The sequence below is a fragment of the Pygocentrus nattereri genome, chromosome 7 (assembly GCF_015220715.1).
Source record: "Pygocentrus nattereri isolate fPygNat1 chromosome 7, fPygNat1.pri, whole genome shotgun sequence".
NCBI lineage: Eukaryota > Metazoa > Chordata > Actinopteri > Characiformes > Serrasalmidae > Pygocentrus > Pygocentrus nattereri.
In genome coordinates this window covers 6,640,001-6,696,191 of record NC_051217.1, presented here as the reverse complement: position 1 = coordinate 6,696,191, position 56,191 = coordinate 6,640,001, and the positions used below count along the sequence as shown (strand labels likewise).

Below are 56,191 nucleotides of genomic sequence, written 5' to 3'. Positions count from 1 at the left end.
GAAAGTGAATTAGAAGTCTAACTGTGCCCTTTACAAAAGGGCCTTTTGCCTTTATTTAGGGCTTGGATACATGTCTGGGGACAATGTGCTAAACTTTTGATGCTGGACTGCAGGGAAATCTACAGCAATCAAAGGTACATCCACTCAAAAACCACCCCTCATTCCTCTAGTCCATGCTCCTTTAACGTTTGTACCATGAGAGTACATTCACAAGCAAAACAAACTAGCTAGCGAAAATGCTATTGAGGGTTATTAGCAATTGTTGTGCAGTTGGTTGAACAAGAAGTAAACTATATGACTGCTTTTCTCTGTTAAAACATCTCCTGACACATAAAGAACTTCATCAGGCTTCATTTTCGTCATACCATTTACACACACAGATCTCAGATCTCTAACACTGATCAGGGTATCCAGGGGTGTGGCACCAAATTTGAGCCCCTCGCACAGTAGTGTGCCCAGGCCCCCTCAGAGAAAAACAAAAACTTTGACTGCAAATAATGGTATCTTTGCAAAAGATCATGATCTTATCTTAAATCTAGCTGATATATCTAATATTTCTCATTTTAAGAGACTTAAATTTAGAAGACAGTCAATGTAATTAAAAAGAAATTTAAAAGAAAGAAAATAACAAAAGTATGTTTACTGTCATTTTCAGTCGGAAGACCTGTTAGCTACCTGCTTTGGTGAGCTTGCCTTGTCTTATTCTTCAGTTGCCTCATTAAAGAAAGACATGCTGCTCTCTCTCCCTTGGTGCCTTATGGAACTAACAGTGTGAGTTTTACAGGTTAGCTGCAGAGCTGCGGCTGAGCTCCGCTGGGTTACTATCACAGAAACACAATCTGTTGCATTAACTATTGATAAAATGCTTACTAGCTGCATTGAATCAAATGCTGCAACCTTATCAGCTTGCGCTTGTTGTGAATGACTGCAAACTAACCAATCACCAGTCAGCAAGCTAGCTTACTTTATTGCAGTATATTTACAGTTTGGCACTTAAGGCTCACCTGTTTTCTGAAAGAACATCATCAGCAGATGCCTGCCGTCTTTCAGCTTTTTCTCTCGCCCTCTGCGCTTCTTGCCCTTCTGAGGTCCTGGTTTTGGTTTCATTTTGGTTTCAGAATTGGTAGCTGGCAGTGACTTACATTATCATGGGCAACTTGTTCAGTGTACTTCACTTTTAAACATCCTTGACAGTTTTTGAATGGAGCTGGCTTAGTCTGTAGTCTGCTGTAGTAAAGGAACATGAAAGATGCTAATTGTAAATGGGCTGCATTTCCCATTAGTTTTTTGTGCACATGGATATGAAGATGCGATGGAAAATATGGATTGAAAAGATCTTCTCTCCCAGCATATCTAGATAACGTTGGCACCCAGCTTACTGTATGCCACTGCTGGTCCACACAAATTATCGCCATGCGTCTAACCAGTCTAACCATCTCCTTGAACAGATTTTTAATTCACCAAGCCTTTTATTTTGGAAAACACAGTAAGACAAGTATTACAACAGTTGAAAGAGAAAAAAATGAATGAGTAGGCCTAATATAAAATGATTTTGTTGGAAATGTTGCTGACACTGTTTGAGATTGGTTACAACGGTATATCTGGTATTGTTTATAATGTTGGTGTTGAAATTATTTACATAACTAATTTACACAGAATAACAAAAGAAAGGAAGGGAGGAAATCTAAGGACTGAGACTGGAAATTGAACGCTGAAAAGTGTACTCTGGTTAACCATCAGTTGGCTGCCCGTAAAATGCTGAGCAAAAAGCCAGTGGGCAGCTTGCTATCTGGGCTGTTTTAGCCAAGGCCAAACTAAGCAGTCACGGCACTTTGTTAAAATGCAAAGTCCAAATGCATTGAGAGAAATTACTAGAGTGGACACTTAATCTCACTCCTGAGGACACTGAAGAGGACGTGTCCCCTCCGGCCGCTTTTAAAAGTGCGCTAGTCAAAACTGACGACTCATGAACCTCTAGTGGTTAAATAGATGAATCACAACAACATTGGAATTCATTTTTTTCTCCTCTTTGGATCCAGCTTTCATTCCCACCTATCAACACAAAGCACACCCATAGAATCAATGATGCCCATCTGAGTTCTCTTTGTTACGTTTCCCTGCCTTATTTAGATATAGATGATAAAAGTACAGCATTATGCTAATATTGCTTGAGAGGAGCACAAAGTCCTCAATGGAGTTTGATGCAGTTGACATAACTATGAAAGCAGCTCCTTCACAAGTTTTACGCCACCAAGATCACTGAGTGATAAAGATTTATCTTCTTGATTTGTTTTATAAAGTCAGCCCTTCAAACAGGTCAACACTTGTTGTGGTTACATATTTGTCCAAGAGGACAGTTGTCAAATCTGTGTCCAACTACACCCCCCTTAATAAATCTATCCTTGAAAAGTCCTTGCATTTTCCTTTGGGTTATTGGGCAGCGCAGTGTGTTTTTTTCCACTCAGTACTAGAACCTGGTGTTTTCTGAGCTGAACAGATGGAGATGGGGGCAGAATAATGTGGTGTTGAGTGAATGAAGTGTCTTAGAACATGACCAACACAAGGTCTTCTTCAACTCCTTCAGCTCCATCCTGCAGTTTTCTAAACAAGGTTTCTCAGTCACATAACACTCTCGTGCTGACGCCATTGCTAAAACACCATTGCTAAAACATTTTTTAAAAACATATTCTAAATATTTCCCAGGTTATTTATACTAGTAATAAAAGAAAAAAATGACTAATGCCCTTTAAAATGCTTAAGACTTAATTAGAGCATTACATGGGCATCATAATGGCCCCCTATATTGACATGCAACCCAAATTTTAGTATAGTTTTATTATAATTAAAAGAAATTATTGACACTCATTTCAGTGGAGGCAGTGCTGAATAACTGCCCATACGTCTGCTGTTTCCTCTCTGTTGAGTCCACTGATTCATGTATGACTCAATCCATGTTTATCTTGGCAGGTTTTGTTGTGCATGGAGGCAGTGTTTCTATCTCTAGAGGTTTTTCACTGTATTAAGGTATTACTGACCTGTTCCTTATGGAACTGTGCTGCAAGCAAATGGAAGGTATACTCTCTAGCAAACTAGCCTTTGGTAGAGCACGCTGTCACGCACTGTTAAAGCACATGAAAATCCTCACTATGGCAGATTTATAAAACTACTACAGCATGTAATAGAGTTACAGTAGGTGTGAAAGATATAAAGAGACGCCTACAAGCAAAACCAGGATATAATCATCACTCTTACCTGTAAATCTAGCTCAGCATCCTCCAGGTGTGTTATTACCGGCAGACTGTAGACTCTGCTCAGGCCCTGCTCACTAAGGAAAACAAGCAGAGGAGAGGGGGATGGTGGGAGTGTTTATAAGCAAGCTGGTCTCAGGAGAACTGCCGGTAAGGGTTACACAGAGGTTCAGAGAGGACGATTGAGCCCATGCATGGAAAAACAGCATATGTGTGTGTAGATCACAAGGTGCTGGCTTACTACTGATACCTAGAATTAATAAAGCTACATCAGGGGGCACAGCTTTCTCATACAAAGCCCCCCAGCTCTGGAATAATCTTCCTGTTAATGTTTGGGAATCAGACACAGCCTCAGTTTTTAAGTCTAGGCTAAAAACTTACTTGCATAATCAAGCCTTTGGTGATTAGTCTTCCCTGTCAGATATAGACCTACTGGAGTCTACTACTGGCTCTGTTATCTGTAATCTGTGGTCAGCTACTCTTTACGGAACTTGCATTTTTCTTTCCTTTCTTTGCCGAGCTGAATAGCTGCCCATCTTGTGCATCTGATGCTGTTGCCTCTTCTGCCTTGATCGGGTGCCACTGCTCACCAGCCTTTGGGACCGGCTTGACCACCACTGAGCTTCTTGCTTTACAACACTGTGCAATCCTCACCCTCAGATGCTGCTGCTGCTGCATAATCATAAATTAATTTAAGTTAATCACTGCTTTGCTTTTCCCACTTTACTATAATACTTTATACTAATAATGTTTGCTATCGGGTGTCGACCATAGGAGGATGGGTTCTCCTTCTGAGTCTTGGTTCCTCTCAAGGTTTCTTCCTCTTTAGGGAGTTTTTCCTTGCCACCATCGCCGCTGGCTTGCTCATGGGGGCTTGGACCCAGATTTTCTTTTTTCTTTTCTTTCTGTAATACTGATTGTTCTGTAAAGCTGCTTTGTGACAACATCTGTTGTAAACTTTGCTTTGCTTTGTAGTCCTACAGTTACAGAATGTAGTCCATCTATTTCTCTGATACTTTGTTAGCCCCCTTTTACCCTGTTCTTCAGTGGTCAGGATCCACATGGACCTTCACAGTAGGTACTATTTGGGTGGTGGATCATTCTCAGCACAGGACGCTGCCCACAAGACGCTGTTGGCTGGATATTTTTGGTCGGTGGACTAATCTCAGTCCAGCAGTGACACTGAGGTGTTTAAAAACTCCAGCAGTCACATACAGACACACACACACACTAACAGCAGGCCATGTGGTAGAACAGAGTGAAGGGACACTGCAGCGCCGCACTTTTATTCCCTGCAGGTTCACCCCAACACCATGCGTAGTATATGTAGTGTGTGCAGTGTGAAGTCACTAAAAATGTGTTATTTCATGTTATTGACAGAAAATGACAAGAAATCTGGGGTTACAATAGATTTTTTTTTTCATTTTCAGCATCAGGAAAAACAGATTAACCTTATATATCTGTTGAAGCTTCTATGTAATTTTCTGTTAAATATATGCTACTTGAAACTCCTGTTTTCACTTATTTTTCGTTTGACCTTCCTTATCCTTATGCAAGTGGATTATCTTATATCTCATCTCCTCAGAAATATCTGCTCAAAATGGAGATGTTTATAAAAAAATAAAAAATATCGCTGTTCATTTTAAACATACCAAGACTATCATTTCCTTTTCGTCAAATATTGTTTTAAAATACAGTTGTTATGTTTCAAATCATTATTGTTTGAGCAGCTTCCTTGAGACCTCCACAGGTTTGTATCTAAAATGTCTTTAAACACTTCAGAGTTCATGATCTTATTAAGGAACACAAGCTCACCAACTCCATTATAAGAAAAACTGAACCTGACTGATGTTTCCAACTTTGTGCTTTACAGTACTCTTAGTACAGTTTGGTTGGAAGTCTTTGTCCATCCGAAGAATCTACAACCAGTTTAATGTTGTGCCAAAATCGTTTTTCTCTGAAACAAATACCATTTTGTTAAACATTTTATACTTAACATGTTTATGAATTTCATTTCAAAAGGGCTAGATTTGGTATTTTCAATGTAGTGTCAGAGTTGTGGACACCACTGTATGATAAAAATAAGTCTGTATTATTGTGACAAAAATTTTGGCTACAAGATTCATTGGCTTGGTCTTCTAATTGGCCAGTGTTGTTTACCCCTGCCTAGAACTATCAGTCCATTTCAAGAACCATTTAGAACCTATTACATCTAAGAGTGTCCTTTTGGAGGCATATATTTTTAACACATAATACTGCTTTTATGATGTTTGACTTGCTGTTGGCTTGAATAGGGCAAATGTCACAACCTTTTCTGTTTTAATAATACTGCATTTATCGCTATAGTGCAAAGAATTTAACTGCGGCTGACTATTGACTGTTGGCCATGCTCAAGGTCACTGCAGTGTGTCTTAATTCAGTCATTGATTTAAGCCTGCCTGATGTAACATCCATTCCAATGCACAATTTAAACTCAAATAATACACATATTGCAGTGCATCTTGTCTAACCAATGCCCTAAAAGTGTGCGTGTGTGTATGTGTGTGTGTGTGTGTGTGTATCTGAATATGTGCATGCAGTGGGGACTAATGCGAGATGATAGGTTTGCTCTGCAATTCCACCCGAGTGAGATGAAGAGCCCATCAGGGGCTTATTCACAGTCTGCAGCGATAGTTCAGCTGATTAAGAAGCAATCCGGCCCTGCCATAGCTGAGGGGACAGAGATGCCTCTCTTTCCTCCACTCTGTCTCTGGAGTAATCACAAATTACACTGTATATCTAATACGGGTACGCGGAGAGAGAGCACAGCATCCAATATCCATGCAATTTTACTATTTTCTCTTCTTTTCTCGCTGGTAAGTAAAAAAAAGGAGGTGAAGTCGGCCCAAAAAGGTGATTATGATTATAGCCGTGGACAGAGATCCCCATAGACAGATTTGCTTGAATGTTGTTTCATGGCTTCCAGTCTTTTTAATTCAGCATGGGCAAAGCGCAGTAATGGGTCATTCACAGATTCACTCACAATATGCGCTCCAGCAGGAGGACAGTGGAGGATTCACAGATGAAATGACAGAGTATATTACAGACACTGTATCATGTGGAAGGAGATTGGGTGTCTTTTATAGAAGATACAGAATCAAATGTCAGACTTCTTGAGATGCTAGTTTTATGTATGGGGCCTTCAGCTAATTGGATTTAATGCTGCCATTAACTGGCCTACGTGACCGCCTCTGTATTCATTCCCATGTGCAGCAATCTAAAACAGTCTACTGTTACTATTCAAGCTGGGAAAGCTATTTTAAGAAATGCATTTTGTCTCTAATTGAATGCCAACTGTTGACATCTTACTAAATCAGTACCAATGCCTTTTCCAATCAGAGTCATTAAAGGTCTGTTTTGAATTTTGGAATATTACATTACGTCCTGAAGACCACTTGTAACGTGGAGTGTGGTAGCGGAAGCATGTGCGGAGGTAAGTGACTTTTATTGAGGGCAAATCCAAAGTAAGGGTCAAGACGGTCCAGGGTCATAGAGCCAATACGGACAGATCGTGGGGTAGACATGACATGCAAACTATAAACAGGTTCAAACAACACAGCGGAGATTTAAACAAACATCCAACAAAGACCGATACACTCAAAGAGGGCAAGGACAAAGAGCAAACACAGGGCTTAAGTAACAAAGGGAAAACGAGGGACAGGTGAAAACAATCAGGGACGGAGTCACAAAACGAGGGGGCAGGACTAGAAGAACCGAAACAAATACACATGGGCTAAACCAAAACACGAGCACACGGACAGGACTGGAGGGGCCAACCGTGACACCACTTCATTATTTTTTTTTAAAGTTTTGTTGGAAATCAATAAAAAACATCGTTTTAAAATCTATTCAGGTTGTTTATACAGAAAATCAGCATCTGAAAAAGGAAAAAAGAACCTGTTATTTGTGGTGATGGCAGGTTTATTTAACCTAAACTATGTACATTTTGAGGATTTGGAGACCTATTCCCTCCCCAAGAAAATGAATCTGAGAATATGAATTAAAAGTGAATTTAAAGAGCATTCAAATAGAACTCAGTCGAAACTGGGGATGTAAGTGTAAGTATCTGCGATTCTATATCTACATACAGTATATGTATAGACTTTAACCCTTATATATCCTGCATCTCTTTTCATGTACCTCAGACATCGCCTGATGAAGTATATATATATATTTCCATATATTATATACATGGAAATATGTACATTTGTATGTATTACAGCTCTTATTTTCATAACTTACTATAAAAATTGTATGTTTGGTGCAATACTAGCATATATTAATATGTTCATATTTTGTGCAAAGACACATCTATTTTCACTCCCCTGCACACCTGTCTACATGTTGATGTGAAAATACACATGATTTGATTTGATATAAAATGTCAACATCCAGTTGAATTTGACCGATTATGAGAAGCATAGCCTCTTTCTGTCGGCCCTTTAGTGGCTGGTGGAAAGAAATTGACTCTGTAGTTTTTATTGCAATAAGCAAAAAAAAAAAAAAAAGATTTCCCTCATAATTCATCAGATTAACTGTGGCACTCTTGGCTCTGTTTCTGTATGCAATGTTGTGACTCTGTGTTGAGCTAGCAAACAATCAGGTTTGAAAGGGAGGGGACCTCCTGCTGTAAAAACAATGAATATCTCTCCATTAAGACAGCCATGCTGAGAAAAAAGCATTTAAACACAATAAAACACTTTTAATAATGTTGACCTGCTTGCTCACCTATTATATCAACACTACTGAAGAAAAATATGCATAGTCCAACTGTGGAATCTGTTAAACAGGCAGAAATTGCAATTAACAATTAACATTGTTTTACTAGTTCAGACCTTGGCTTCAGCTTATGGGGAAAGTATGAGAAGAGACTGTATGACCAAAGGAGATGAGAAAACTGAGAACCTCAGCTGAAGTTCTGGGTGGCTTATGTTTGAACTAGAATGCCTTTACCCTCCCCCCAAGCCCCTCACTCACCTTTTTGACAGAGGTAGGATTGACAGATAGAACTGAGGATCCAGGAGGAGAAAGTATGCTAGTTGAGTCTGAAAACTTTGTCACAAAAAAAAGAAGGTAGAGACTGTACTAAACCCGAAGGAGGAGGGGCTTGAGGTGTGGTCCTACCCCCAAACTCCAGTTGTTCAATAACTCAATTTAATGTAACATATTTAACTGTGAAGATCATAATGTGTCTATGTTCTGGCACAGTCCTCTGACCAGATGTAGCTTACAGGTGTGTTGATTCCATAACAGTAAAAGAAATGTCCTACTAAGAAAACAAATACACTTATGATAATGGAAAAAAAAATCAATTAAATCAGTGATGTTTGTCTCTTAAACAATGTTTATTTATTAATGTGATTCTTAAAGTCCTAAATGTATTATTCAGAGTGGTTGATGGGCCTTACCAGATTGGCAATTCAGAATGAACTGAAGAGCCTGGCCAGATAACACTGACTTTTCTTGCATGGCCTGCATTAATACTTTTATTTATTTAACTGCTGTTTTTATGCTCATATTAGGTACTGTTCACAAGCACTGACTTATGTAATGTACAGAGACTAGAATTTGGTGTGTATAGCAATTCAATACTGTGCCTTGATTAATATGATATTAATATGAGCAATTGTATATTATATGCATGTTATAACAGGATAATCTGAGTGTTTCTTGTACTTTTACCTTTTTACCTTGTATTCACACTGGCAATCAAACAAAGAATTTCAGTTCCAGGAGATGGACTGTGGAATGCTAAGAAGCGGAGGAGGTGAAATCTTTTTTTTTTTTATGTTTTGGAACATTGCTTTTGATATGAATTAATTAGACAGTTAATGGCTCTTCTTCTCCTTGAATCTCACAAATGAAAGAACATATTCAGTGGATACTGTACCATGATCTCAAAATACTCTATAGTCACGGGCTCTTGGTTTTAGAATGAGTTTAATAATGGCATATTTCTCTTTTTAAAATTTTGTCCTCATCCTGCCTTCCACCCAGTGACCACTGGGATAGGCTCCAGCACCCCCCACTCCCCACCCCACCAGCCCTGCATGACCCAGAAGGATAAGAAGGTTTAGAAAGTGTGTGTGTGTGTGAATTGACTCATTCTAGGTCTGTGAAAGTCATAAGAAGAGTACAGTCACATTCAACAGTACTGTAAAGACATGTCCATATGTGATTGGCTCTATAAAGGTGAGAATAGCTTGTCTTTTCTATAGCAGTCACTTAGTGAGGACTTTGATTGATTGGTTCTTGGCCTGGATTTCTCAGTTAAAGCTTATTACCTGTCTGTAGTGATGAGATCATTAAAATAATGCTTCAATTTGGCCTTACTGGCAGAATTTACTACTCATCTCTCTCTCTCTCTCTCTCTCTCTCTCTCTCTCTCTCTCCCCCTCTCCTTATCTAACCTTTTCCCACTTTACTCATCAGCTCTACAGCTTCACCTAATCAACTGTTGCACTCACAACAGTCAGCTGTGCCTATAGTTGATTTTTGAAACAAAAAGAAGTAAATGCTTTTGGAGAACCTCTGCAACAAAATAAAAAAAAGCATTTTAACATTTTAACATCTTGTTCACGTTAGTGGAGGGTGAGTGCCATTCCAAAAGCTTCAGTTTGCATTTCTGGGAGTATCTCATGATGGATTTTCGTGTATGTTTTGTATTATTGTCCTGTTGTAGAAGCCAGTCTCTTTTCAGCTTCAGTCTCTTGACTAACTGAGTCACATTTGCTTCTAGAATTTGCCGATATTTAGTGGAATCCATTCTTCCATCTACCCTTACAATGCCACACAACCCAAAGGCATAATAGAGCCACCACCATGCTGAACAGTTTGCATGGTGTTCTTTTTTTCAAATGCTGCTTCTTTTTTCTTAAAATAAACCTTTACCTTTGTTAGTGACGTTGGAAAGGGTGAATTAATTAAGCTTTGAGACTTTACAAATGGAACAGTGTCCAAATGTTTGCACAATCCACAATTATGCTTTTTTTATTATTTACATTTTTTTTTTACGTTTGTGAAGTGTAATGTAACTGTGCATTAAAATTTGCAGGAAATGTTATTTTAAAAAAATAATTTGCTTCAGAGGCTGTGTTTACTTTTTCACTTCAAAAATCAACATATATCATTTGGTCAGGGGTGCCTAAACTACTGCTTACTGTATGCATAAAGCTGAAGCATATGATGCAGTGCAACAGAATTTTACATGGTCATAAATAATGATTGGCATTAGCAACAGAGGCAGAAAATTAAAACATGTCTCTTTGCAGTTCGTAGAAGCCAATGAAGCCTGAAAGAGACTGACAACATACGTAGAAGTCTGTTTGGTACAGCTCTAGTTTGTGTGTGTGTGTGTGTGTGTGTGTGTGTGTGTGTGTGTGTGTGTGTGTGTGTGTGTGTACCTAAAAAGAAGCTTCTGAGTGTGTCACTAGGACGCACCATGCAGAATGTGTGTCATTATGGGAATGGTCATTTATAGAGAAGTAGGCCACTGCACTCAGCATCACAACAACAGCCAGCCTAATAGCCTACCAGTCATGCATGACTTTATCACACAAAGACAGTGAAGGAGTCCAGGCTGGGCGCTCTAGGGCTAATTTTGTGGATTAGTAGACCAGAGTGCCAAAAGTCTTGAATTGGTCATATTGCTTTTGAAAAGTGCAAAGGACGTGCATGTGTGTTCACGTTCATAAAGCTTATGAGAAATAAGCTTTCTGAGTCTCTGAGAAGATGAGCTAGATTGTATTATGTCATTTTTTTCTTCATTGCTCAAAGTTCTATACGTGACAAAGGTAGCACAGAGGGACCCCCAGTTAAAAGCCAGCTGTGGTATTTGCTGTTCATGCCTGAAGCTCAGTAGTAGTAATGTCATTGAAGCACTCATGCTTCAAGCAGGCAGATGCATCGCTGGATGGTGTGTGCTCTGGATGTGGAAGTGTGTGCTTGTTTCAACTTCTATGGTATTCCTACAGGCTGCAACAAGTACGTGTTATTATTTGATAACTTTGATAATGAAAATATAAAAAAAAACAGAAAAGCCAGTCAAATAACCAACATGTTTAAGACTTTTATGAAACTCCACACTTCCACATGGCAACAGAGATTTGGTTTTCAAACCAGATACTAGCATGCCACCAGTAGCATACTGTTGTCAGTTATGCACACCAGACTCACTAGAGATCGAGGTTCAGCGCTAGCTAGTGTGTTCTCCGCTCTCAGCATTTATTACTGAGACGAAATGAGACCAATAAATAAAGAATAAATGTAGGAAAACTGTTCAGACTGCACCAGTCATTAAAGAGAGCCTGAATTTAGTGCATGGTCTGGTATGCAATAGCTTTGAGCAGCTCGAAAACCTTCATTCCTCTCCTCTTACTGATAAGATTTGACCCATAGGTTTTGATTTTTAAGTTAATCATTGAAAAGATGTATTTTATCTACCCTCCTACACCACTCACTCCTGTACAAACAGAGCCAGAAACCTTTTCAGGGTTGCCAGGTAGGGCAGAATCCCTGATTTGGCATTTTAATGTGACCTGCTAGATAATAATTTTGAAAATAATAGTGTTTTAGTAAAGAGCAAAATACTACTACTACTACTGATAATAATAATAATAATAATAAGAGACCTCTGGTGACCTGTCCAGGGTGTATCCTGCCCTCCACCCGATGACAGCTGGGATAGGCTCCAGCACCCCCCCCGCGACCCTCATGGAGAAGCGGCTTGGAAAATGGATGGATGGATAAGAGACCTTTTTTTCAGTGAGGTATTATAGCTTTTTGTGGAATCCTGGAAGAATATTTGAATATTTGCCATCATATTTGCTAGATAAACAGAATATTCAAAACAAGTATAATTGCAGCACTAGTATTCTTTGCAGTAATGTATAAATAAATAAGGGAGCTTTGATTTGAACAGTTCTTTCAGTTCTTTCGTGTCCTGCACCTGTACCTGACATGGTATTCACATTTCAGAGCTTACTAGACTGGTGCTACTCTCATGTAGAGAGAAAACTATACTGCAAACCCAGTTGTTTAGATTTTAAACACTGTTCTGTACTATTATATACATCACATCACAGCTTTTACTTGAGCAGATTTCCTAATTAAAACACTTTTCTATATGTTTAATAGTTGAGCTGTTTACCTCTTTGAGAACAAATTATAAAAAGCTTAGCTGTAACAAGAAATAAACGTCAGTGCTATAGAAGAGAACATTTATTTAAAAAAAAAAAATGATAAAAATAATTATGTGGCATTTGGTGGGTAGCACTGTCACCTCAAAGCAAGAAGGGTCTGGGTTCAATTCCCCAGCCGGGTGACCAGGGTCTTTTCTGTGAGGAGTTTGTATGTTCTCCCTGTGTATGTGCTGGTTTCCTCCCACAGCCCAAAGACAAGCAATCAGGCTAATTGGACATGCTAAACTAACCCTAGGTGTGAGTGTGAGTGTGGGTGTGAATGTGTTTGTCTGTCCGTCTGCCCTGCGATGGACTGGTGACCTGTCCAGGGTGTATCCTGCCTTCCACACAATGACTACTATGATAGCCTCCAGCTCTTCCCCATGACCCAGAAGAATAAGTGGTTTAGAAGATGTGGCATTTGGGTTTTAAACATTGTTGTTGATTTGATGTTGAACTCAAGCTTTCCACTATTTGTTCTGAAACAGAAAAACAGCTCAGCAAGTGTTTAAAACCTAAACTTTTGGATTTACAGTGTACTATGCTGGAAACTGCTTCCAACAAAGTCAAGTAATACAGCACAAAAAAACACTTCTGACTCTGTCTAACCACCCACAACAGTGTCAGTGTCTTGGAAGAAATGGATAATGAAAAACCTTTAGAGGCAGCAAATTTCCCAAGTGTGAACTGCTTATCGAGCAGAAGTTTACCAGCCTCTCAGGCCCAGCAGCAAAATCACAGCATTGTCTCTTGGCAGCTCTTATGAATCAGAGGCACCTATGGGTAAAAGACTAGAAACAAGACTTCAAAATTCTATTAAGCCGTCTTTAATGACCTGTTTCATTTTCATAGTTTAGAATGGTTATAGCGCTCGAACGATCTAACACACTATCTGTGCAGCCATTAGATTGCAGCTGTGATCATGGCTCATTCCCTCAGAACGCAAGTCGACACCGCAGTCAGGAAAGACCCATCTTGCAAAATGGAAAGCAGAGAAGTAGAAAGAAAGTCATTCGGTCTGGAATAGACCCCGCAATTGAACAGATAAACTGCTTTATAGCCTTGCTAATGCAAACAAACAACAGCTTGTTAGTAAGAAGAGCATGATACAGCATTTTTTAACAATGAAGGCATAAAGTGAATATAAATGAGTAGCACTTTTCTCCTTTCTCTGTGATTTGTCAGCTCTGGTTGAGTACATGCGGGGATGAACTCTGAGAAAGTGAGCCTGAAGCAGCCTAGACCAAAGTCTTTGATTCATTTTTAAAACTTAAAAAAAAGAGTAGAAGGAGGAAACTTGAAGATATCGTAGGTCCATAAAACGTACCAAATCACTCCAATTATAGCTGTCTGTCAAACAGAATGAATGTTCAAGCAGACCTGCGCTGCAGTTACAAAACCCAGCAGCAGCCTTCATTATGGCTCATACATGGAAAGAGATTAGGATGTCCAGAGTTTAAAACCTCCCAGTAGCATATTCACAGACTATGCTGAAGTGAGAGAGAAACCCTGTTAGTGGATCTTGGCCTGATATATATATATATATATATATATATATATATATATATATATATATATATATATATATATATATATATATATATTTTTTTTTTTTTTTTTTTTTTTTTTTTTTTTTTTGTAGCAACTCTGTGTCACTATGACTTCTTTTCCTGTGATGCATCACTGGAAATGCAAATGGCAAAAACATCTCCTGAACTTCACAACCATGTCCCAGTGCACCCACATCCAAGCTGTCAGCTGAGATTGATGGGAAACAATCTGCCCCACTGATGCTCTTACCACCATAATAGAAAGAGGAGAGTGGGTATGTGTGTTTGTATGAAGTCTAAAGCAGGCGTTGGAAACTGAACGCTATGTTTTCCCAAGTTCTGCTTCTCATGGTAATCTCAGTTACAAATGACCTTACTCCACATCTCAGTTGTGCAGTGTCAGGGCTCTAGAGCAAATTTACTTCTTTTTTGTGTTTTCTTTTCTCAGTAACAGTTTCTTGACAGCTACTCATCCTTTCAGACTCATAGCATTGAGTTGTCTTCTCACAATGGAAAGATGGATGATTTTTCAGGTTCAGATCTGAAGCAAGATTGGAGCTTGATTTTCTCCTCTCTTTCTCCTCTCTTTAAAGCTTAAAATACTGATTATCTGAAGGTGACAGTTTTGATGGTCTAGCAGGTCTTGCAAGGTGGTTAGGAGTCCCATCTTCTCTGCATCTCTTAATCATTTTAATCAGTTGTTTCCCAAACATTTTTTTTCACTTATGTCCCTTCAGCTTCCCTCTTCATATACCGAATCTTCTCAGAAACATCTCCTTTAGCCATTGTAGGAGAACATGAGAAAAAGATGTGCGCAGCAGCTATGGTAGTTTGGGTAGTTGCTTGTGTGATAATGAGTGTCTCTTTGGGAACACCTTTTGTTGGGAGGAAACTCGTTTTAAGATGGGAAGGATGGAAAAGTTAAAGTGGCAATCAGTTGCACAAAACTAAAGAATGGACAAATTAAATATGGATAGATTTTATATTACACACAGTGATGCAGGCTTTTGTGTAATTTCCTGTTAAATATATGTTTTCTGCTTTTTCTAACACTGACAAATGATTATTTCATGGCTGGTGGTCTCTTAGTTTTACACAGTACTGCAAACCTGCTAATAAATGGATGAGAGGAGTCTACATATAAGCATGAAGCTCAGCAAACTGCGCAGGAGCCAGCACTAGTCTAAAGGCAGAACTGTATGCCCTCCTACTTCAGCGCAGTGCTGATCAATGCAGAGCTCTATACTCCAGTTTGCCGCCCACTGTATGTTTGAAGATAAGTGGAGACTCTTCAAAGGCTCAGAGCACACGGTCAAATCCCTGTTCAAGTCAAGCTGAGATCAGACTCTGTGCTACCTTCTGACAATTCGTACTGACCGGCATCTCCCTGTGCAGTACTGCTAGGGCTGCCAAATACAACTGTGTTGCGAGTAGTGAAAAATAGAAACCATGCATATAAATGCAGACAAACAAAACAAGCTGAAGGGCTGTCAAAACACAAGAATGAGATGAGTGGTTAATCCTGGCATAGTCAATAGGGCAACAATTTGGCAGGGGTGGCACCTGCATCTGAAGTTGCACAGCATCTTAGTGCCTGCCTCAATAAGCCACACTGCTTATTAGCCGTATCCCAAAGATGAGGAAGGATGCATTTCTCAGCTATTACATCCTTAAATGAAACATCCTTATGTGAAATCGAAGAACTTGTGTATCCTTCGAGACCTTCAGGCACCTGTAATCCTTTATGCACAGCTCAAAACTGTTTGAAAAAGAGTTGCATGTGATGAAATGCTGCAGCACTAGAGTTTGTGATAAAATGTAGTGTTGGTAAACCCTGCTCAGGCCTACTCAATTCTACCTGAGTAAGCACAGAAAAGGAGCTTCATTTACCACCGCTAGCGAGGTCTCTCCTACCTCCTTCACTTTGAGACACATCTACAGGTTGTCACCTGCCGCCCCCACATCCCACTGGCATGTGTTCTGAAAAACATAGAAATGAGCAATTGCAAAATAATGACTAACACGACTCTCACCTAGTCAACCAGTCCCTTGGCAGCTACCTCTAAGCACTACTTTCTGCGTCAAGCAAAGGCAAAACTCAAAACAAACCTGTAAAAGTGAAGTAAAAAGCAGCAGTAGTCAATTAGTCACAGCCGTTTAGAGATGGTGAAAAGGTGTTTGTGAAAGTTGTGTAATTCAGACACATGCTATCCTGATAATCTGGTGGATAGTGGTGTTTTGAAGCTACAATGTTTGGGATTAAACTATGTAGAAGAAAACCACACTCAAAGTTCAGTGTGAAAAACTATTAGCAAGCAGCTCTAAAGTGAGTTCAACTTTTCTGGGTTCCTCTTATTACTAACACCTATTTTATTAAGACATTTTATGCTAATTAACGTTACTGTAAGGATCACTGTAAAGGTTATTTAGCTACATAATTTGCCTTTTCAACTTAATATTTGCTACTGTTAGTCAGTTAGTTTCCATGGATTCAACATGATCTTTTGACAAGAATAGATATCTGGGGACAGTTTGTTCAATTTTTTTGGTGCTGGATTTCAGCAAAATCTGACACAAACAAGGGTACAAAGCCTCTAAACCCACCCCAAATTTCTCTAGTCTGTGCTCTTTTAATGCCTAAAGTATACTCAGGTTTAATGGAACAGATTTTCCCTTGCTTATTTATTCTTCATGTAATGTGTTCTCAGAACTCAACACATATACAGACTACAGTGTTTTTGAAGCCATGCTAACTAACGTTACATCTGTGGGCTAACGACAAGACTTGCAGTCTGTCTGACAGTGTTGACAAGCATGCTATCACCCACTACTTTGAGCTCTGCCTTCACATGGTGTAGGATTTAGAAATGTCAAACTCGGTTTGTTCTGAACATAATATATCTATGGCCATATTTAGCCCAAAGTTTCTAATAGTGTCCCCATGAGACTGTTAGCTTGATGAATTAGTCAGATTAAACAGGGCTGTACAGCTCTTGCATTTGTGGTTTAAAATATTCTGTGCAAAGTCAAGTTTTCCTCAGTTTATATTGCCTATATCCACTCTCATCTTAAGGTTAGTTTAGCATTAGCTCATCTGAAGGGGCAGCCTTCACGGCATCACTCAAAGCTTTCACCTCACGCACTTCATAATGTACAGCAAATGAAAGGTTTCCCTGGCTTCAGTAATGTTAACTTGGTTTCCAGAATGATTTTGTTTTACAGTTTTATTTACAGCACCACTCAGGGCAGGGCCACCTCTGAATGAGATGCAAAGGTAATAATTGCATGTGCATGTATGTAATGCTCCACGTTTCATTAATGAGCTCGTGTCAGTTTATTTTACACAACATAGCATATAACACTGGAATGACTGAATGAAAAATAAACTTGTATTATGGACTTCAGCTGTAGCATCTGGCACCTAAGACCTGCACTCTGTGAAGAAGTGATTCATGAACAGCATTTTAAGTGCTTAGAAGCACAAGGCTTTTTAGACCTATCACAGTAGATACATCACCAGCATACTGAGCCATCTCTCCACTGTGTGTACACATATGTGACCTTCACTTCCACTTTAATCAGGATGTGCGTTCCTGGTATAACTAATGGCCTATGATGCAGCATTCTAGCAAGCCCTCAAATATTGAGTGAGTCTTCAACATGGACTGCTGTTAAAAGCTCTTTATAGCTGAGCTGATAGCCCGTCCTATCCTTGTAGAGGGTTATCTACCATGAATGACTTTAAATGGCCTATGCAGCAATGAAGTTAACCTGAACTATTATTTCTGTGGTAAAAATATGCTCCTAACAATTACTTATCATCAAATTCATGCAATGTAAGCATTTGCATTTTGGTATTAATTTAAAACCATAGCACTCAATCTCAAGCCTAGCCAATATGTTAGAGCCAAGTGAATGACTCCACCTGCTGTTTTATACAAAGCCTTCATGCACAGTATTGTAATTGCTCCCTAAAGTCCACGCTTTATCTGCATAGCACAAACGCCATGAAGTAAAATGTACACTGAAATGTATAGTCTACCAAAAGAAGGTAGAACTTCATAATTGGATAGGTTTGGCAAATATAAGCAATATGCTAATGAGTGCATCCGTGTTAGAGGAAAGACTGTAATCTTTATGAATTTACAGTAGACATAATCTCCAATCTCATCAAGATGACCTCACATCTGCTGCCTCTAACAATGAGTACTGGGCACTAAGACGATTCTGTGACCTTTTGCAGAGGAACTGTTCACCCAGAGGCAGCAGATTGTCCTCAGGGGAAGTCACGGAACATTAAAAGAGGACTGGGGTGAATTTCCAAAATGTTTAGTAATTCGAGGGAGCTTATTAAACAGCAAACAAACACACGCACATACAATGCCGAGTATAAATAACTTGACAGTGCCATCATTTTGTTGTTTGGGCTGTGTACTTCAAAAACACTCACTGTGAGGTTAAAGTGATGTCTCTCAGATTGTCCTAACTTTCTGTTCTGTAACCGTTCCAATAGTTCAACATGCTTCAACCAGTGTAGATGTAAATAACCTTCTGCATTCTAACCGAATATCAAATAAATCGTTTGATTATGTCTAAAGTTTTCAATATTTGTCTAAGATTAGAATGTTTTCACTAGGGCTGGACATATCTGATACCAATATCTGATCCATAGGTACTGTCCAATACCTAGCACCCTTACTGATATTAACTCTGTGCTAAGTCCAGAGCCAAGTCCTGAAATTTAGGATCCACCACCCAAATGATATCTGCTCTGTGGTGGTCCTGTGTGGGTCCTGACCTTTGAAGAACAGGGCAAAAGGGGGCTAACAAAGTATGCAGGGCAAAAGATGGACTTTTTTGACTTTTTTGACTTCTATTTCTACAACTGCTGATCTCCTGGAATTTTCACTTACAACAGTCTTTAGAGTTTACACAAAATGGTGCAATAAATAAAAAAAAACATTCAGTGAACAGCAGTTCTGTGGACAGAAATGTTTTGGTGATGAGAGAGGTCAACAGAGAATGACCGAATTGGCTCAAGCTGACAGAAAGGCTACGGTAACCAAGATAACTGCTCTGTGCAATTGTGGTGAACAGAAAAGCACAACATGTCAAATCCTTAGGTGGATGGGCTACAACAGCAGAAGACCATGTCAAGTTCCACTTCTGTCAGCCAAGAACAGAAAGCTGAGGCTGCAGTGGGTACAGGCTCACCAAAACTGGAAAGCTGAAGACTAGACAAATGTAGCCTGGTCTGATGAATCTCCATTTAACTGATTTTCTAGCTGCTTTTAAGTGCATTAGTTTGCTATGTCACATTAATTAGCTTGAATCAAGCACTGTTGCAGTGGAGATGAGTGGCTTTTGTTCTATGTCAAAAAAGCACTTCTGTACAGCTGTAAATAGTTATATTTCATAGTTTTGAACTTATGATCCTATTTATTGTCTTAAATTATTAGTAAAGTGTTTATTTTTACATAAATGGCTGCAACTGTAACAACTGCAATTTCCCCCTGGGATCAATAAAGGAATCTGAATCTGAATTATCAGTCTCTTTCAACAACAGTCTCTGCAGCACCGTAAGAGCAGGAATTTCATTCGAGAAACTCATGTTAAGAATTCATGTCTTGGTTGAGTGTTTTTGGCTGGTTGAGCTGTTGTTGATTGTCCACTAAAGCCAGGTATACACTAGTGTAACATTTAAATATCACTGAACAGAAAAAGCCTATGATTTATGTGCTCAGAGTGTATGAAAACACTCATGCTATGTGATTTACAGCCCCCTTACAGCTCTATGGACAATTATCAGAAAACCTGTTTCATTCAAAACAACATGCAGCGCACAGTATCGAGTACCGAGCAAACAAATTGAGAAACTGCGCTACAGCTGTTTTGCTAAGTTGTGCAACACTGTGCACTGATACTAAAACTAAATAAGGGTGGTGATGTACATATATTGGATGATATGGTCTCTCTACAACCTGTTTCACAAAGACAAATAAAAAAAATCAACGTATTAAAGTTTATACTTTGCAATTCTATTCAGTCGAACAGGCATATTCAGACTAGTTTTGGAGTTATCACCTTTTTTCACTGCCTGCTTGAGCTGTTTCTTCATTAGCGCGGCAGCATACACTTGCGTTTGTTCATTTGTTGACTTGTTAATTCTCTTGAACATTTTTTTAACTGACAAAAATACAAAGAAAAGATTTCTAATGTTTTCAATGACCAACTTAATTGTATTTTGTAAATATAAAGAATTTAGCATTTGCTCAGGGACGTTTACCACTGTGTTACAGCACCTTTCCTTTTCATTATACTTTTTTTAATCGTTTTGAGAACTGATGATACTAAATGTTGCAGTATTGCAGGTAAAATGTTTGCCCATTATTGCTCGATACAAGACTTCACCTGCTCAGTAGTCTGTGGTCGGTGTTATCTGAGTCTCCTCTTCATGGAGAGCCATGCTTTTTCAATAGGAAACCGATCTGGAAGGCAACCAGGCAAATCAAGCACACACTCTGTATCTACGAAGCCACACTGCTGAAGCATGTGCAGAATAGTGCTGTCAAAAATATTGACATGTCAATACATATCGGTACCGACCATTTTGAACCAATAGACATTTCCCACTGTATTGATATCATTCATATCAAATGCGCTTTCATGCTTGCACTTTAACTTGATTCAGATAGGCTTCTGTAACGCACAGCTAGCAAGGACGTCTCACTAGTTTGTTATGCTGAAAGAGCAGCTGCAGCGAGTTCACAGCCTTTGTGACAAGTCGACAAAGAAAACATCAGGAGTGCTGTGTGGACATTTTCTTGGCTTTAAAACAAATAAAGATGGATCTTCTGATGAATTGTGCTACCTTGTCAAAATGTCCTACTGTAGTGCATAATTATAGGTAGCTCCGCATATAATATTGCAGGTAGGATATTTTGATAGCCTAAATCAAAAATACGACCAGCATTAAAACTTCAAAACTTTTTCTTATTCTCCTGCTTCTTGTTCAAATGTTCCCTTCCCACTTTAAATGGTTCAGCAGCCTCAGGTACCACAATGTAACTACTGCACTATTTATGGGACAGTGGGACAGGAAAATTCAAAAAGGAAGCTGTGAATTGGAAGATAGCTTCAGCCTACAGGTAGTATAGTTTGACAGACTATATTGCCAAAAGTATTCACTAACCCATCCAAATAATTTAATTTAGGTGTTCCAATCACTTCCTGGCTGCAACTCACCACAGTTGCATAAAACAAAGCACCTAGGCATGCAGACTTCTACAAACATTTGTGAAAGAATGGGTTGCTCTCAGTAGCACAGTGTGGTACCGTGATAGGAGCAACAAGTCCAGCCATGAAATTTCCTCGCTACTAAATTTTCCAGTCAACTGTCAGTGGTATTATATAGTATAAGCGATTGGGAGGGACAGAAACTCAGCCACGAAGTGGTAGGCCATGTAAAATGACAGAGCTGAAGATGAACTCAAGAACAGTGCATAGAAAGCTTCATGGAATGGGTTTCCATGGCTGAGCAGCTGCATCCAAGCATGGAATCATGCTTCTCTATCTCATGGACGAGTCTGGGTTTGGCGGTTGCCAGGAGAATGGTACTTGTCTCACTGCATTGTGCCAAGTGTAAAGTTTGGTGGAGGGGGGATTATGGTGTGGTGCTGTTTTTCAGGAGTTGGGCTCGGCCCCATAGTTCCAGTGAAAGGAACTCTTAATGCTTCAGCAGACCAAGAGATTTTGGACAATTTCACGCTCCCAACTTTGTGGGAACAGTTTGGGGACCTAACAGCTTGGAGTCCTGACCTCAACCCGATAGAACACCTTTAGGATGAATTAGAGCAGAGACTGCGAGACAGGCCTTCTCGTCCAACATCACAAATGTGCTACAGGGAGAATGGTCAAAAATACCCATAAGCACACTCCTAAACCTTGTGGAAAGCCTTCCCAGAAGAGTTGAAGCTGTTTTAGCTGCAAAGGGTGGGTTGACATCATATTACACCCTATGGTTTAAGAATGTGATGTCACTCAATTTCATATGCATGCGAAGGCGAGTGAATACATTTGGAAATATAGTGTATCACCAAGTTGAAGTGGCACAAATTTAGTGGCATAAATGATCAGATTTTTTGCCCTAATGTGACTGAGATCTGATATTTTCACAAATCTTATCTTTTCAAATCCGACCTGAGCCACTTTTATATGTGGTCCTAGATTGGATATGTATCCAATTCATGGCCATGCAACCTTAATGTGAACGCTCAGATCGGAATTCATGTGCTATTTTCCACTATGCGTGCGTCATCATTCAGCATTATCATGGCAGCCACGCCAAACAGAAGTTAAAGCCTGTAAATGGTGTTAAAGCAACAAATCTCACTTTGTTCACTTTTATCTTGCTCTAATAATGCAGCTGAGAGCTGTTCAGAGTTAACTATCTTTATAGCGAAGGCTTGTTCTGCTCGTTAGTTTGTTTGCTAATGACACACATGACATGCACATGATATTGCTGAGCAGGATGTGCACATGAGGGTCATTTCAATGAGGGGCCGTTCATATTAATGACAAATTTGAATCACCTAAACAAGCGTATACCATCGTTTCAGAGAGCAAAAAATCAGATTTGAACCATGAGGCTTGTAATGTGAACGTAGCCTAAATGTCCTTATAAAAAAATGCTACCAGCATTACCAGCACGGTGACTAGAGAGTTCCAAAAAGTTGGTGATTGCTCCTGTTTTCAATATCACTGGAACTTTTATCAAGGTGTCTCATTAAACTATTGTCCTGATAAATACTTAATATCTTCATATTATTATTACTATTCTTGGGCTAAGAGCTATAAGTGCTAATGACAGCTAAGCTAATTTGAAGTTACTTAATACATCCAATATGGCCAAAACACTGTGTCAGAAACTGAATGTTCCCAGCTTTCATTAAAAATAAAGAATTTGCTTATTAAGGTTGCAATTGCCTCACTTTAGAACAGCGATTTACAAGAGAAATCTTATGTTTATTTGGACTTGTTTACCAAAAAAATAAAAGATCCTCAATTTTATGTCATTGGTATCGAAAATGGTATTAAATTTCAATATATTTAAATATGTATAAGTATCGTTGAAGTTGAAATTCAGTATTGTGACAACACTAGCTGTCCCTAGAATGAGGCCTAGCATTGTCTTGCTGCAACAAGCAGGGATGTCCTGGAGGAAATGTCATCTTGATAGCAGCATATGTCTCTAAAATAAAATATATGCCTCTGCATCAATGGAACCTTCACACATGCAAGTCAACCATGTCGTGGACACTGAAGCACAACCATGCCATGATAGATATTGGCTTATGCACCTTTTGCTGATAAAGGTCTGGATGGTACCTTTCGTCCTTTGGCACAGAGAACTCAACGTCCATTTTCTCAAAAACAAGCTGAAACATGGACTCATCTGACCACAGCATACATTTCCACTGTCTTTTGGATCATCTGAGATGAGCTCAGGCCCAGAGAACTCAGCGGCGTTTCTGCATAGAATTGATGTATGGCTTCTTCGTATGATAGATTAAGTTGCAATCCTTGATGCAGTGACAGATTGTGTTAAGTGACAATGTTTTCCAAATTACTCTTGAGCCCATGTGGCTATATTTACCGCAGCAGCGTCATGGTTCCTCATACAGTGCGGTCTTAAGGGTTTGATTGCACACATTTAACAGTGGTTTCTGGCCTTGCCCTACATGGACTGAAATTTCTCCGGATTCCTTGAACCTTTGCACAATATTATATACGGTAAATGGTGAAAGACTTAAGTTCTCTGTAACCTTGCATTGATAACCTCACCAATCATGATACCCTCACCTGTTACCAACTCACCTGCTTATTAAGGAATTTTTCAAAACAGTTTAACTTGTTATTGTTTTTATTGCAATTTACAAAATGTCCCATGTTTTAAAAATGGGGTTTGTAGTTAAAAACAACTACACAATGTTTAAATAGTGAAACCTATGCTGTATAAATGTAAGCAGACAGCAGTTTGGCTTGGCAAAAACAGTGCTGAATGTTGTTTCACATCTGATGTTCTCAAGTCATTTGTCTTATATGTGCATATCCTACACTCACACTTATCTCTGAATGTCAGACTCTGCTGGAGTTCAGTAAATATTACAATCAGTATCAGCGGCTTTTAGCGCTTTTCTGACTTGGTTAAGGCAGAGAGCTGTGTTATATAGCTGACCGACAGATGTGCACCACAGGTGTGTGACACCACGTTCAAGTGCCAGTATTGCCGCCAATACCAATACAGTATCAGTAATGGTGCAACACTAGTTTTCACTGAATCAAATGAAAGATCAAAATAGCAAAGGCGAAGTGCTTGGATTGCTGCTGTCTTTATTTGGGTCCATTATGAGTCAGTCACTGCTAAATGTCCAAAAATGCTACAAAGGAACAGTGAGACTAAATGTCTGTGTAAAATATTTGCTCTCGACAGTGTAAATGCAGAGGTGCTCAGAGAGCAGAATCTTAATAGTAGTTCATGAACAAACCAATAAAATGATGAATGAAATGAAACAGCTAGTTTGAATTTTGATTTGAATGAACTGAAAGAAGAAGACAGAAAGTAATCTAGGCTACAATCATTACGGCTTGAAGAAGCCTTACCTGTGACAAAACAGGACAAATAAAACCCTCTATGTAATTTCTGAATGGCTTGAGCATAATTAGAGAATCTGAAAAAGCTGTTCAATCCCAAAGAGGCTGAATATGGAGCACAGAGTTGATCAGTTAAAGCTAGTCAGCTGATGGCTGATGGAAGACAAGGTAGCCCGATTCACATAGTGAAGGTCCCTAAGGCCTCTTTCTCCTAATGGAGCAATCTTTAGGCCCTTTCTCTGTCCACTGCAGGGTCTAGTTTGGGATAGGGAAAATCTGGAAGCACTGTGCAGTCCACACTGGCACATCAATGGTCCATTCTAAAAGGCTCCTGCTGGTAGAGTATGTCTGTTATTCCCTGTGGACTCTCCTCTGTTCCCCAGCAGAGAAAGGGCTTCGGAGGAACCAGGAATGTTCGGGTCCTGGCTGGGACCCAGTCCAGGGGGAGGATAATCCACACCCCCCTCCTGCTCTTCTCCTGGCCCACCCAAAGCAGCAGCAGCGGCAGCAGCAGCACACTCCTCTTTAAAGAGTCGATCGTGCTCCTGTTTCAGCTCCTGGTAGGAGCGGGAGAACATGTGAAAGATGGAAGTGGCAGGGAAGGCCATAATGAGGATGCCACTTAGGATGCTGCTGAGAGCTACCACCTGGCCGGGGATGCTACGGGGAACCATATCACCATAGCCCACTGTGGTCATTGAGATTATGGCCCACCAGTAGGAGGCAGGGATGCTGCTGAAGTCCTGTGCTCCTGTTAGCTCGCTCTCAGCCAGGTGAACTAGTGGCGAAAAGAGTGTGACGGCCACACATAAGAAGAGCAGCAGCAGACCAAACTCGCGAGTACTCCTTCTCACGGTCAGCCCCAGTGTCTGCAGGCCCAGTGAGTGCCGTGCCAGCCGCATCACATACAGGATGCGTAGCGCCCGCAAGATGCGCAGCACCAGGCCCAGCTTGTCCAGGTAGCCCTTTCCCCCGGCCGGACGTTCATGCTCCGTCCCTGGGTCTTCCTCTTCTACAACCAGGGAAACATAGTACGGCAGAATGGCCATGGCATCAATGATGTTGAGGGGTCCACGCACAAACTCCAGCTTGCTACGTGCCTGGATGAAGCGCAGAATGAATTCCAGGGAGAACCAGGCCACACACACCGTCTCCACAATAAACATGTGGTAGCACTTCTGCGAACATTCACCCTGTGAAGAGGTAGAGAGAGAGAGAGAGAGAGAGAGAGAGAGAGAGAGAGAGAGAGAGAGAGAGAGAGAGAGGAGATGTTTAATTCTTAATTAACTCATTTTGCTAAACTGTCTACCCTTCAACACAATTCTTTCAAAGGGTTACCACATGTGAATGTAAATGAGAGCGACAGCAGCAGAGGGGATCTAGAAAGAGAGATAACATTTAAACAAAAAAGATTGAGGTCAGTCAGAAAAAGGAGAGGGGTCACTGATGGACAGAATGGAGGGATGAGGGAGATAAGGTGAGCGTATAAGATAGACATCGCACCATTAATAAAAAGCCTCTGTTTACTTTTGGTATTCAAGTCACATTAGCAGATAAGTCTGGTAGAATCAATTGATTACCCTGGGTCAGAGGTCCATCCGCATTACTGGGGGAGTGAACACAGAAGACAAACAGACTACTGTGCCCTCCAACTGTCCTCTTCATAGAAAGCCAATTAAACAGTGAAACGCTAACCCCCCTGCAATATGTCAGAAACTGCTCCTCTCATCCCCAGCATCCATCTTTTAACACTCTCAACTCTCCCTCCTAACCACTCCATCACTTCTCCCTCTCTAATCCCTCCATCATGATCACTGCTCTCACATTTCTTTACCATGCAGTCTCAACCATGCCACTACATGTAACATCATTTTTCTTAAACGTGCACAACTGTACTACTCTCTACTCTTTATCAATCATGTATGACAGTTAGAATTTCGCTTCGTAGCGTAGTGATTCACACTGTCAAGATGAGTTTCGCCCAGTGGAGAGCTGATTTGTACTATTCATACCAAACCACACGCTTACTCCTCCATATATTTGATACCAGGCATTCTATCATTTTAAGTATTCTACTGGGTACCTCACCTTGCTCTCTTTCAGTATATCTTTCTCCGTCATTCATTTATCCTCTCTCTCCCTCATTTTCTCTCACACTTAACTGTTCATTTCTTTCTGCAGCATTGCAGAAGTGAATGTGACTGGTGATCAGGACATTATGCATGTGAAAGAAGGGTAACACCTTCCCACTTGTCAGGCTAATTGTCAATTTCTCAGCACTAATGCACTTAGAGTGACCTTATCTCTGTGACTGCTGTTGCAAGAAATGTCAATGACATCTCATTCCACCCACAAGAATCAATCAGCTGCCACCTCACCCACCACAGTGCCAACATACTGTCCATATCCCAGTCTCTTACCAAACTGCAGACTAGAGTACTATGGAGATGTCCACCGTTGTAAGATTTTGCAATGAATTTGCAGTAATGTTACTGTAAAGCATATCGCAGAGGATCAGCTGAAAGTTGTGCGGTATTGTTTGAAAGAACAAAGAGGTACAACATGGACTTGAGATGAAAAGTGTCATAAAACTGCAATATCTGTGAAGCCATTTGCCAGGGGATTTGTGTGCGTGGTGAGCTCCAGTGAAGGGTACAGCGCAAAACACTGCAGAACAGTCCTCTAAATTGAAGTGAACTTGGGCTAATGAAATGTGTGGACTGGTTTGCAAATGTGACTGTGGAGTGAGGTGGAGTTATGCAGTAGGCTGAATAATTGAAAGAGTGCTGCTATTCAGGAACATATGCTGTCTTCTCCCTCTGAAAATTAGACCTACTCTTTTCATATGATTATATATCACACCACCAACTGATTAATAACTAAATCAGTCAGGCTTACAGTGAGAAAGCATACAGTACTAGGCGAAGGTCTGAGATTATCCTTCGCTTACTTAATGTCAGGACAAAACAGCCACTACAAGCACTAACAGCAACTACAAGTTATTTATTTTTCAGGAGATATTACTGAGAAGATTAGTTATAAAATAATCCACTTAAAGGGGAAAGTCAAAAGGCAATAAATGAAAGAAAAAAAATGAGTTTCAAAAACTGGAGTTCTAAATTATTAAAAGATAGGTAGTGTTTCTGTACATCATTCCACTGTAAACAACTCAATGTGATGAGTCTGAAAGGATGTGTAGCTGTCAGAGAATACACCAACACCAGCTGTGAGAGAATACACCAACAAAGATGGTGCCGGTCTATTCAGAACGATGGACTGATAACCACAGAGTGCAGACATCAGCAGCACTAAATTATTTGGATTGCAAGAATCAGAAAATGCAACCAACTTCTAAGACTGAACTTTAGAGGTGTCAAAACATATATCTCTCCACATTTCATAAAAACTCAAAAGACTCTCAAAAGGTTAAGAAGCTGTAATGAAGGTATGAATGAAGTAAAACATTATTTCATATTTAGTTGTTGAGGCTTCTGTGTAAATTTCTTTTTTCCTCACTCTGAAAAATGAATGACTTAATAGCTGTTTTGACCAGAAATTCAATAAATGAAGGGTGGTAAATGCACAAAACACAAGCACATACAAACTGGATCAAACACATTATTTGTAACAAGGGCAAATAATTCTGCAAGTGCGATGTGGTAAAGTCAGAGAGACAGATAGAGATTCCTCGGGTACCCTGGGGAGGAATTTCCTTGTGTTCACTGTGTGTTTCTGCATGCAAAGTGAATACTGATGTGGACTAGTGATCATGAATGTGATGTGCTGTTTTCTTGTTTAATAAGTCATGACTAAAATATGAATGAGGCAAGAGAAAGACAGAGAATGAGCAGAGGAGAGAGAGAAATAAAGAATGAAAGTCAGGGTGTGAGCAAATGTGTATGTGTGTGTGAGATAGTGTGACAGAAAGATAAAGAGAGATACAGAGAGAGAGAGAGAGGGAGAGAGAGAGAGAGAGAGAGAGAGAGAGAGAGAGAGAGAGAGAGAGAGAGAGCGAGCAGACAGAGCTCACAAGCACTACAATCCTCTATCTTCTTGCCCCTCTGTGATGTTTTACAGCCTGTGGCTTTGCTTCATAACAGAGAAAAGTAGAATGTGTGAATATGGGCTTCTCCCAGCATGTTCGTTCATGCATTGGAAAGAATTGCAGAGATGTGCTCTTTTGTAGAAAGAAAGAGAGAAATAAAACTAAATAAACATAAATAAGCTGCCCTACAATGCACCAGAACATCAAAAGATGGAGACACATAAGATGCCGTGTGCCTATGCATATGCATGCAAGTAGCACAGCACTGACACTGCTCTGTACTCTGTAAGATTTCCAGTGTTTTCCACTGCAGTCCTTATTCAAACATTGCACCACTGTTATCAGACTACTATAGCATTATAAAGTACACCCCCCATCTGTCTCTTTCTCTCTCCCTCTCTCTCTCTCTCTCTCTGACATATCTCTAAATCATCTTCCATTGTCTATTATCCTCTCTCGCTCTCTATTTCCAAAATATGTGCTGTTGAACATTTTCTGGCACTGAGTCAACAGACCTACGTCATTGAGATCAGTCCGAGAAAAGACCATAGGTAGGGAATTGTTTAGGTCAGCATATTGCTTTTCTTTGCCTTCTAATCCCTACACTCCCCTGAGAGCTGGTTGAAAGACATAAAGGATAAAGTGAGTGGGAAAAAATGTGTTCCAGGCAATCAGCCAGGGTGTGTGCAGTGTGATGTTGGTAAGCCCATATTTGTGAGTGACCTTGAGGTCATGGATGTAGTTTTAGACACAGAGGTACACATACAGCACATTCAGAAACTGTAAGCCATCTGCCCCCTCGCTAATACACTCAGCACTAAGACACACGTCAACCCTGCAACCTAACAGATCAGATGCACATACTATGACGGTTACTCGACCTCTCTCTTTCACCGCTACACACAGGCTCACCAGTGAACACTCAAATTCTGCTCTGTCCCAAATTGAAAGCTTTAATCTGCATAATCCTATAAACTGCAGTGCACTGAATTCAGTCCCTGAATGGTATTTGGTAAGCGTAGCACCAAATGAAGTACCTCTCTGTCCAGCACACTAAAGTAAAGGGGCGTCCTCTTTCAGAGTAGCTGAAGTAGACGGTGAGCCACTCAACACACACATGTGCATCCATCTACTTCTCCTGCCCCAAGAGTCTATTGAAACAGACTGAATCTCATTCCTGCAAACAGGCACACTCTTTCGTCTATAATGGAGAGTAATTGACAGACTTTACCATGGGGGGATGAAGGGATGAGAGAAGAATGAGAAGAGAAAATGAGAATCAGCTGAAATAGAAAGCATGCATGCATCTTCACAATTGGTGTATCTCCTTTCTTTGTTCAGTTAACCAGTGGGTAAGATGACCCCAGCTTTCACTGTCTGTGGCATATTCATTAAGGTTGCACCAAAATTTTGGCCACAGAAAATTCTGGTAGTTTCAGTTTACAACAAAGATTAAATAGGCCTACAATGAAGTGTTAAATGTAAGACTTTGTAATTGTAATGACAATAAAAATGAGAAAGCGTGATTCACAGTGATATTTTTTTCTCCTGCTGCAGTCAGCATTGACACGTTCAAACTGTTTGAACAGCAGCAGAGGAATGTGTGAAACCATTTCACGGTTTCTATGAGAAATATTAGAAAAGTGATTTGTAATCTCTGCTCATGTAGAGTATCAAGAGGGGGTACAACACCTAGAAACCTGTCCACTACAGAAAGGATATTCCCTGCCTACACCCTTAAAAATTATGGTTCCATTTAGTACAATTTCCTTTACTAAAACCTTTGAAGAAATATCTTTTGTGTGGCTATCTGTAGGCTCAATTTATGTAAAACTAAAAAAATAATAAAAATTCACGCCAGTCCAAGTGCAAATTATAACTAAAAATAACAAGGCTGACGTTTGCCAGCTTCTTATTCAAATTTCCCATCCCACTTCAAATGGTAAGAGCACAGCTTTGATTTCCTAACTCTCAAAGATGAAAGCTTTATGTACTGTTTATCTGTTGCTGGCAGTTTGGTGATTTACCAGGTCTTGCATGGTTGTTGCCCAATTTTCTTTCTCTATTTCAATAATTCGGAGCTCCAGTTTTGGAAACTCCAGTTTTTCCACTTTTTTTCCTTTGACTTTTCCCTTCCTTATGCTAGTGTATTATATCTAATCTCTGAAATATCTATTTTCGTCATTTTAGATGCACATAAGAAAGAAACTGGCAAGGCAGCTTTACAGGAGACCCTACGTTTCAATGTAAGTTAATGTAACTATGCAAATGCAAAGTGAGTCAAAGTAAGTGATGCAAAGTGAGTCATTCTGAACATTTTATACTAGTCCGTTTGTCATGAAATTTGTGTAAACAACAGCTGGCATTTTTAAATTATGTCCAAAAATATATATGGAGATACAAGGTTTTGTTCCAACAGCGAAAATACTAATAACTTGTAGTTACAGTTGCTCTTGGTTGTTTACACACTGTTATTGCAAAATGGCACAAAATTCAGTATCTCTGAAGCTCAGGTGTATTTTACTTGTGTCAGAGTAGCAAAATCTGAATTCGTTTCTCCACCTCTGATCACAATTTCATGAAAATATCTCACCAAATCATTTTCAAAGATAAATTTGAAAATTAGTTACAGAGCTCTGACTGCATCAAGACAAACATTACAGAGCTGTTCTCTACACTCCTGTATCAGGGACAGAGTAAGGAAATATAACAATAATTAAAAGTCAGTGTTATTTTCCATATATATATATATAGATCAACATTTATTATGTATGCAATGCAAACAGATAAACATGAATGTCTTATAACATATAATGCATGTATGCATTTTTTACTCTATATGGTAAAGCCACACGGTTACATTTTGTATGAACTGTCTAAAACTGCCAGCATTCAGACAACACACATGAATAAAAAATTTAATTTAATTTAAGAGACCCTTATTAGTCCCACAACGGGGAAATTTCACCTCCGCATTTAACCCATCTGTGAAGCAAAACACCACATACACTCTAGTGAGCACACACACACACACTAGGGGGCAGTGAGCACACTTGCCCAGAGCGGTGGGCAGCCCAATCCGCAGCACCCAGGGAGCAGTTGGGGGTTAGGTGTGTTGCTCAAGGACACCTCAGTCATGAGCTGTCAGCTCTGGGGATCGAACCGGCGACCTTCCGATCACAAGGCTGGATCCCTAACCTCCAGCCCACAACTGCCCCAGCAACTATAGGTACTGCACTATAAAAAGCAACTATAGGTACTGCACTGTTGAAAGTTCAAAGCTGAAATAGGAAGAGAAGTAGAAGAGGAGTGTAGGGACACGAAAGGAGAGGAACAGTAGTCTAGTTGCTGTGTTGGGCCTGTGTTACCCTCTTGAAATTTCCATACATCTAGCCTGCATGTCTATGTTCTGTTTCTCTGTAGTGTGAAAAACCTGATTTGTCATAGAAATTCATATGACAGCTGTGTTCAGTATTATTATGTCTTTCAATTTTAGGAGCGTGCTCACAGTTTTTGTTCATTTCGCTCTCAAAATAGTAGAATTTGCTAAATGTGTATAGTGTTCTGAGAGCAAAGAACACTTTGCCCTGAAATGTGTGGAGGCAATCAAATGGCTGTTTTGACTGGAACTGAAATAAAAAGGTGGTCTCTGACTGTACATGTACTGTACTGTACATGTTTAAGAGAGAGTGCACATACACTCTTGGGTGACTGTTTCGCAACAGAAACAGAAACACACGTATCTGGTGGGCGGGGCGGAGGACACACTGCGCCTGTGTAATGCCTCAATCAGTGTTAGTGCATGTGGTCAGTGCTAGGTCTGGCAAGGTGCAGGGTTGAGCTCTGCTGGGCTGCAGAATTGCATTATGATGAGAAGTAATGTGTGTGTGTGTGTGTGTGTGTGTGTGTGTGTGTGTGTGTGTGTGTGTGTGTGTGAGTGAGTGAGTTTGCATGTCGTTATGTGTGTGTTCTGCCTGGAGGTGGTGCTGAGAGGGTCTGTCTGCTGAGGAAAGCAGACTGTAGCTTTGAGGCTGATACAGTTGACTGGGCTTCCACACACTTTACACACACAAACACACACACACACACACAAACACACACAAACACACACACACACACATGCACACGGCCCCTCTCACGATTACGTATCCTCCTCACGTTTTCATACAGCTCCGCACTACAGAACACAGACAAATCAGCCTTCAAAGCACAGGACACTCCCTGCAGCCTCAAACACCTGCCACAAAACAGGATCGGTAGCATTCGGCTCCGTCCAGTCAGTCGACCCTGACGCCTGCCTTCATATACATGCTGGGCTCTGTCCAGTTGAATGTGTTCTTAAGGCCATGTTACTGTAAATTCTGTCAGCCAGGTTTATTTCCTTAGCCCAGCAGCAGCTGGTCTATTGTTATGGCTTACCCATATGCCAGCCTAACTGGATATTCTAACTGCAGAACATAACATTGTTGTGGCTAGACATATTTTCAAAAGTCTAGAATCACTTAAGTCATATTGATAAACACATACACACACTTTCTAAGCACTTTATCCTACGCCTTGAGCGTTCCTTTGCGTTATACTATAATTCTGCAAAACAAACAACAAAACAAAGCCCTGAACATTGTATCAAATGTGCTTTAATACTGGCAGTTCTTTCTTCCAATAAAGTAGCAGCCTTTTGCATTGGAAATGCCATGAACTGAAAATCAGGTTCAGCTGAATGTTGTTTTGTTTAAGTCAGTCTGTACAATATTTCACAGCCAATCTTGTTTGTCAAATTGTATTGTTAGTTACAGGGTAATTCTAGTTTATTTACTTCGTCACTGTCACAGATGTCGGCTGAAAAGCCTGCTTAGTTTAACAACAGGTTCAGGTTGTAGAAGTTATCTAATGAATTAATTTTCTCAACACTTCTCAACCAATCAGATATAACACCAGAACTAACTGTTGTATCAAGACCTCAACACATCTAAAATTTCTTCCTTTTTTCCCCCAATTCATTGCTTCCTTCTAATTATCTGAAGCTTGTGAAGTTGCATAGGACTCGCATATCAGAATCATTTTACATATTTATCTGCTTCCTAATTAGATTTAGATTATTGAAAATGTTAACTTCTAAACAACAGTTTATGAGCACATATACTCCCATGTGCTTCTATAAAGTCTGACTCTTCTTTCTAATCTAGGTCCGGCAAGTTTTCCTCAGAGTGCCGAGTGGTGTTTCGTCAAGCAGCACTTCTCCAGCACTTAAGCCCAGAGAGGCACAGACACTGAACAGGCCCCAGATACCTCCCTGTCTGACCATAAACACCTCTGTGGAAAAAAGAGCTGAGAGAATACAGGATGGATTCAGGCATTGCTCTCTGTTTTTGTGTGTGTGTGTGTGTGTGTGTGTGTGTGTGTGTGTGTGTGTGTGTGTGTGTGTGTGTGCATACACCTGTTTGTGTTTTTGATAAAAAAGAAAGTAGAGCAGCAATAAAGTGTGAGGGCCAGAGCAATAGGGACATTGTGCTTATGTGTGTAGAGCACAAACAAAGAAATTCTGAAGTACAGAAAGTGGAGAGAGAGAGAGACGGAGCAAAGAGGTGAGTGAATAGAGAAGAGAGGGAGGGCACAGACACTCTGGCTCAGACACCCAGAGAAATTTAAAGAAACTTGTTTATGCCAGCATATGTTATGCATGTCAAATTAACGTGCGATAATTCAGAAGGGAGATAAAGTCAGAAGACATTAAAAATACATGTTTAATTCTGTGAGATTGGTACTTGTGGCCTGGGACTGCTGATGGATGATGCTGTTTACTTCAGAGCGCGTCTCTGCGTTAGGTGCATGAATAATAAGTGTGTGGGACAGAGAGTAAAATATGTCTGGCGGTATCCTACAGTCCCCCAAACCCACTGCCTGGGCTCCTTTAGATAAACTCCACAATGGCTAATGAGGCTCCACATGCCATTGTGCCCCCCAAATAGCCACTGTCATTGAGAAAGAATGCTGTCCTGGAGTGCACCATATGTGCGTGCATGTGTGTGTGTGTGTGTGTGTTCAGATAACCAACCTGAAGACGTGGCAGAACAGAGCTGTGATTTTTTTATGACCTTGAATGACTGCTGATGTTTGTGATGTGTCACCAGGCTGCAAAAGCCCCAAAAGGTTAAGAGCAGTAAAGTTCTATTATATCCAAAACGTTACTAATGCAAGCTTTCTATCCAGTCTAGGTCCAAAAGCTCCATACAGATTTAATCATTTCTACTTTAAATATATATTTTATGTGATCTTCATCCTACTCCTTGTCCATTTTTAACTTAAACTATGAACTTACCTAAACTTTAATCGAGTGGCTTATTAACGTAAAGTGTAAACGTTCATGTTACAATAAAGATGTGGTTAAATTTGCAGTTTGGTTCCTTTGGTTCCCAAAGCAGAAAAAAAGACACATTGTTCCATTTTAGTTCTGGCCCTCTCAGTGTTACACACTGACATATTTGACACCAAACCAAATTATGTCAACTAAAGTCATATGCAGACAATGTCACAACCTATTTTATGATGCCCATCTGGTGGTCTTAGAGTGCCATGCTAGACTGTGTTCTAATTAAGATTGTAGATTTTACGTGTGTCTTGTTTTATCTTTTTCTTGCCATGTTCTAAAGCAAAAAGCCATCTCCCATGGTGTGACACAAAGCAAAATCACCATAACACATAGCCTAGCCTGAAGTGGTTTGCTGCTTTTACAGTAAAAACCTGGAGCATAAGCACATAATATAATTGAGGTTTGCAGTTATATATGTATATATCAAGTTTTTACAGCAGCGTCAAATATGCCTCAGTCAAAACCAAAACTATTTGTATAGTTCTTGTATAATGATCAATTCAGAGATTACCAAGGTGTGATACAATGCATCCACATGTGAAAAACTGTAAGAAATTCCTCTGCTGTGCAGCAAGGCGTGCAGGAAGGAGATGATGTTTAGACATCTTTGGTCTGTTTTGCATTCATATTTCAAACAAACTGCACCAGAGTTCATTTGGAAGCAGACCAAGACTGACCTCCTCAGGGGGTTTCAGTCTGCTTATTTAGTGTGCACCAGGGCCCGGCAGCATTCTCATTTGTTCTAACCAACTGCACTAACAGGACATTCGCACCTTGGCTTGTTTTAATCAAAATCACATCTGCCAAGTGTAAACATGCCTTAAGCCTCACATATTGGTCTGAAGGGTCTTGTGTTTGCTAATTGCTTTAGAAGGCTGCCAGCCATGCTGTTTCCGTAAGAAGCATGAGATCTTCTGGTTAATCTCAACAACTTCAGGTTACAGAAATCAGTGGGTTAATTGCAATTCCTTTCATGTTCACTAGTTTCAGTAGATTAATTGGCATTCAACTCATGGGGGTATACTTTTTAATAATAAAAATCTCACACATACACCCACACACATACACCCCACTGTAACAGCACTAAGTATAGTATGTGTGTCCCTAGATTGAAAGAGCGAGCGCATGCAGGATGCTCCTGGCATGCTAACACTGTCGGCTTGGAGTCCTCTCTGCTGTACTTCAAACAGAGCCGGAATTTACACCCACAGCCACAGAGAGGATGAGAGAGAGGAAGGGAAGAGAAAGAGTAGCACAAGAAAGAGGCAAAAGAAGAAGGATGAAAAATAAGAGGTGACAACAAGAGGAAAGCATGGGGAAATAAGAAGAACCCAAAAAAGATCAAAGGCCAAAGAGGCCAGTAGTGGTAAACAGCAGCGAGAGCATGAAAAGAACAGAAAATAAAACATCAATAAATAAATATAGATAAAAATAAGAAAGGAATTAAGTGGCAAACTAGGAGGGTGAGCATTGTGGTGGAGCTAGACTGGCAAAAAACAAGAATGAAAAGAGACAAAATGAAGAGAGGAACAGAACGGAGCAAACAATTCGATCGTAAAAGGTCATTCCACTGTTGACGATTGCTCTCTGTCTATCTCACCTAAGCAACACACGAGGTGCATGCAGATTTTAGAACAGTCATGGGGGACAGAGCCTTAAACCCTAACACCTTATCTGAGAGTCTCAGGACAAACCAACATTGGCCTTCGCCCAGGTGTGCCACATTATTTCTGTCTATAAATGCTTAAAATTTTAACAGCACTGCAGATTCTGGCAGCCCTCACAAGCCTTTCAAATGGCTTTGATTAATGTCCAGGGAAGTCATTAAAGCGCAAGTGTAATCCTATTCAAGGCACGGCTATGTCAGACTGTAAGAAGAAAGAAATTCCCCACTTTGTCCTGCTGCAGAGAACACATTTTCTGATATTTCTTCTCTTATCGCTACAAATGAATCACTGCACCTGAAGCTACTTTGTTATGAATAGGAATAAAAGCAAACCTACACTAAACCAAAGAGCAGTCCTGCCCACAACAGCTTGGCTCATATGGTACAACCTCTGATCAATAAAGATGGACGAAAGGGGCTAAAAAACAAGGTAATTTCTGTTGAAATGCAATAAATGCTCTTACAACTGCTTAAAACAAAATAGGAAAATGCAGGTCGCATATGATCAGGTAAGCACGTGCATGTACAGTGAAAGCGTCATCGACAGTTTTGAGCTTATGGTCATATGAAAGTGCATGTTGGTCTCTTTGTAGGTCTGTTGAACTGTTTGGGTCTGAGCTATGAAAAGCACTCTAATAAGCCTATGGCCTGTTTGGCTTCATTCAGCATATTTGTCTTTCAGCTCATAGTGGGTTTACAAAGTCAGGCACCATTTATACCCTGTAGATGGACGTGTGTTTGCTTTACTCTGGGGATTTGCTGCCTCTTCTTCAAAGAACTGCTACACAGCCACCACCAGAATGGTTCATTTAATGTTATGCATGTAAACATGCAGACTACAGTAGAATGCCTATCCTGGCATATGATCTACTGTCCCTGCATACAAAGAGATCAAAGGAAGGGTTAGGTAAAAGGCAGCCTATTACACTCAGAGTGGACCCATGCTCATTAACGCACACACACACTTCTACATTGAAGTAAACAGTGATGTATAAGACCCTAGGTGAGCCATGGCTGTATCCAGTGACAATGACAAACAGTTACGCACTGAGGACCTAATATGACAACTGTGCTGTTTCCAGCAATACCTAGATTTCCTGCGATATTGAAAATGAGACACTATTTTGCTTCCACACACACAAACACATCCCCACAGGGTGTAAGAAAAAAGACGTTCTGCAGATGAATCATTCATGATGTAAAACATGACCATGAGTTAAAAAGCTAAAAAGCCACAGCTGCATGGCTCGGAGTTGTGACCTCCACTGGTTTGTTCTCCCTGGGTGCCAGTCAGGCTAAGTGAATAAGTTATGCGAGCTAGATGCGTGTGTGCATAAGCTCTGAAAGACTGCATGGTAATTTAGCAGTGGAAAAGGCCTGGGTTCTTCCAGCAGACCTGCTGAGTGCCCACTGACATTCTGGAGGTCTTGCCGGAGCCACTTCATTATGCACTGTGTGTGTTTACTGACACTGTGGATACCTCACTGGGCCAGTTCATTACTCTTTGAGTATTTACTGACATAGGGGAGTACTACCTTCATTATTCCCCAGTAGGACTTAGGACTGGTGCATACAGACATAGACATGTGCACAATCATGACAAAGCATGTTTACCTTCTATGCAAGCCAGTGAATGTGTTTACTAAGACTGTTTTGAGGACTCTAAATGCCACACACTGTACACCCTGTAGTAAGGAGTGTATATAAGCCTACAAGCTTGTACACTATGGAGTGTATACAAGCATTTAAACTTAAATGGATAATATGCCAACATCTTTATTGGCCATCTGTCTAAACTTGGGTTGCCACTCGTAAATGATCAAATAAATATTATGTAGACAACACTTTAGCATAGCTGTTAAGTTGAGTTGTTGAGTTTGACTTTAATAGCCTAGCTAAGCTGTGGGTTACCCTTAAATTCTTCATTATTTCCATTTGCACATTTCTAAATTCCTGACCAAATACAAGTACACTATATTGATAAAAGTATTCACTCACCCATCCAAATCAATGAATTCAGGTGTTCCAATTACTTCCATGGCCACAGGTGTATGAAACCAAGCACCTAGGCATGCAGACTGCTTCTACATACATTAGTAAGAACGGGTTGCTCTCAGGAGCTCAGTGAATTCCAGCGTGGTACCGTGATAGGATGCCACCTGTGCAACAAGTTCAGTCGTGAAATTTCCTCGCTGCTAAATATTCCACAGTCAACTCTCAGTGGTATTATAACAAAGAGGAAGCGATTGGGAATGACGGCAACTCGCCATGAAGTGGTTGGCCACGTAAAATAACAGAGTGGGGTCAGCGGAGGCTGAGGTACATAGTGCGCAGAGGTCGCCAACGTACTGCAGATTCAAGCAGAAAGATCTCTAAACTTCATGTGGCGTTCAGATCAGCTCAAGAACAGCGCAGAGAGCTTCATGGAATGTGTTTCTAAGGCCGAGCAGCTGCATCCAAGCCTTACATCACCAAGCACAATGCAAAGCATCGAACGCAGTGGTGTTAAGTGCCGGCACTGGATTCTAGAGCAGTGGGCATGTGTTCTTTGGAGTGATGAATCATGCTTCTCTGTCTGGCAATCCCATGGATGACTCTTGCCAGGAGAACAGTACTTGTCTGACTGCATTGTGCCAAGTGTAAAGTTTGGTGGAGGGGGGATTATGGTATGATGTTGTTTTTCAGGAGTTGGGCTCGGTCCCTTGGTCCCAGTGAAAGGAACTCTTAACCCTTCAGCAGACCAAGAGATTTTGGACAATTTCAATTTTGTGGGAACAGTCTGGGGATGGCCCCTTACTGTTCCAAGCTGACTGCGCACCAGTGCACAAAGCAAGGCCCATAAAGACATGGATGGGTAAGGCTTTGGAGTAAAGATGAGAAGACAAAGCTACAATAAACCAAATAGGAGTTATATTTAAGTTAGGCCAGTGGGCTACCACAGTTTAGTTTAGTTAAACTCCAGACTAAACGGCAACATGCTCAAGACCTCAGTTTCAGGTTTCAGACACAAGCCTAAAATGCCATTTCTTATCCACACATGCAAAACAGCAAGTTTACAGGAGAGATTTGCCATAGGATTTTAATTTTTTCAAAGTTTATAGTTATATGTGACTATTTTTAATGGATAATGTGTCAAGGAAGCTTTTTATTTACAAGGTTTGAAGGTTTTTACCACCAGCTAACACGATATATAGGTACATTAAAAAAGAAAGAAAAATTGAAAGCATTGAAACCAAATTTTAAAGCCAGATTTACACATTTGAATGTGTCGTCATATGACATGGTTCCCAATCCTTGGAGTACCTCTTCCTGCAGTAATGTTGCCACTATGGATGCATCAATACTTTATGACTTTTTGACTGTTTGACTAAACAGAATCGCAAAGCAGAAAAGTAGGCTGTAAAGAGACTGTACTGCCCTACCATGTACAACACCACCTGGTTTAAGTTCCAGTGCACAGTGTGATCAAAGTAAGTGAGCAAAGTTGCTGTAGCAGAGTGTTTTCTCAGTACTTGGATGTGCAGTGTGTTGTTTCGAGTGAAACCACTTTATTGAAAATTGTTTGTAGACAGAGCTGTCTGTAGGGGCTGCATTTCAACTAGCAGAAGAGTATATGAATTGTAGGCTTTCTCCATACACAACAGTTTATTCAAACGTACAGTGTGAGTCACTAAAGAACAAGATTTTTTCTGAAATTGTATCTTTGGCTTTCTGACTTTATTTGTAATAATAGGTCACTCAGTATGGTATCGGAATCAGTATCAGCAAGTACTTAAAACATGTACTCATACTCAGTCTGGAAAAATGGTATTGATGCATCAATAGTTACCACTGCTCTAACACATCCACTTTAACATCCACTTGTTAATTATCTGATTAGTTGGATCAAGTGTGATAAGCAGAGCAGGGATACTCCGGGACCAGGTTTAAAACCCCCTGCGTTTTTCAGCACGTCTTCTACCTGAACTCAGCTCCCCTGTAATCCTATAAGCACGCAAACTCACCCTGTTTTCCTCTTCTCTCAGGTCTGGCATTGTGCTGATGCAAAGGCTGACCACAGTGACTGCCACCATCAGCACTGACAGGCAGGCGAACATCTTCCCTGGCAGGCCCGACTGCGGGTTCTCCACCATGTCCCTCAAGCGGTTCATGAACTTGCGATAGCGTGTCTCCTCCACTGGGGGGCGGATCTGCATGCTGCGGCGCCGACGCTCCTCCTCGCGACGTTCATGCTCGGCCATCTCTTCCAGGCGTGTGTACATCTTGCGCTTGCAGCAACGCTCCATGTAGGCCATCTCCACACCCCAGTAGGTCAACTCGTCGTGAAGCGAGAGTACACACATCTCACGCAGCATTCGCAGCTTGCCTGCTGCCAAGAAGTTAAGAATGACACGGAAGGCGCTGGGGCTGCGGTCAAAGAAGAACTCGCGTCGTGCCTCATCGTAGTCGTCACACACACCAGCGATCTCCTCAGGGCTGCTACACATGCGCAGACGACCCAGACGTGTCAGGGGGAACTGCTCCAGTGTGGTCCAGGGAAAGGTGTAGCGGTTGCCACCCACATTGATGAGTGCCTGCAGACCATGATCCACAGACAGCAGGTCCTCTGGCCGCCGAAGGAAGCGGGCACGCTGGTAGTACATGCCTTTAATGGTTTCTGTCTCAGGTATCTCTGTGAAGATGCGGTCCAGGCTGCTGTCATCACTGACAGAGAGGTTGCTGAAGTCATGGTTGGCATTGCTGATGATGGGCATGGTGGCATCAGAAGAGGAAGCCGGGCAAAGGACGTTAAGCCTTTGTCTAAGAGGAGGTTAACTTGAGACCTGAGTGGTGGGAATTGCTGCCTTCATCCAAAGCACAGCACAGCAGATCCCTTATGATATGATACAAAATTCATAGGGGAACCATGCACTCGTCATCATTTGGTCACTGCAGGAGACAACTGGAAACATAAATAAGCACATTACAGATTAAACTGTATTGCATGAAAAATAAACTGATACAGTAATCTTATCATCTAATTATTATTATATTATTCTTTTGCACACCATCTGACACGTCATCTGCAAAATCTAAGTTCACAGCAGAGGTCTGGAACAGTGTGACTCATGCAGCACACTTTATCTCAGAAAGCATTTCATGATGATTGCATTGTGTTACACAACAGTTTAGATGTAAGAGTGTAAAGGAAAATCATATTATTACACTATATGTCCAGAGATGTCCAGACATCTCATTATTAGATATCATTATTAGATTTCTATGGAACTTGGCTATTAGAGATTAGGGAACTCAGCTTTATGGTGCACCTAGGGCTGGGCGAAAAAACAAAACAATAATTATTGCAATATAACTTTCCTCGACAGAACTATAAGAAATGTATGATAAATTTTCGATCTAATACACCATTCTCCCACTTCCACGTTCAAGCGACAGTCCTGGTGGCATTTTCCACTGCAAGGCCAGGAGAGTGTGCAATTCCGAGTTTTTCAACATGATTAGAGAGGGAGGGGGCGATGAGTAAAATGAGTCACCAATTATACTTTAGCAACATCTGAAACATGGAATTATACATTCCCTGTTTATGTGGAGCGATGGGTGATGTGTACTCCTGTGACTAGCTGTGGGTGACGAGATAAGTGGCGTAACTGTACTGGCTTAGAGTGAACCTCTTTCCTTACATTCTAACAAGCTTTAGCAGCGTTAAATCACGTCTGCTCCTCACAACTACAGCGCTGTTACAGCGCTCAAAAAGTCATATTTTAGTATTACTGCATTCACAAGCAACGAATGTGAAAGAAGTGAGTTCATACAAGTTACAGCCCTGATTTAAATTAAAGTAAACTGAGGAAGCTGTGAGGCACTGGAAAGCGGGACAGCGCTATCTTTCCAGGCTAGCTGTTCTTAGCAGTTGGCTAACTTGAAGCAGCACTCCATCACTCTTACAGCATGGACAATTGATGTTACTGTAGAACACAGAAGACACAAAAGCACCGATTTCAATTTAAGCGTACCTAAAATAAGGATTCTGTTTGTCTGGTGTTGATATATTGTGGTTCACCCCTCAAACTACTATATAGAAATCCAGTCATCTACTAGCTGGTGTTTAAATACTGTGATATGCTCTGACATGGATATGGTAGGAGTGATGGCAGTAAGGAGGTGTGATCCATCACTGACCTACTGAGCTAGCTAACGCTTGCTGTTTGTACTAAACTGACATTGTTGAGAAACTAAACAGTTTGGCACTGTTGTTGGCCACTTGTTTAGCATTTGTAACACTCGTCACCAGACAGCTAAAAACAATCTGTTTCCTTTGTTAAATTACAAGACTATTCCAAAACTTGTGGCCTTGCTTTTCCAGCTGGTAAAGACAGCCAACCAGAAACTTTCTCCCAGTATCCCATGACAGATTTGTGAAATGTTCCACTGTTTGGTGAGTGTTTGTCACATTCTGACCATAAAGGATAGTTTTAAACAGCAATAAACCACCCAGGAGCAAAAATCAGCCTTCAAACTGGAAAGAAATGAAGATTTGACGCTTATCGTGACGTGTATCAATACCGAACTATATGAACTTTGTTTATCATGATAACATTTTTGGCCGTATCGCCCAGCTCTATGTGCACCCACTGCTGACGCAAAAGTTCAACTGCGCACACACATCTTGAATAATCTCCTTAGAAAAGCACTGACAAACGAATGGGATGCTCTGAGGCAGCTGCACATGAGCTGAAGTTACCATAACCAATGTCAAGTGTTCTGCTGGAGCAGAAGAACGGCACTCTCTAGACTGATGAAGCAAAATCCAATCTGAATGAGCTGGAGAGGCATTTGTGATGCAGAACTGATCATCCAACATCCAGTACCTGTCCTCCTGAGTACAATCAAAACCTCGGCAATGTTCCAACATCAACAACAACATCCCAGAATAGTAGAGGCTGTTACTAAAGTGATCAAGGGAGGACCAAACCCCCTATCAACACCACTTATTTCAGAAGGAAGGCAGGGAAAATAGGCGTCTGCATACTTTTGGACATACAGTGTATAATCAGGGTTTGGAGACTAGGTGGTATTTTATGCATGTCTGAGCACAGCCTGCCCTACTGTCTGCAATTTAATTTGAGAATAAGTGTGAATGAAAATGTTCGCAGGTGCCACAGGGGATATCTGTGCTGCGATGGAAGGAGAAAGGGAGGATCCAGTTAACCTTTCTGCCCCCCGGAGAGCTCACATATTAGCAGCACAAGGGCTTCAGTTCCTAATGTAAATACTAGAACTGCACTGGGCGGCTTTAGCTAAGTTCTCGCTGTCAAGGTGCTCCATTACGCCGGAGGAAGGGGAGGAGAGAACGATGAAGTATTTATGAACAGGACTGGTGGAAAGAGAATTCCCGTCGGAGCCTCGCCTCGTTGTGTGGAAACTTAATTGGGTGAAGTGTTTGCAGCGTCAACATGATCACACCAGCACCAGACAGAAAGCTCCACTGCGCCAGTATAATAGATCTGCATTAAAGACGTAAGATTTCTATCATAAGGACAGCAGGACATAAAGTTGAGCCGGAATACGCTGCAGCCCAGCGACGTCTGCTGCTGACTTCGCTACGGGGTCTGTTTCTTTAACAATTCTCTAGTTGTTCTGATTAGCACGGATGCTAGATTACATTCGTTTACTTCGTTTTGTTTGCTAGGTTAAGTTATGCTAGGTCTAAAAATTCTCCGCAGAAAACTGGACTTAGATAACCTACATATCTACTTTGTCGTCAGAATTCTAAAAAAGAAAGAACATCACACAAACAACTGAAAATACATGTATTAAATTGTAATATAAATATATTTATACCCGAGAGAAATGTCCTAATTTAACCCATGGCGCTGCTGTCGCTACCGACAACAACTCAAAACTTTCAAATAGAAAGGGTTTTACTAATAGCCTACATCAATAAAACAACAACAGTTTCTAATAGCAGTGAATATATGGACGGACATAGCTAACAGCAGCTGAATGCCCCAAACCGTTAACCCCAACGGGACAAGCTCGTTATTTTTAAAAGCACAACGTTTACATTAGAGCAGAGGTAGAAGATGAGAAAAGAAAAGTCATTAGCCACCTACCACTGACTGGGCTTTTAGCATAGCAGGTCCTCACTTTTTTCAAAAGGACTTTTCCACAAAAAAGCTCGCATTTCTCCTCTCAGACGACAGACTTTATGTTCTCATCATGAGCCTGCCGCTGCGAAGCGACTCTCCGAGGGTAAAGCCGGCTGAAACAGTCCTGGCAAACCGAACCGCAGGACACACACGTCCCGTTCCCTCAGTAGCACCGCAAGAAAAAAAGTGCATTTTGTTCCCCACCTGTATTCCGACAAGCCCGGCGCTCCTGCGCTGGGATTGGCTGGCGGCGTCCTCCGCCTGCGCCACCATTGGCTAGTAGTTCGTAGAACTTCGCTTAGTTTTAGAACGGCGGGTCGCGCTTGAGTATGAACTGCTAGCCAATCGTTACACAGGGGGCGGGGTTTGGTCAGACTACGGGTGGAAATAAAACAACATAACGTCCGTTAGAAGAGCGCGCGAGGGACGCTGTAAGTTTACACTCTAAATCGAGATGAGTCAGTGACTTTAAACTACGTCACGTCTTCCGCGCGAGCAACTTATCTACGCCGAGTTCGAGCTCTGTCTCCACGGCGACGTCCAGCTGATGCGCGCGCCCTTGTGAATGAAACCCTCGGTGTTTCTGAGGCTCATTAAAACCCCGTTGTAAAGACCTTAGCGTCACTCTGCAATGGGGGAAAAGAACCCATGAAGGTGAGTTTATCACAGTGCCCTGGCATGTAGGTTCATTTCATTCGAAACGAACTCTTGATAAAGCAGTGAGCTGTGTGTTTGTGTACACATGGGCCCAGCGACGCGTTCACTGTACACAGACCCTTAGCATACTTCATTTGTTTATCAGGGGCAATTGTGTAGCATAAGGTTGAGAGAGAGAGAGAGAGACTGCGCTGAAATTTATCGTCAGTTTGCGCACCTCTAGGGCTGAACACACTTCATACACCGGTGAATATTGTAAATAAACCAACATTCATTTTAGTCTCCCTCAGTTACCCTTAACCCCTCGGTTAAAGTCCGTCTACCACCAGTGTCACTTGTTTCAGCATTTCCTCAGGCATACTCAACCTTATGAGCTTCATAAGGACAGTGGTTCTTTCAAAGATTGTTTAGTAAAGAAAATGGTTCTCTGTAGAACCGTGAACACCCAGAGAATCCTTTACACGATTAAATAGTCTTTGCATATTGGAAATGTTCTTCGGATTGATGGACAATGTGCTGTAGATGGTTCTATTTAGCAAAAGGGTTCTTCTATTGTTATGATGTCAGGCTTGTTACAATGAAAGAACCCTTTTGATGCTATATAGAATCCTTTTCAAAAAGGTTCTGTATAGAACCATCTATAGCACTTTTCCCATCAATTTGAAGAATCCTTTCACAATGCAAAGAACCTTTTAATCATTCATGTTCATGAGTGGTCGTGTTCACTGAAGAACTACGTTTCATAGCAAAGAGAATACAAATTATTCCTGTTTAATTGGATGTGCAGTTATATATACAGTACTGTGCGAAAGTTTTAGGCATCTAAGCACATTTTTAAACGATGTACCTCAGCAGTGAGTTTATCACAATATACATTAGAATAAAGTCATATTTTCATAAATATTCATAATTTAAATAAACATAAAAACAATAAAAAGTAACGAGAATTTCTTGGGTCCATATTTTTCTTTGACACCTTCACAGCCACCACAGAGACTTGTTAATATCATCAATTATATCATGAGCTCAATTTACTGAAGCTCTGATTGGTCAAACCAGGAGTTGCTTTTTAACTACATATAATACTGTAATACTGGGCCTCCTCGAGGAGAGGTAGACATCCAGAATATAACACCTTTCTCAGCAAATAAACACAAACTACACAACAAATAAATGGATTTAAAAAATGTTTCTTGGGTGCCTAAGACTTTCGCACAGCACTGTATGTGTGTGTATATATATATATATATATATATATATGTATATATATATATATATATATATATATATATATATACATACATACACACACATTTCTGCAAATATTTTATCATATCTTTTTATGGGACAACACTATAGAAATGAAACTTGGATATAATTTAAAGTACCCAGTGTTCAGCTTGTATAGCAGTATAGATTTACTGTCCTCGACACACAGCCATTAATGTCTAAATAGCTTGCAACACACCTCACAGTGAACATCTCCAAATTGTGCTCAAAGTGTCAAAATTGTGTGTGAGCATCATTATTATCTAGCACTGCTTTAATCTTCTTGGGCATGGAATTCACCAGAGCTGCACAGGTTGCTACTGGAATCCTCTTCCACTCCTCCATGATGACATCACAGAGCTGCGCTTCTCCACCTTCCGCTTGATGATGCCCCACAGGTGCTCAACTGGGTTTAGGTCTGGAGACACACATGCCAGTCCATCACCTTTACCTTCAGCAAGGCAGTTGTCATCTTGGAGGTGTGTTTGGGGTCGTTATCGTGCTGGAAAACTATCATGTGGTGCAGTTTCTGAAGGGTGCTACCACCACCATGCTTGAATATAGGCAAGAGACAGTTATTTTGGTACTTCTCACCTGCAGACCATCTCAAACAAGTTTATCTTGGTCTAGTCAGACCACAGGACATGGTTCCAGTAATCCATGTTCTTGGACTGCTTGTCTTCAGCAAACTGTATCAGCTTCAGAAGAGGCTTCCTTCTGGAACGACGGCCATGCAGACCAAGTTGATGCAGTGTGCGATGTATGGTCTGAGCATTGACCGGCTGACCTTTCACTTCTTCAAACTCTGCAGCAACCTGTCCTGGAAAACTGCTGTATGACCTTTGCCACCGTGTTGTAGCTCAGTTTCAAGGTGTTAGGAATCTTCTTACAGCCTAGGCCATCTTTGTGGAGAGCAACAATTCTATTTCTCACATCCTCAGAGTTCTTTGCCATGAGGTGCCATGTAGAATATCCAGTGGCCAGTATGAGTGAATTATACCCAAAACACCAAATTTAACAGCCCTGCTCCCCACTCACACCTGGAACCTTTTAACTCTAACGAGTCACATAACACCAGGCAGAGACAACGGCACAATTGGGCACAATTTGGAGATGTTCACTGTGAGGTGTACTCACTTGTGTTGCCAGCTATTTAGACATTAATGGCTGTGTATTGAGTTACTTTCAAAGGACAGTAAATCTATACTGCTATACTGCTCTATAGTGTTGTCCCACAAAAAGATAATGAATAATAATAAAATACAGAAAAAAGATATAATAAAATGCATAAATGTGAAGGATGTACTCAGTGAGATACTATATGTGCGTGTGTATGTATATATATATATATATATATATATATATATATATATATACAGTTCAATTCAACTACACAGGGTAGTACAGTATAATGAAACACTATCGGGCTACTTTTCCAAGGCAGTAATAAAAGATGCATGGTAAACAGTGCAAAAACAAAAGACAGTAAAAGACACACAAAATGTGCATAGTCAGTAGGTACAGGTGTCAAACGTAGACAAGATGTGCATAGGCAAGTGTTATAGGTGTAGTGGACACATATACTATAGACGTATAGACAGTTAGTGCATAGTGTATGTATATATGGTTTGTTGTATTAATGTTTTATTAATGTTATATTTTACAAGCATACTGTCACGTCTTTTGGAATGGTTATGGATCACTATTCCAAACTGGAATTGGACTTCAGACTAAAATCCTTTCACCTTATGGCTTAATTACAAATGATGGACATTCCATTCTGTCACTAAGAAAACAATCATAACATTCCTGAAACATTGCCGAATATTACAGTAGTGACTGTTTCAGGAGTGACAAATTTAGCTAATTTTGATCAAAACTCAGAAACACTAGCCAGTACATGACTAGGAAACAATCGTTGCAAATACGTAAAGTAGTACTATTTCCAATAAAACACAAAAAGGTTTTAGAATATATGCATAAGCAGTGAAAACTCTTAATGTTACACACTGATTTTCAGATTGTAAGTACATTTACTTTAGAGCAATGAATTTTAAGCGCTCACCTTGTGGCCATGAGGGACAGGGAGAGAAGATACTAAATGCACCCACTGGGCGTACATATCTGCAAACAGTCAGAGCCGCGTTGGGCCAAACGAAGCTGTTCTCTAGTGAAGTAACAATTTCACCATCTCACATATAACTTAGGAAAAACTATTTTAGCATTTCTCTTTATTGTTTAGATTTGGTTGTATTTTTTCTGTTATGAAGTGTCTTTAAATATGAAAACTTAAAATTACTGTGTTTAAATGATTGTGTATTTAATTCAGATATGGGCTCTGTGCCCTTGTATTGTTCAGGTGGTAATAAAAAATGCACCCTAGATTTTTTTTTTGCTTGGAATGTTTGTTCTTAAAAAAAAAAACTGCCTACTGAGATATTAAATCCACATTATTGGCCAGATTAAGTACATATAAAAATATGCAGTGGAACAAAGCAATGTCAATTTGTACATACACCGATCAGGCATAACAAAGTATCAAAGAAACAGATGGACTACAGTCTGTAACTGTAGAACTACAAAGTGCACCTATATAGTAAGTGAAGCTGATCAAATGGACAGTGAGCGCAGAAACAAGGAGCTGGTCATAATGTTACACCTGATTGGTTTATATTGTCAGGGGAATATACCACTGTCAAGGCTGCTCTTTTGATTGATCAGATATTAAAAGCCTTAAATTAACTTGATTTAGTCTTACATTTAACTACTAACATTGCAGAGTTAAGTCTTCTTTTAAAATCTTTGTAAAGTTTTACAGATGAAGAGCTTATTAGTCTTACCTGTTTCAGTACATTTTCTTACTGTAAAGTTGCCGTCAAACATGATCTACATGGCTAGCAATAAAACTACAATGAGCAAGTAGCCCGGTTTACACAGAGTAACACAGATAAATATTTCATTTTGAACTATTGCTATTAATGTTTCAGACCAAACCTGTCTGCAGAAGTCCACAAAATGTAAAATTGATCGTAATGACATTGCAAAATCACTTCAACCCCCTCACAGTGTGCTGAGTTAGCCAGTTCACTAATTAACGTTACAACTCTCTAAAACCATCTGCATGTCTGCTCCGCTAATGACCACTTCATTTGGCACTTCGGCACAACTCCGCTTTGAGAGTTCGCGCAATGCACCATGGGTATGCATGCCCAGTGAGTGACAAGGATGCGCTTTCGCTTCCAGCTTTAGAAATTTAAATTTATATTTAAAAATTAAACTTAATATAAATCAGAAATAAAAAAGATCTTAAACAATCAGGCAGTCACCGTCCAACAGAAAATATATGGATATAGATATATTTAGCTTATACCTATCTCAGTGAATGCCTTGTTTTTATGCAGAATGCAGTTTGAACTAATTTGGTAGAATGGCCCATATGAGTTTCAAAATATACTGTTCACTCTTTAATCCATATATGGAACCCAAGCTGTAAAAACAGCCTGTTTTCAGTCTGTTGTTTCTGTGATGTCACAAAAACTGAAACATTTTACATACATCCACCTCAGAGATCATATAAATATATTAGTCTTTAAGGCACAGTAACACATTCAGACAGACTAATTCTAAGGGATAAAGAGAGGCTGAAAATGGTCATGTAAAAACAAATGACTGTTTTTGGTCCATAAAACCACACAAGCATAAGTAGACTTCAAGGAAACATGAAATGCAAAAAAATGTAGGCTAAGGGCCTTCAAGGCATTACTGCTGCTTTTTGTTTGTTCCAACTTATTAAACCTCAGAAAAAAAAGTATGTGGTAAAAATGTCAGCTATTGTGCCATATTGTTCACCCAAATTCTCTCTCTCTCTCTCTTTCAGAGTTTGATGCACAGTGGCCAATCCGAGTTTCCTCTAGGGTAAGGCAATAGAAAAGTCTCTTTCACCTGTTCAAAAAACACACAAGAAAACAAACCCAAGCACACCCATCCTCACCAGATGACCTTATTAAAGGAGCCGTGGCTGGTGATGTCGACAACAGAATGATGCTACATTTGACAGAGAGTGAGAGGGGGAGAAAGAGGGAGGACACGATTCAGGCAGAGGATTAAGCTTTAATCCCTGGTGAGGAGATGGAATCTCAGCAGAGCTGGTGGGGTTCAGATGAGCAGGGTGAGTCTGAGTTTACAGTAGAGTCTTAAAACGTCCCACAAGCCTCCTCATACCTTCTACTGATACACATACATTTGATCCTACTGTGGGTTGTGATCTCCTTAATTGCTCACAGAGCAGATGATTAGACAGAATAGCCAGATTAACACCGGTGGCCAGCCTAGAGAAGGAAGCTGTCCTCCATAGGCCTTAGGCTAACTTGCCACACTCTGACAGTAATAGAGACAGTCTATGAGAGGTGAGAGAGCACGCTTTGTCATGACATACCAAACACTGCACTTATCTGACAGATGATCCCACTAATTGGTTTTTAATTCACTCCCCTTTGGCACTCTTTAAATTGATGTAATCTGTAAAGAGTTTTCTGATTGTGTATTAGAGAGATTTAGTGAGATTGGTGTGAGGGTATTAGGAGACGAGTTGTGTCATCATGCATTGTTTTGCGATCTGGGCAGCCATCCTAATCCAGGATGATTTACATAACATAACAATTTTTAATCACATAATGCAGCCAGCCAAGTGGAGCTGATTCGGTGAATTATTTTCAGGGGAGATCAGCTGCTGTTTGCAGGGCCTGTAGTTCTAGGGATTCTGAAGGAGGACTGAGGTAACGTTTGGTTTTTGAGGCTTATGTGTAGTGCTACATGTTAAACTTTAATGCATGAACGCTAAGGTAGCAGGAATCCACCTCTCAACATCAACATCAAGCCTCCTTTTTTAAGGTTAAAAGGGAATATGGTGGACTCCTTTCAGCCACAGACACATCCCTCTATGCCTGTGTGTGTGTGCGTCTTTGTACTGGTGAGTGAGGGGCAGACCGGATATCCCCGTACATAATGGCCAAAAATAACAGCCCCTTCATCAACCACACTGAATAAAACATAACTAAGTGCTTCTGACGTGGCATCCTTAGTTTCTGAGAATATGAATAGTATAGTAATATAGTAATGCTGCTATTTATGGCATATATGTTCATTAGCTGTCATTTCCACCATACCGCTGGGAACCGTAACTAATGACATCAGGAGTAATGGACACATGACATTGACCTGTCCACAGCCATCAGTCACTGTAATGAGCTAAGTCTTGGCCTGGTTCCACCAGTCTGTTCGTTGAGGTCAGTGTTTGATTTCCTAATAATTGAGGCTGTTTACATCAGCAGCTCTTCTCCTTTCTGATCTCACATTACCTGGTAATGACACACCTGAATAAGATCTTGAGAGCCCATGAGCTGAACGACTCACCCTACAGATCAGTTTACACCACTGTGACTCTGCTTTCTTCTCTGCTCTGGATAAGGTAAAGATATCTAAGAACCGCTGCCTATCACTGTGCTTGTCAAAGGCAAGCATCCAGCAGCCCAGTCAACATTAGTCTTCTAAATCCTATTTTGTTTATTTATGCCTCTGTGCTCTATAGTTTAAAAGTTTGTCACTTGCCCCTTGTCAATCCCTTGCCATATTAGTAACATTTGTTATACACTTATACAGTATATATTTAAATATTATGAACTAGATACTTTCAGACCCAGTTTCCTGGATAGGGTTTAAGCCTAGCACAGGATTTTGAATGGAGATGTATTGTTATTATCAACAGTCGTATGCAAACGTTTTGGCACCCTTGGTCACACATCTTTTACTCTTCTCTTTACTTACTGTTTATTTACTAAATTTAACATACTGGCAAACAAACCATTTTTTTAGCTTCTTGCCAATTTTTTAATGCCAAGAGGCTGCACAGGGGTAGTGTTAGAGTTTGTCTGTAACCAGAGGATGGATTCACAAAATTGTTAAAACTTTATTGTTCAGAAAAAAGTTTTAAAAAATTGTTATTCTTATCTTAAGAACTTCTTAAAATGTTTTTCTTAACTATTTTCTAATGAAAACATTATGCAATCCTTGATAACATATGTTCTTAAATATTTTCACTTGGTTTGATGTTTTTCTTCCGTTTTGCTCCTCTGAGTGAATTCAATTAAATAACAGAAATAACAGCTACTACAGATTCAAAGTAAATCTTATGTTGTTCATAGTAAACTGTAAAATGCACCATAGCCTACATAAGAAAACAATGCAGATTTTCTTAAGAAAATCTTAAGGTAATAAAAAAAATTCTTTTAAAGGGAATATTTGGGAACTGCACTTAAGGGCATTGTTATGAATGCCTTAATTGTTTGTCTTAAGAACCTTCACAACTTTTGTGAATCCAGCTCCAGATTGGTGTATATTATTAAAAACATTGAACCAGACTTTTGAATGGCTATTGTAAACTTTTGAACAAAGATTACAAACTCTTGAATAGCAGTGTATGTGGTCGACATATTAGCAGGTCCACTTTTCCAGCAGGGCAGTGCCCTCAGATCACAGCAGTTTGATCTTCAGTATGAGAGGCCATTTTCTAGCCTCTAGCACCCTAATGTTCTTCTATTCTGTAATCTCTCTGTCCACTCCTTCCTCAATCTCTGCCCAAGAAAAGAGCAAGCTAGACTGGACAGCTCCAATCAGTACAGGCCTCACTCCACTCCCCAAAATACCCCAGCCTGTCAGAACAGTATGGCCAGAATGAGGAACAGGCTTGAAAAGGCCAAAGGCCCAGTGATCGAGATGACAGTTCAGAGAAAATGCCCCGGCCAGAATAGCACATGGTCTTCTCATTGAGCCAGTAGCAGTGGAATGTCTGGTTAAATCCAGGGAGAGATGAATCAGCTAAATCTACCATAAATGCATACAGGCCTGTGTATGCGCATGCATGCTCCTCATAATTAAATGCACCCTCATGCAAACAGTCATTAACACATTCTCCAACACCAATATAATGAGTCCCAGTCTCCCAATGAATCACTCTCACACCAGACGCGAGGCTGTTTTCAAAACCTCATCACAGCCAAGACCCCCACAGACATCCTTACTCTCCATACCTACAAGCAAAAAAACCTTTTCAATAATTAAAAGCTGTCAATTTTAATTTTAGAGAAGGACTAATTCCTTCTGATACATAAACACATGCTGGGTGTTACACTGCCTTGTTCTATTAATTATTCAACTGAAGCAGAATTCAATATTCTAGCCAAGCGGTATTTGCTTCCAAAACAGAGTTAATAGAATTCTGACTTGTTCCTCTCTTTTTTCGTCCTCTCAGACGTGCTGTTTATACCATGACTGCTGGTGCTGTGTACACACATACTTATACATACACTAGTGTGGCAAATACACTCAGCGGCTTTGAATATAACAAAACTTCCCAGTTGTTACCTCATATCTACAGTCAGACCTGTAGCTGTTTTTTTACTGATGAAGGTATAAAGCAATCTAGTGTTCTTAATTATCGAGAAATGGATTTGTACAGAAATACTCTCTTCCTGCATTGCCACAGGGCCAGTTTCACAGATGTGAAATTTGTGAGGAGTTGCAATTCTTGGTATAAACCTGCTGAATACTTGAGCCCACAGTGACGTCAGCACACAGAATTTAGACAACAGAAGTTTCATGGTTGCATGATTCAGAATCCCACAGTGCTGCTTCAAAGAAGCCAGAGGCTGGGTATCTATAGAGGTTGGAAATGTCTTCACGGAGCACACTGAATAACTACAGATCTGCCTTGTGTATGGACATGGAAAACAGTCAGTTACCTGTTGTCACAGTCAAATTAAAACCTCATGGGGAAATTATACTGTCATTATCTTAGCAGCAGTTTAGTCTCATGGTGCCATGAAGAGGGGGCCAAGGGCGGCCACACCCACCCTGATACAATCGCTGGCCCTCCCAGTGGCTCCCCTGGTGAGTCACATATGCATAATATGCTGCATAATATGTTTCTTTCCAATGTATTAGATGCTAGGGTTGTCAATGAATATTCTAAATCGATTATACAATAAAATTGTAAACATAACAGACTGTCGGTTCTGAAAATTGAAATTAAGTTCAGCATTACTTCCACCTTTCTGCCTTGCAAGCTGTTGGTGTAGGTCCAGCTGAAATGAGTGAATTGTGAGTTCTTAACCCAACTCAGCTGTATTTTTGACCGTATTTTTAGCAGGTTTAAGATAAAACCCATGTTACACCTGAGAAGTGACACCATCTAGGGGCAGATGTGTGATTTTTAAATGGCACAGCATTTGGGTTTAGTTTAAACCGCAGATGTACCCAAAAGACCCATTTAGGTTTAAACTTGGGTTAAACTCTTCACTTTTTTTTTATCAATTGAAAATGCCACCACTGGGATAGGCTCCAGCATCCCCCCGCGACCCTGACGGAGAAGCGGCTTAGAAAATGGATGGATGGATGGAAAATGCCAGCTGCTGTTTACATTGTGTAAACATTTCATGGTGAAAGACCAATATAAATGGTCAAAAATTACTTGTTGTTGTTATTACATTAATATACATCAAAGTTTATAACATTGTTTCATTTAAGAGATACAGTACTGTGCAAAATTCAGAGACCGCCATTGAATTATTTAATTTCTAGACCAAACAGCCATTAAGTACATTTCTTTATTTTTAGCAGATATTTCTGAGGAAATGAGATATACGATAAACTTCTTTCATAAAGAAAGATAAGGTCGAAGGAAAATAAGCGAGAAACAGGAGTTTTACAAAAAAAGATACAGAGAAAGTGGCACTGTGTGCAAAACCTGGTAGATCACTAAAAGATAAACAGCACTTAAAGCACCACTTTGTCTTTGAGAGAGAGGGGAAAATCAAGCTCCGCTCTTGATTCAAATCTGAAGAAATCAAAGGTGAAAGTGTCCATCCTTTCACCACTAGTCTGAACTCAACTCGAGTCTGAAAGGAGAAATACACGAAAAGAAGAAAATGAGCACATCATGCAAAGAAGCTGCTGGGGTTCTCAGACGAATGGACTGACCACCCCAGAGTCCAGACCTCATATCACTGAATGTGTTTGGATTTCTCTCCAGCTTTAGTCCTTTAGCACACCGAAGCAGGTTTTCTTGCAGTGTCTTCCTGTATTTTGTACCATCCATCCATCCTTCAAAAGTCCTTCAATGTTACCACCCTCATACTTCACTGTTGGGATTGCGTTTGTTGAGGAATAGGTAGTGTTAGAGTTTACACTACAGACAGCATTTAGAATTTTGCCAAAAAGCTCAATTTTGGTTCATCTGACCCTACAATACTTATCCCACGTTTAAGCTGGGTTACTGTGGTGCACACATGCTTTGAAGTGTTATTTCTTCA

The 56,191-nt window shown here is 40.4% G+C and overlaps 1 protein-coding gene across 1 annotated transcript; it reads right to left on the bottom strand.

The window, feature by feature from the left end:
- Positions 1 to 24,388: 24,388 nt before the first annotated feature.
- kcng4a (potassium voltage-gated channel, subfamily G, member 4a) lies at positions 24,389 to 45,074 on the bottom strand. The gene is made up of 3 exons (XM_017693314.2): positions 44,865 to 45,074; positions 40,755 to 41,692; positions 24,389 to 25,862 (listed from the first exon to the last, which is right to left on the bottom strand). The coding sequence occupies exons 2-3, from the start codon at positions 41,502 to 41,504 to the stop codon at positions 24,990 to 24,992; spliced, it is 1,623 nt and encodes a 540-aa protein (XP_017548803.2). The 5' UTR covers positions 41,505 to 41,692; positions 44,865 to 45,074; the 3' UTR covers positions 24,389 to 24,989.
- Positions 45,075 to 56,191: the final 11,117 nt, after the last annotated feature.

Bases quoted from the DNA above. Each gene is read 5' to 3' on its own strand.
- kcng4a (XM_017693314.2), bottom strand. From the start codon at position 41,504: ATGCCCATCATCAGCAATGCCAACCATGACTTCAGCAACCTCTCTGTC. The intron at 25,863-40,754 runs GTGAGTTTGCGT...ACCTCTTCACAG, and splicing joins TGAGAGAAGAGGAAAACAGG to GGTGAATGTTCGCAGAAGTG.